The 72089-nt window shown below is 38.2% G+C and overlaps 3 protein-coding genes and 2 pseudogenes across 3 annotated transcripts; 3 read left to right on the top strand and 2 right to left on the bottom strand.

Moving 5' to 3' along the window:
• Window positions 1-22013: 22013 nt before the first annotated feature.
• On the top strand, window positions 22014-22958 carry LOC119536435 (olfactory receptor 51G2). The gene has a single exon (XM_037839217.1). It carries the CDS (start codon window positions 22014-22016, stop codon window positions 22956-22958), a length of 945 nt encoding a protein of 314 aa, XP_037695145.1.
• A 6635-nt stretch (window positions 22959-29593) lies between these two features.
• On the bottom strand, window positions 29594-30532 carry LOC119537817 (olfactory receptor 51A7-like). The gene is given in 1 exon segment (XM_037840398.1): window positions 29594-30532. A coding segment is annotated over 1 exon segment (939 nt).
• Window positions 30533-50490: 19958 nt separating this feature from the next.
• Window positions 50491-51431, top strand: LOC119538217 (annotated as a pseudogene).
• A 4339-nt stretch (window positions 51432-55770) lies between these two features.
• LOC119537159 (olfactory receptor 51T1-like) lies at window positions 55771-56757 on the bottom strand. Its single transcript, XM_037839730.1, has one exon. It carries the CDS (start codon window positions 56752-56754, stop codon window positions 55771-55773), a length of 984 nt encoding a protein of 327 aa, XP_037695658.1. The 5' UTR covers window positions 56755-56757.
• Window positions 56758-63090: 6333 nt separating this feature from the next.
• On the top strand, window positions 63091-63930 carry LOC119537158 (annotated as a pseudogene).
• The last annotated feature ends 8159 nt before the right edge of the window (window positions 63931-72089 follow it).

Here is a 72089-nt window from a genome sequence, read left to right as displayed (position 1 = left end):
TGGCATGATATATTTAAGATACTGAAAGAGAAAAACTGCCAACCAAGAATTCTATATCCAGCAAAACTTTCCTTCAAAAATGAGGGAGAGATTAAAACATTTTCAGACAAACAGACACTGAGAGAGTTTGTGAATAAGAGAACAGCACTACAAGAAATACTAAAGGGAGTGCTATAGGCTGATAGGAAAAGACAGGAGAGAGAGAGTTGGAGAAGAGTGCAGAAATGAAGATTATCAGGAAAGGTAAAAGGAGAGGAAAAAATAAGATATGACATACAAATTCCAAAAAACAAAATAGTAGTAGAAATTACTGCCCTTACAGTAATAACACTAAATGTAAATGGATTAAACTCCCCAATAAAAGACACAGACTGGCAGAATGGATTAAAAAACAGGACCCATCTATATGCTGTCTACAAGAAACTCACTTTAGACACAAGGAGAAAAATAGACTGAAAGTGAAAGGTTGGAAAAAGATATTTCATGCAAACAACAACCAGAAAAAAGCGGGAGTAGCTATATTAATATCAGACAAGTTAGACTTCAAAAGCAAAACAATTAAAAGAGACAAAGAAGGACACTATATATTAATAAAAGGGTCAATTCATCAAGAAAACATAACAATCATAAATATTTATGCACCAAACCAGAATGCCCCAAAATTCATGAGGCAAACACTGCGATCACTGAAAGAAGAAATAGATACCTCTACAATAATAGTTGGAGACTTCAATACACCACTCTCATCAATGGATAGAACATCTAGAAAGAGGATCTCTAAAGAAACAGAGATGTTGAATTCTATGATAAATGAACTAGACTTGACAGACATCTATAGAACACTACATCCAACAACAGCAGGATACACTTTTTTCTCAAGTGCTCATGGAACATTCTCTAGGATACACCACATGTTGGGTCACAAAGCCAGTCTCAACAAATTTAAAAATATTGATATTATACAAAACACTTTCTCAGACTACAACGGAATGAAGTTGGAAATAAATAAAAGGCAAAAGGTCATAAAATTCACAAACATATGGAGGCTAAACAACACCCTCTTAGAAAACCAGTGGGTAAAGGAAGAAATTACAAGAGAAATTAGTAAATACCTCGAGGTAAATGACAATGAAAACACAACTTATCAAAACTTATGGGATGCAGCAAAGGCGGTGCTGAGAGGGAAATTTATTGCCCTAGATGCATATATTAAAAGACAAGAGAGAGCAAAAATTGAAGACTTAACTGCTCACCTGGAGGAATTAGAGAAAGAACAGCAAACTAATGCCAAAGCAAGCAGAAGGGAAGAAATAACAAAGATTAGAGCAGAAATAAATGCAATTGAGAACAGGAAAACAACAGAGAGAATCAACAAAACCAGAAGTTGGTTCTTTGAGAAAATCAATAAAATCGATGGACCACTGGCTAGGCTAACAAAAAAAAAAGAGAGAGCAGATTCAAATAAACACAATCAGAGGTGGGAAAGGAAATATAACTACCGACCCTGCAGAAATTAAGGAGATAATCAGAAGATACTATGAGCAACTATATGCTAATAAACTAGACAACTTAGATGAAATGGACAACTTCCTAGAAAAGCATAAACAACCAACATTAACTCTAGAAGAAATAGATGACCTCAACAAACCAATCACAAGTAAAGAGATTGAGTCAGTCATCAAAAAGCTCCCAAAAAGGAAAAGCCCAGGACCAGATGGTTTCACATGTGAATTCTGCCAAGCATTCAAGAACGAATTAGTACCAATCCTGCTCAATCTCTTCAAAAAAATTGAAGAAGAGGGAAAGCTACCTAACTCTTTCTATGAAGCCAGCATCACCCTAATACCAAAACCAGACAAAGATACTACACAAAAAGAAAATTATAGACCAATTTCTTTAATGAATATAGACGCAAAAATCCTCAACAAAATACTCGCAAATCGAATCCAGCAGCACAGTAAAAGAATTATACACCACAACCAGGTGGGATTTATTCCAGGTATGCAAGGCTGGTTCAACACAAGAAAATCAATTAATGTAATACACCACATCAATAAATCAAAGCAGAAGAACCACACGATCGTCTCAATTGATGCAGAAAAGGCTTTTGACAAAATTCAACATCCTTTCCTGATGAAAACACTTCAAAGGATAGGAATAGAAGGGAACTTTTTCAATATGATAAAGGCAATATATGAAAAACCCACAGCTAACATCACACTCAATGGGGAGAGACTGAAAGCTTTTCCTCTAAGATCAGGAACAAGACAGGGATGCCCACTATCATCATTGCTATTCAACATTGTGCTGGAAGTTCTAGCTAGAGCAATTAGGCAAGAAAAAGAAATAAAAGGCATCCAAATTGGAGAGGAAGAAGTAAAACTTTCACTATTTGCAGATGACATGATTCTATATGTAGGAAATCCAGAAAAATCTACAGCAAAGCTACTACAACTAGTCAATGAATACAGCAAAGTAGCAGGCTACAAGATCAACACACAAAAATCTGTAGTGTTCCTATACACAAGTAATGTGCAAGAAGAGGAGAAAATCAAGAAATAAATCCCATTTAAAATAGCAACGAAAAGAATCAAGTATTTAGGAATAAACTTAACCAAGGACATAAAAGACCTTTACATAGAAAACTATAAGAAACTGCTAAAAGAAATTGAACAAGACCTGAAGAAATGGAAGAACATACCATGTTCATGGATTGGAAGACTAAATATAGTTAAGATGGCAATTTTACCTAAACTGATTTACAGATTCAATGCAATGCCAATTCAAATCACAACAACTTACTTTACAGAAATAGAAAAACCAATAACTAAATTTATTTGGAAGGGTAAGGTGCCTCGAATAGCCAAAAATATCTTGAGAAAGAGGAATGAAGTGGGAGGTCTCACACTACCTGACTTTGAAGCATATTACAAAGCTATAGTGCTCAAAACAGCATGGTACTGGCATAAGGACAGATATACTGATCAATGAATCGAATTGAATGTTCAGAAGTAGACTCTTGCATCTATAGACAACTGATCTTTGATAAGGCAGTGAAGTCGAAGCAACTAGGAAAGAGCAGCCTGTTCAATAAATGGTGTTTGGAGAACTGGATATCCATTTCCAAAAGAATGAAAGAGGATGTCCATCTCAAACCTTATACCAAAATTAATTCAAAGTGGATCAAAGACCTAAACATTAGCACCAAGACCATAAAACTCTTAGAAGAAAATGTAGTGCAATATCTTAAAGATCTTGTGATAGGAGGTGGTTTCTTAGACTTCACACCCAAGGTGCAAGCAACCAAAGAAGAAATAGACGAATGGGATCTCCTCAAAATTAAACACTTTTGTACATCAAAGGCCTTTGTCAGAAAAGTGAAAAGGCAACCTACACAATGGGAGATGATATTTGGAAACCACATATCAGATAAGGGTTTAATATCCCAAATATATAAAGGAATCCTGCATCTCAGTAACAGAAAGACAAACAATCCAATTTAAAAATGGGCGAAGGACATGAACAGACATTTTTCTGAAGAGGAAATACAAATGGCTCAAAAGCATATGAAAAAATGCTCAACTTCACTGGCTATTAAGGAAATGCAAATCTAAACCACAATGAGATATCATCTCACACCTACCAGAATGGCCATTATCCAAAAATCAGAAAATGACAAGTGCTGGAGAGGATGTGGAGAAAGAGGCACAGTTATTCATTGTTTGTGGGAATGTAGAATGGTGCAAGCACTCTGGAAGACAGTATGGAGGTTCCTCAGGAAGCTAAATATAGATTTGCCATATGACCCAGCTATTCCATTGCTAGGTATATACTCAGAGGAACTGAAACTTAAGACACAAACAGACATTTGTAAACCGATGTTTATTGCAGCATTATTCACAATTGCTGAGAGATGGAAACAGCCCAAATGTCTGTCAAAGGACGAGTGGATAAATTAACTGTGGTATATACACATGATGGAATATTATGCAGCTGTAATACAAGAACAAAGACATGGATCATGTAATAATGTGGATAAACCTTGATGACATTATGTTGAGTGAAGTTAGCCAGAAACAAAAGGACAGATTCTGTATGGTCTCACTAATATGAACAGACATTAATGAACAAACTTTGGGAGTTAAAAGCTGACAACACAGGTGACCAGGAGATAGAAAGAGGGCAGAGATCAGCCATTTGATGCTGAAGGACTACAGAATGTTTAGGATTGATTGCAGAGATCCAGAAATAGATAGCATAATACTGTGTGATGGTAGCACAGTATTGTAAGTACATTGAACAAAGATGTCTGTGAGTAAAGCTGAAAGAGATGGGATAGGAGAATGTATGACACCAGAGGTAAAGATAGATGATAAAGACTGGGACTGTATAACGTGGCAAAAACTGGAGTGGCCAATGACTGTTACTAAATATACAAATATAAAAATGTTTTTGCATGTGGGAAAGCAAATGAATGTCAACCATATAGAAATTTGAAAAGGGGATGGTATTCAGGAAAAAACATAATCAAAGCAAACTGGAGTCTCTGGTCAACAGTAACATTGTAATATACCTCCATTAAATGTAACAAAGGCAATATGCCAATGCTAAATGTATATGAGGGGGATATAGGGGAGAAATATGGGATTCTTGGTAGTGGTGTTATTTGCTTTCCTTACTAGTATATTGTATTGTATGACATGTTATTTTTCTTTTTATCATTTTTTTCTTATTGCTAAAAAAAAACAAAACAATTTTTCTTGTAGTAATCAATATGTTCAAGTGCTGCTTGTGGTGATAAATGTACACCTTTATGAGGATACCATGAACAACTGATTGTACACTGTGGATAAATGTATGGTATGTGAATATAACTCTATAAAATTGTAGAAAAAATATATATAGGAGTAAAAGTGTTGGAGAAAACATGGTGAGAGGGATGATGCCTCACCAATATGGACTAACTACAATGTGTAAACTCAGAATTGAATCTTAGAAGATAGCCTAACATGGACATAATAATTGTAATAGTCCCTAGATTGTAAGCTCTTACAGCAGTTAACTCTATCCCTGAATTGTAATGCCTATCTATAAACTTTGAGATGCTGATCCTCTAGCGTATAACCTGATTAGTCTCTGGAACAATGCATATCTCTGAGACACCTGAAACTCAGAGCTAGAGCTCAGCAGATATGAATGTCAGTATTAGTGCATACAGCCACTGTCAACAAAAAAAAAAAAAAAAAAAAAAAAAAAAGCTGAAAAAGAACCCAGACTTCAATTAGTGATATGAATGAAGCAGGTCTGTTTAAGACCAGGGCAAGCCAAGCCAAAGGGTAAAGGTTGAAACTGATTGTGTTTTAAAACTTCAACTTCCATGTGAGACCAAGGAAAGAGATATCTATTTCGTACAGGATCTAAATTTTCTAAACGGTACAACTCTACAGTCAATTTGTTCAAACACCACAATTGCATGGAACTTTGAATAGGAAGTGAGATACGGTAGGTTAGTATAGGCTGGAGTGAAATAGTGACACATCCCAGAGTAATTTGGGCAGATAATAAAAAATATATTTACAGCCTCCCCCTCCCCAGCCCCGAGGATCTGGGGGAATGTGCGGATGTGTTGGACATCCTCACCTGGACTGGTGTTGATGTTGTCACAAACTTTGGGACTGGCAGTTTCATGTGCTGAGCCCTCGATCATGGGACTTGCCCTTGTGAAGCTTGTTACTGCAAAGGAGAATCTAAATTTGCATGTAGTTGTGCCTTAGAGTCTCCTCCTGAGTACCTCTTTGTTGCTCAGATGTGGCCCTCTCTCTCTCTAACTGAGCCATCTCGATAGGTGAACTCGCTTCCCTCCCCCCTATGTAGGACCCAACTCCCAGGGTTGTAAATCTCCCTGGCAATGCAGAATATGACTCCCGGGGATGAATGTGGACCCAGCATCGTGGGACTGAGAGTATCTTCTTGACCAAAAGGGGGATGCAAAATGAGATGAAATAGTTTCAGTGGCTGAGAGATTTCAAATGGAGTCGAGAGGTCACTCTGGTGGACATTCTTATGCACTATATAGATAACACCTCTTAGGCTTTAATGTATTGGAATAGCTAGAAGTAAATACCTGAAACTACCAAACTCCAACCCAGCAGTCTGGACTCCTGAAGACAAATATATAATAATGTAGATTACAAGGGATGACAGTGTGATTGTGAAGACCTTGTGGATCACACCCCCTTTATCTAGTGTATGGATAAGTAGAAAAATGGGGATAAAAACTAAAGGACAAATGGGGTGGGATGTGGGTATGACTTGGGTGTTCTTTTTTCACTTTTATTTTTTATTCTTGTTCTGGTTCTTTCTGATGGAAGGAAAATGTTCAGAGATAGATTGTGGTGATGAACGCATAACTATGTTATCATACTGTGGACAGTGGATTGTATACCATGGATGATTGTACAGTGTGTCAATGTATTTCAATAAAACTGAATTTAATAAAAAAAAAAAAAGTAGAATATTGGGGACCTAGAGATAGACAGAAGCTAGTGAAGGAGGAATGATAACCTAATATGTACAGATATGATAATAAGGTGAACTTAATTTTATGGGAATGGTCAGGTGTGACTATGGTACGTTAATGGGATTATAAGTATCAGTGACACATCGAAGGTCAACATGTTTGTAAATGGTTGTTTAAAGGCAAATAACCCACAGAATAGCACCACAAACCTAAATAAGTGTTAGCATGGTATACTTATAAGGTATGACAGTGCTGTGGAGGGTTAACAAAAGAGTGGTATATGGAAAAACTACCCATTACATATTAATGACTATGTTTAATAGGAATATCTTACCAACTCTACACTAATACTAGGGATGAATGATTAGCAGCTGATAAGAACTCTGGGATGTGTTGTATTATGATAATTGTTTAAAATTGAGAGTGATGATGATTGTAAACTAAGTGAAGATAACGTAAGAAACTTTATCTTGGGATAGAATATATATTAAGTCAAGTTAGTTACCTGCTACATAATAAATCAAGCCCTTGCCTTGAGACTTGCTCTTGTGAAATTTAGGGTTGTAAATAGGAGGCTGAGCCCTCCTATAATTATGCTTTTAAGAGGCACCTCCAGGCAACCTGTTTGTTGCTCAGATGTGGCCTTTCTCTCTCTAAGCCCAACTTGGCAAATAGATTCATTAACCTTCCTGCCATGAGAGACCTGACTTCCAGGGGAATGACATGTGACACGATTCCTGATTCCCAGGATTCCCAGGAATGAGCCTGGCCCTGGCAGTGAGGGAGTGAAATGCCTACTTGACCAAAGGGGGGAAAAAAGAAAGGTAACAAGCTGAGGTCACAGTGGCTGAGAAACCCCAAATAGAGTCGAGAGGCTATGCTAGAGGTTTCTTTTATGCAAGCTCCAGCTAGACATCCCAATTGGCCACAGCAAGCCATGCTCTTACTAAAAGTAGTCCCAAATACCTAGGTCCCTACCTGATATTCTATAAAAGATGCACTCACTAAGTCTTATCTTTCAGAAACTTAATCCACCACAATGTTCCTATACCAGGCAAGTCCTAAAACCCAGAGGCAAAGCCCTCTTTAGGATCAACTATCAGATGCAGCCCTCTTCCCCATACTATCAATACCACCTTTTAATATGAACAAGTTAGGGCACTCACTGCCTAGACACCCCTGAAAATGGAGAAAGAAATTGAGAGGAAGGAGTAGCAACAAACAAGATAAGATTGAACAAATTTCTATGAGCACTAAAACTTTATATAATTTTATATATATATATATATATATATATATATATATATATATGATATGTGTGCGTGTGTTTATCTATCTATGTGTATATATATATATAATCTTTGGATGCTGGAGTGGTGGGATGGCTGGAAGGAGACTGACATGGTAGAACTGTAGCCTGGAGCATCCCTTGGGATTTGCTCTATAGCTGCTTGTTGAATTGTGCCTTGTGTCTTCACCTTTCTATATATACCTTGTATTGCATAATAAGGAAAGAACTGAAATTGTGGTACTGTAACTCATAACAGTTTTTGAAATTACCTATATGACTGCTTGTTGAGCTGTACATCAAGAGATGACACCTTTCTATATGTACGTTGTATTTTACAATAATGGAAATAGCTGAAGTTGTGGATCTGTGATGTGTGACATTCTTTGAGATTTGCTCTCTAACTACTTGTGAAATCGTACATTGAAAGTTATCACTGTTATGTATATATGTTAAAGTTCACAATTAATTAATGGAAAAAAAATCCAAAGGGATTTGCATAATGTAATTCTCCCACCCTTTTGGGTCTGAGGCACATAACACACTACCTGGAATCATACTGGGTGTATTATGTTCAATTTTGTTTGCTTGCTTTGTATTTATATGTATATCTCATCATCACTAGCCTCCATAAAATACTGACAATCAGCTACATCTAAAGCCTCCCGCAAAAAGTTGAAGATCTACTGTCTGTGTCAAAGAACATGTACATGAGTGGCTGCCACGACACAAGGCACATGAGTTTAGTGAGGAGCCCAGTCTCCAAATGCCAGTGATTGGAAGGGGACGTATGTTTGAAGGAATCAGATTGGAAAGAGGAAAAATGGCCATAGCTCAGTAAGAGGAGATGGAGTATTTTGGGGATGAGGTAATGTGGAAGGGAGATGAAGTAAGCAAAAGGCACAGAAGGCTTTCCCTCTCTAGAAGATTGTACGCACACTAGTTTTCCTAAAGTGAAATATTCTCTGGAGGAAAATGATAAAGCAGTTAGGCTTAAAAGGAAGATGGAAAAGAGGGAAAGACAAAGAGAAAGAGGGAAATGGGAAGGAAGAGAGTGACTACATGAGAGAAGACAAGGAAAGAGGGAGAAAAGGGACTGTTTTAGTTTCCTAGGCTGCTCAAAGCAAATTATCATGAAATGGTTTGGGCAAAACAATGAGAATTTATTTGCTTATGGTTAGAGTCCAGGAAAATGTCCAAATCGAGGCATCATCAAGGTAATGCTTCCCTCTGAAAGACCGACTACCAGCAATCTGAGTTCGGTTTTCTGTTTGTTTTACCTTCCCCACACCATATCCTGTTAATCCCTCATAGAGCCTAAACACTAACATGTACATAAAACAGTGTTTTCCTCCTGTGGATCAAACTCTGTGTCCTTTCTAAATCAAAGCTGTTGGAAGCCATTGAAATTTTAATCCAGTCTCTTTGTCTCTCTCTCATGCTTTCCATAATGTCTGGCTTCAAACTTATTTTCTACTAAAACATGTCTTGTCCCGGCCCGCGGGACGTTCAACGGAGGCTCCGAGTCCTGCGAGGGAGGAATGGTATGGGACAAGAGACACGAGGAATGACAGCAAGACAGGTTTCTGATCAAGCTGCAAAACATCATTGAAGAGGCAGAGCATATATACTCTAGGAGAAGGGGAAGTGGCTAGCAAGGGCTCGTGGCGGTCTAGGATTGGTGGCTGCTGTTGCTAGGGCGGATGGCAGATGTAGGGTTAGCATTTTTGGCGCGAACTAGCACTTTTGGCGCGAACTACTTCCGTAAAGAAGTCTGAGGGTAACTTAAGCTATTGTTGTATCAGCCCTGGCGGCCATGTTGCACATCTCCGGCATAGCTGAAGGTGGACTTCATGCATGCTACCTTAATCGCCCTCTACAATGTCTAATGCTAGCTCTCTCCTCGCAGTGCTTGACCTCAGAGGCAGCAAACAAATATTACTTGAGGGGGAAAAAATGTATCATTTCATTTTATATAAAATATTTTAGCTTTGAAATATTTGTTAAATGGGTGAATAAATAGATTGTGTATGTGTGGGTAAATAGGTAACTGTGTTTTGAATGAATCCAATGCTAAAAGATGAAGATGTAATTTTAATTATACGTAATAGAAAATTCTGTATGGCTGAGATAGGGCCCAGGAATCTAACTGCACTTTAATAAGCATCATAGGTGATTTTGAACCACTCTGTCTGGGGACCATTATTTGAGAAACACTGCTTCATAACATTCAATATGCTCTGTCAAGGATAATGGAAAGTTGCCCAAAAGGAACAGTGCCACATTTCAAAGGGATCAGTCAGATCAATGAATTTGAATAATGTCTTATGATTTGTTTGGGGGCTTTGGAGCACTCATCAATATTCATACCTATAGATTCCCAAAAGAATCCAAAAAGCCAGATACTAGTTAGCTAGATAATGAAAACACTCCATCAGTGTTCTCAGAAACTAAAAGTGGATGCTTATTTCTTCATATTCCTGTATTAACACATAAAAACTTCTTCTTGGGTTTAACCATCCTTTGCAGGGGTTCAAGTCTCCCAACAGGATAAAAAAATGCATTAGTTTCCCCAATTAGTTATTGAATGCCTAGGAAGAAAGGGAATCAGGGACAGAAAAAGGAGATGGAGTCCCTGAGTCTGGATAGCTGTCAGGAGTATATAGGGTTAAGTGGCACATCAAGAATATGGATGAACACTCTGACAGTGTTTGCAGGAGCTGGACTGGGCCCTTGATGGTGAGAGAAGCTTCCAATTAAAAGGTCTTTTTAGGTGTCACTTATGCTTATACACACCCAGTGTGCACACTGTCATATCCAACATGTATCAACGTACATAAATTGGTATGAAACAATACCAACCATACCACTATGCTTTCCTGTAGTGGGAAGGTTGTCCAAAAGTTTCACCACTTCCTTCAGCAGGACCTGTAAGTGCATCCCATTCAGGCATCTCACAAGATCATGTCCCTCCCCTCTTATCCCCCAGTCCCCAAGGTCTGAGGTTAATGAGGTCCAGAGAGTAAGCCCTGGGAGGGAACTAATTACAGATCCTTGAGAGGGTCTCAGTGGGGACCTCAGACAGTGGCATAAAAATCAAGAAGTTAAACATGCACCATCTGATCTCTCCACATCCCCCAAAGCTCCTCATTTCAGCCTTCCTTCTTCCCTGCTCTGATGCCCGGAGCTTCTGGACCAAGCCTTGGTATATGAGGGGCAGATGTTTGCTGCTGAGCTGGGAGCCAAGAAGAAGTCCCTGAAATCTCAGCCTGTGCTCTGGTGAGGGAAAGGGCAGAAGTGAATTTGAGACACAAGAAAGACCATCGAGGGTTTCTGCTACAGATGGTGCCAACTACAATCAGGTCTTGCAGACTTTATGGAACCCCAGGTCAGGTCTTAGCATTAGCCCAGGAAGCAGCCAACAGATTTTCATATCTGTTCACATTGGATTCCTGCCCAGAGAGTTGTCATCTATATGGTAATGATAGGAATATTGATGAGACTCATGGAGACAGGCAAGAGAGTTGAGCAAATTGAGGCTCAGGAACGAGATGGGCTCAATTACAATAGTTTCAGTACATAGCACTTAGTATTAAGCACAGGGTTAGCAAATCTGGAGTTACTTTCAAGAAACAAAGAGATGGAGGGGAACTCTCTGTGAGAAAATTGTGTCTGTGATCTAAAAAAAAACATTTCCCTGAGTGGACACCAGAGCATGAGTAATGTGATCCTAAGCAGTCATTGGATCTGCTGAAGTTCCTCCAGGAGGTGATCTCCAAGCAGAGAAACCAGGGACAGAAAGGCCTTTCTTTAAGTTCTACCCACCCCCCACTCCCACTCTACCCAGGACAGTTCTTTAGTTCTCACCAGGAACAATGAAATCCTCATCAAACCTGATCAGGAATACCCGGAGGATCTTTAAATGAGATTCCTCCCTAATGTCTCTCCTGCCTGCCAGCTGAAGGTCATCCTTCCCAACCTCACGTCTCTGAGCTTCAGTATTTGTTTTCCTTTTATTTCTTGGACTCCTCCTCCAACCTATCCTCATCTTTCTCTGCCTCCAATTCCATTTATCTCCAATCTCCATAAAATTGTGAAGCAAAAGATTCCAAAGGGAGTCTGTTTTGAGCTGAGAGCAACAAGAAAGTATAAACCAAAGACTTAGATGTTTCTCTCTTTCGTCATTTGACCCTCCACCCATTTCAGGATGTCTTACTTTAAGTAGCTGCTTAGATTTGTTGACCTAAACCTTTCTAAATTTCAGAAGGAGCTTTGAAGCTCCCGAGATCTAAGTTTGAATTATCAAAAGAAAACTGCACCACACAGTGTTAAACAGGCAAGGGAGTCTATTCAAGACTGCTATAGCAGGGGGTAGAGAATAGAATTCATCTCCCTTGAAACAAAGGGCAGCAAGCTTTTTTAGGGGCTGGGAGTGGGTTGGAGGAAAAGCACTGGAAGATGGTAGGGGGGTAAGTGTTTACTGAGATTGCAGGTAGGATGGTTTAGTTCTATGGAATTGGGTGATGTTGTCTTTAGGACCACTTTGGAATGTTTTCTTTTGTGGTAATTAGCCACCTGGCAGCTGTAAGGGCTGGTAGGAAGGACAAGAGAGATAAGGAACCTACCTATTTAAGGCCTCTCAGGAACCTGGGTAGCTGGGAGCTGAGCAAGAAGGGTTGAGGAGATTGGAGTGAGCTTGATATTTACAACAGTTAGAGTCAGAAACTGTTTTTTGAACTTTTTTATTTTCTTTTACTGCAGTCGGGGTTGTTTTTCTTTAGGGTCCCACAACTGCAGGAGTAGTTTCAGGATGGGGGAGGGAACAAGCAGGGGCCTGTGGGTAAAGACTGCCAGCTGGGTCAAGAGAAAGAAAAGCAGTTGAGAAAAGAGATAAAACAAGATGAGTTACTAAGGCTAAGAGATTTAAAATGGAGGGGGGAGGCCATTCAGAAAGTTACTCTTATCCATGTCTCCGCAAAATATCTCATATTAACAAGGTATGTAAAGGCAAAAGCAACAGTGTTTCAAATGACTTTTGTAATGTTCTTTTTCTTTAAAAACCCTTGCTTGGAAGCCCCAAGATGGGACACAGTTTGGGTTGCTACCTGAATCTGTGCTCACTGAATATCAACTCTAAGACCCCAAAGAAATGCTTTTGTTGCCTTGCAGCTCAGTCTGTAATTTCTTGGTCAACATTTCTGGTGTTCAGAAGTGGGATCCGAAGCGACTGCCGCCTCTGCTCTGGAGCTGCCACTGGATTCAAGCTCGGCGCCTGCTGGAGCCCCTTTTGCTCTGTTGTCTCCCTGACGGACCCGGGTTTCGGTTGGTGAGTCCTCTGGGCTCTGAACCTCCCTTCCTTTGGTTGAGGCTCTGGCCTCTCTTTGGGTGTCTTCTAGGTAAGGGTATTTTCAACTTTGTTCCTCTGGTTTTATTGTGAACTTTGTTCTTTTGGTTTGGACTGGTTGTAGCAGTCCTTTGGTTGCCCTTTTGGTTCACATGAATTTCTCCTGTTTGGTAAATACTCAAATGTTTGAAATCTCTTCTCTCTTCCTTTCTCTGATATTATATGGAGGGACACCTCCCTAATATTTTAATTAATCTTTGTCCTGACTGAGAGCAATCCCATTATCATTTGGTAGGCACGGATCAGGCATTTAAATACTATGAGTGCCCATCACCTTCCTTGAAACCTCAGCTTCCAAAGACTAAAAAGGACTCCTGTGTAAGGATAAGGTGGTCACGGATAGGAAAGATGGGCATTAGGCCACCTGCCGCCCTCAAGACAATTTCCATGCAACTAGGGACACCTGTTTGCAGGTCTGAGAACTAGGGCACAGGCTGTCTGCCAGTTGAAGAAGTAACCTGTGTAAGGCACGCTGTAAACATCTCATTAGCCCAACTCTAAGATAAACCCTGTCACGGTTTTAGGCTTTTAGATTGCTCTCAATCAGAAACAGTTTGAATTCTTAAAAAAAAAAATGAATAGCGCACCAACAAGCACTCAGCTGGTTTTATTTATGAGAATTATGGTCCTACATCATGTAAATTCTTATCTCACTGGACCTGGCATACTAAAGATAAATCAAGAATTGCAATAGATGCAATAGGGTTCTTTTAATATGCCCAAATTAGTGTATTTGTGTGTGCACAATTAGAGAATAGGGTCTATAAGAAAACAACCTACATGGGATACCTTTTTTTAACTGATACTTGGGAGCTTCCAAACATATAAGAAATTCAAAATTGCCTCTCTTCAAGAAACAAATACCAACTTAACAAAACAAAGACTTATCTAATCACATAAATAAACTTGAAAAACTGTCTAAAACCTGTTTTTGGAGGCTGCCTCAGCTCCTTCTCACCTCCCTGTCCTCCTCCTATTTATCCTAAGGGCCTTGCAGAGTTGCCTTTTTATAATAAGGGCCTGAAGCTCCTTCAGACCCACCCTCCTTAACCCCTTTGAAAATCAAACCTAAGAAAGTAGGCTCAGGGACTGCCTCTGTCTACTATACTCCTTGTACTAAAAGTGAACTAAGTGCCATAATCAAGGAAATTCCAAATCCTATTGAAAATTCCCCAAAAACAATGGAATGCATTCTTTAATTGATATACCAAATCAGCCAAAAGAGTATCTGATTCCAAAATTAGTTCTTCAAAGGATTCCCTACAGAGTGCTTAAGAAGAATAAAAATCTAGCCTTTGTAACCCTCTGACTGAAAAGCCTGGCCTGGAGCACACTGCCCGTCTTTATGCTTCTCCTAATCCTGCTGCTCCTGGGTATTTCTTCCTTTCATACTTTTCTAAGTGACACTAAAATTTGGCAAATACCCTATAAGACCAGACCTTCTGGGACTGACAGAGTGGCACCCTCTGTAACTTTTAGCCCCTGATCAAGAGGAGAACTCAGGGCTATTGTTAAGGGATTTCCAAATCCTAAAACAGATCAAAAGAAAAAAAAATTATGAAGAATTTACTTTACATGTAAAGTGGAGTTTACAATCCAAGATTGCCTGACATTTTTCAATTTGTGCATACTGCTTTAAATCCAGGTGAAACAAGAAATGTAAATAAATAAAGGCAAGTAGATGGGAAAAGCTGTAAAATTATGTAGGGGACCTACAAATATTGCAGGTAGGACTGCTCCCCCAAACTGCCAAACCGCTAAGGACTACTGATGTAAACCAAGTACAATTACACTAATATTCTCTCATCAATTGTAACAAATATACCACACTAATGCAAGGTGTTAAAAATAAAGGGAACCTATATTTTCTGCATAATCTTACTGTAAACCTACAAGTTCTATAATCAGAAAAATTACAAAGGTTTTATTAAATGTCATATCAAAGGTTTTTCCTCAAAAAAAAAAAAAAACTAATTGATCAGTAAAACGAACTTGTTGACTCAGAAGGACAAATCTGTCTAGGATTAGAGGAACTGAGTGTCTCAGACCTCAGAACTTTGGTGCCCATTCAGGTCTTTCCTCTTCTGCTAACGCATTTGAAGGGGCACCATCCTCACTATTTGTCAGTGTACTTAAGCCTAATCTTGGGGGGGGGGGGGTGTTGGTTATAAGGCAGAAACTTGATTAAAAAGCCACTCCTTTAGATAAAGTAATTGAATTAGCCAAAAATTAAAAAAAAACAAAACAAAACACTCCGGATCAGGTCAAAAATAAGAAAAGAAAAGAAAATCATAGCTTTACAATGATAGAATTTCCAAAAGGGTGGAAAAAAAATTTAAGAATATTCAGTTGCCACTTTTAATGACAGTTAATGCAAAAATAGTGGTACAAACAAGGAAAAAATTATAAAGAACAATAGCTCTGTATATTGCAAGCATTGAAAACAAGGTTCTCCATGTTTTTAAAGGAAAATAAAAAATGAGCACTGGGCACATAAAGGACCTAATTTAAAATGGTTTTCTCATGTGCTTTCTTAAAAAAAAAGTTTTAAACTAAAAATAGCTTGGATCTATAGTAACCATGATGGGAAAGTTTTAATTTTACAAGTTTATACATTCAAAAGTGTACACTTAAAAAAAATAATATTCAGACTCCACCAAAAAATGAGGTGCATTCTTCAACAGATATGATAATTTAAAAATAGCCTCTTTCCCAAAAATACATACCAGAAAAATCCTGATTTAAAAAAAAAATAACATGGGGCTGGGACAAAATATCAGCTCTTTTACTAAAAAAAAAAAAAAAAACAAAAAACTAGTGAGTTTATATCTCTGTTTTTTCTTTCTGTATTTCTAAATCTGCTTTTTTTCTGACTCATAGCTGAAAATTTTAAGGTGTAAATCCTCTATTAGTAGACTAATCTAATATTGTTAATTAAAGAAACACCATGTCTTCAGTTATCAATGTTAAGATTAAAAACAAAGGCATGCATTTTTGGCAATATTCTTCCTTAACATGTACAATTTTGCCAATCTAATAAGCTAGTATTATACCTACTAGGTATTTAAGTGAAAAAACAGTGTGTTTGTGTGCATGTGTGTGTGTATGTGTGTGTGTGTTTGTGTGTGTATGTTTGTGTTTGTCCAAACTGAGTTGTTATTCTGTCAAGTTTCATTTTCCTGGTAACTATGTCTTCAAAACGTCAGTTTGAAGATGTTAGGTTTTTCAATCAAGAAGAGAAGAGAAAAATACTTGATCAAAAGGAGTTTTATTGTCCAGCCATGTGCAGTTGGGCTGAAGCCTAGGATGGCGGCAGCCCTGAGCCAAGGACAGTAGAGCTTATAAAGGAAGGTTGGCGGGAAGTTCTTGTCCAGGGACAGGGAGGCTGTCAGGTCTGCATAGGCAGTTTCTCAGCAGCTACTTTGGGGAAAGGGGGTAGCTGGCAAGTTTCCATCAGCCAGTTTGAAAGCAGGGGCTTGGGAGTGGGAACATTTAAAATTTTAAAAGTTATCTCAAGCTTGCAGAATTCCTGAGGGGCAGTGGTGGTGGCTTATCTTTATCTCAAACTTGTAGAATTCCTAAGGGCAGGGGTGAGATGAGGGCTCAGGGCCTAAACCTAACAGAGGACAGTTTCCAGAATCATTTTGATAACTTACATATATAAGGTATACAGGAGTGCTTTTACTAAGGAAAGGGAAGGTAGCTTTGTCCCAAAGAAAATGATTGGGTATTATAGAATGAGATAGAGGAAATATAGGACAAAACCTGAATAGATATAAAAAGTTGTAAAAGTTTGTGGAAAAGGAATTTTATTTCTTATTGTTGAAGTTGGATAAGATTTAATGAAACTATAAAATTTTTAAAAGTCTTAGTATAAAATGGTATACTGATACAAAACTAAAATTTGGTTTTCTCTCTATCAAAATGACAAAGTTTTCTTGGATTACCAGTCTGCTCTTGATAAGAGGTTGTAAAGGTTTTTTTTCTCTGAATAATCTTTGTAAAAGGCAGAGTCTATGTTTTATCAAAATAACTTCTTGTTCTTTATGTTGACTTTATCATGTTCTTAATTATTTAAAACAAATAAGTATTCTCACTTTTAAGGAAAACAAATGTTTTTATACTATTATGTTATCTCTTATATTTACTTTTAAAATTTTTTATTATCACTTTATTTAAAGAAGAGAGCCAAGTATTGTTTCACACTGACCTGTGATCCTATTTAACCAAGTGTTAACCTCCTGATAATTTTTAGCATTTTGCCTTTTAAAATCAAATGCTAAATGATATCTTTTTTATTTTAAACTGTCTTTTGGATTTTCCAGAAGACCATTGTAAAATTATAAAGAATCTACTTTTTTACCTTATAAAGAGAGGGGCTAAAAATAGGTTTATTATATATTATAAATTGTAAATTAATAGGGATTTTCTGACCTTCCATTAGTTGAACTTATATAATCAAAATGTTATTAATATATATATTCCAAAAATTATACAAAGTTCCTAAAGATTTATCCATGTTCTCATTGTGCACAAGATATTCTAGTACTAATCTGACTCATCTTAAACAACAGTATAATATCAGGCATAATTTTAGTTATTCTTAAAAATATGTTACATTCTACAAAAACATACATTATGGTATAAGAAACTCTCATTAGATCTTCTACTTTTATAAAACAATAATGTTGACCATAGCCATTCTTGGTCTTTTAAGAATGTCTTTTATGATCCACAGACAATTTTTTATTTTATTCTAATGTTTTTCTGAAAACCCTTGCAATCTGCTACCAGCCAAAGTGCTTCATCTTCAACAAAAACATACTGTTCAGAGATCTCTGTTAGAAAGATGATGTGAGTTATTCTGAGGCACCAGCTTGTAATAACATTGCTTAAAGAACTTTAAAGCCATACTGTGGGACTAGCTCAAGATTTCCAAAAATCTAATGGGAACCTAATGGGTTCATGAAATTGCTAATGCAAGATTGAGTAGAATAAGCATTAATTACTTTGGACTGAATGAATTTACAAAAAAATGATTAATTTTGTTTAAAATATTGCTGATATTTTAATATTTTATTTATTTAGATACAAGGAATCCCTTGCCTTTCCCTTAAGTGATCTATAACTCATAAAACATGCATCTTTTTCTCCCTGTCCAATCACCTAGATTTCAAAAACTCTTTGTTTTGGTTTGCTAGGATGCTGAAAGCAGATACCATAAAATGGGATGGATTTAACAATAGGAATTTATTAGTTTACCATGTTGAGGCTGAGAAAGATGTCCAAATCAAGGCATCATCAATGCAATACTGTCTTCCTAGATTGGTCCTGGCAATCCTGAGTCCTGTGCCACATGGCCAGGTACATGGCGGTGTCTGCTGGTCTCTCCTTTCTCTTCCGGGGTTCATTGCTTCCAGCTTCTTGCTTCTGTGGTGTTCTCTCACTGCATTCATCCCGTTTATAAAGGACTCCAGTAAGAAGATTAAGACCCACCCTGGGCTGTGTCTGAACTGAAGTAGCCTAATGAAAAACCACTTACAATATGTTTACACTCACAGGAGTGGATTAGCTGTAAGAATATGATTTTCTGGGGTACATGCAGTTGCAAACCACCACTCTTACTAAATATGCTTCTTTTCACCAAAATATAATTATTTCCATAAGTTCAACAGGAAAGTCCTCCTTATTTTAACAGAACATAATTGGAGGTGCTGGTTGTGTAACTGGAGCTTTAACTGGAATATCATAATTGAAAATGATGCTGGCTGAATCTTAAATCTTCATATGACTACATTAGTAGCATATTTCAAACTTCGCTAATCTTTGTTTTCTTCTATAGTTATTACAGTGTCTCTTATTCATTACTACATCTCTAAAATAGCAGTTGCAGCTACCCCACTGAGCCATGCTAATGTGCCAGCCCCTTAGTCTTGAAGCTTGCACTTACAAAATTAACAATGAAGCTAAGCTTGACCATAATTAATGCCTAAGAGTGACCCCTTGAGAGCCTCCTTGTTGCTCAAATACAACCAGCTTCTAAGCCAAACTCTGCAAATAAACCTGTGACCTTCTCCCTGTGTGGGATGTGCAGGGATGACCTCCCAGGTGTGAAGGGATAAATACCAAATGTTGATCAGCAATGTTTTTGGAGAAAGATCTTGATCAAAAGGGGGAAATAAGAAAAGAGATAAAACAAAATGGAGTCAGAAGGCCATTCAGGAAATTACTCTTATTCACATCTCAGCCAGATATCACAAACTGCCGGTGTCTGCAAACCCAAAAGCACCGTGAATGAACTACAAGGTAAAGAATTCATCAAACTATGTAACTTGGAGGACATATGGAAAGCCCCAAATATCTACCAGGCATTATTCTTTACTAACAGCTCATGAAAACTTTTTATTTGAAAACCCTTGCTTGAAAGACCCAAGGTGGCAAACAGTTGGGTTTGCTACCTGAGTCTATGCTCCCCGAATTGTCATTCTAAGACCCCAAATAAATGCTTTCTTGCTTTGCAGCTCAGTCTGTAATTTCCTGGTGGACCCAGTCTCGGTCAATACTCCAGCTCTGCCACTGATTGTGTGAATTTAGGCACATTATCAAACTCTCTAACCCTCTGCTTCCTCATTGGCAAATTGAGGTAATAATACTAACTTTGTGAGGTTTTCTAAGGTTGAATTGCTATTACTTATGCAGTGTCCCTGCTACAGTGTCTGGCAAATTGTTGATATTCATCAGGTAATATATTTCTTTCTTCTTCCCAGTTCTTCTTCATTTTTATGTCAAAAACATTTTCTCCCCATGTCATCTGAGTCAGATTGTTAACCAATGTAGCTTGCCTATTGCCTCCTTTCCCTGCCCACAAGCTGCCATGTCCCTCCAGAATTCATGATTTTGAAGAACAGGGCAACCACTGACCATGGCTGCAGCGGAAGCTGAGGATCTCAGCGTAAGCTCCTCTCCGACCTTTGGTGGAGGCTGAGTCATGGACACTGGCTGTTAATAACACTTGTATTTGTAATGAGAGAGAAAAGATCTTTGTATGTGTTTATATGTATTGCCCAAGACTCATTTATTTATTTAACTAAAGAGTAATTATTGAGGACATGTTAAATTGCTGAGTGTGTGCTAGCTGCTGCTATTTGACAATGAATTATCATCTAATTGGAGGCTGTATAGAACTTGTTTAGAACTTGGACTTTAGAGAAATAATCTGATCTTAGTTCAAATTCCATTTGGGCTGTTTACTTTCTCTCTAATCTTTGAAAAGTCAGATAATCTCTCTAAGCTTCTGTTCCTTCATCTATAACATGGTATTACTAATAGTGCTTTATTCATAGGATTTTTTAAAGTAGATAAAATATATACCAATTTAGTACTAGCTAACTAGATAAAATTTAACTCTTATTCATGGGAGAAAAAAAAAAGAAACCCAACTTGCTGAGCACCTGCTGCTTACCAGTGTGTATTCTAGGTACTGCCTTTATAGTAGAAAGCAAAGCAGAGCCCTTTCCCTCTTTGAACTTATATTCTAGTGAGATTTTTACCTAGGATCAGGAAGATCCTGTTGTGGAAGTCAGGAGACCTAACTCAGCACATCACCTCTGCCCACTGGCTGTCTTCTCCTAAGCCTTTATTTCATCATCTGTAGAAGACTGGGGGCCCTAGCAACATCACAGCCCACTTTTCCTGTGGACTCGGCTTCTGGTTGGGGATGTGGCCATGACGAAGGAAAGTGCTTCTGCTTCCCTAATGCTCAGGTCCACACCAGTAGAATTTCTTTGACTTCTGGGGAATGCCAGTGACTGACTGCCTGAATGACAGAGGTCTGATTTCTTACTCTAGCCATCAGGAGTAGCTTCACACACAGCCATTCCCACACCCTCAGTTCTCTCTAGAATCCAGTGAGCCCAGCAGCTTTTATGGGCTATCTGTACCAGGCCAGCCTCCTAAGTCAGGGAGACCAAGGAGGAGGTAAGTGAAGTGTTGGTCTGTGTCAAAGGTTAGGGGTTGATATGTGGCCAGTGAGATTAAACAAAAAAAGAAAAGAAGAGTGAAGGAAGCAAGGGAAACAAAAGGAAAGGAAGACCGTATCTTAAAGAATGGGTGGAATATTGGTGAGAGTCCTGGCAGAAAGATCTGTTTACAAGAATGGGAAATCTTAAGTATGAAAACCAGGGATAGTGAAGGCTCTTCCACCTCTTAGCCTGAAGGGGCAAGGAATGAGAGCAGTTTCTTGAACCCAGGAAGACCTGTTGCTGCAGGAGAAAGGTCCCCAGCAAGAGCTGTGGCCTTCGGTTGCAGAACACAGCCACTGCCAACCCACAGCATCTCAGGCTGGGAACCTGAACTGGCTCTTCTCCCTCCCACACTACTATCTCTTATAGGTGCTCCCCACTGTCTGAGCTCAACAAAAAGCCAGAGGGCAAAGAAGCCTGGTTGATGCAGTCTCTCTTGCCACTCAGAGCAGAGTGAAAAGGGTAGAGAGCCAGGCAGAGAATAGACAAATCACCCTGCTTAACTCTTGGAAGTTACATAACCTTAACAAGTCACTTCACAATTCCTCATCTCAGTTTTCTTTTGGCAGTATAAGAGTATGAAAATTGACCCCTAAAAAATTGGTGACAGGAAGCCAGGGACCAGGGTGCAATAACCTCTGGAGAAGTTGCATACTTCTTGGTTGTCTTGATTCTTTTTTTTTCCCCCAGTTAATTTCTGCCCCGATACAAACAATAACATTTACTCTATCCTTTTTAGGATTCTGGAGGGAATCCAACTCCCTCTTCCTTCCCCACACAATGACACTGGAATCCCTGGGAAACAACAGCAGCAGCATTCCCTCTACCTTCCTGCTGAGTGGCATTCCGGGTCTGGAGCACATTCCCTTCTGGATCTCCATCCTACTGTGTGTCACGTACCTGGTTTCCATCCTGGGCAACTGCATGATTCTTTTCATCATTAAAACAGAGCCCTTGCTCCATGAGCCTATGTACCTCTTCCTCTGCATGCTGGCTCTGACTGACCTGGGTCTGTCCCTGTGCACCCTCCCTACGGTGCTGGCTATCTTTTGGGTTGGAGCACAAGAGATTCGACATGATGCCTGTTTTGCCCAGCTCTTTTTCATTCACTGCTTATCCTTCCTGGAGTCTTCTGTGCTACTGTCCATGGCCTTTGACCGCTTTGTGGCCATTTGCCGCCCCTTGCACTATGCTTCCATCCTAAGCAACACAGTCATTGGCAGGATTGGCCTGGCATCCTTGGGCCGCAGTGTAGCACTCATTTTCCCATTGCCTTTTATGCTCAAGAGATTCCCCTACTGTGGTTCCACTGTCCTCTCACATCCCTACTGTCTCCATCAAGAAGTGATGAAATTGGCCTGTGCTGACATCAAGGCCAACAATATCTATGGCATGTTTGTCATTGTTTCCACTGTGGGTATAGACTCTCTGCTCATCCTCTTCTCCTATGCCCTGATTCTGCACACTGTACTGTCCATCGCCTCCAGGTCTGAGAGATTCAAGGCTCTTAACACTTGTGTCTCCCACATCTGTGCTGTGCTTTTCTTCTACACTCCCATGATTGGCTTGTCCATCATCCACCGCTTTGGGAAGCAGGCACCCCATCTGGTCCAGGTGGTCATGGGCTTCGTGTATCTTCTCTTCCCTCCCCTGATGAACCCCATTGTCTACAGTGTGAAGACCAAGCAGATCCGAGATCGGGTGACCCGAGCCTTTTGTTACTAGCTGGGACTAGTCTTGGTGGCAGAATTTCCTTAAATGTGCCTCATTCCTCTCTTCTTTATAGTATCTAGCATGCATAAAATGGAGGAGAGTTTTATTTATTTACCCAGGAATAAACAAGATACAGTCACAGCTCTTACAAAACTCTCACCCTGGTGAGGAAAATATCACAATGTAATATGATGTGGCAGATTGTGTTTTCCAAAAATTACCACAGAACTATTTTGAATTTTACCTGCTCTTCTAGAATCTTGTCATTTCCCCACCCACAGATGGAGTCTATTTCTTCTCCCCTTATAAATGGACTTTTTAACTGCCTCAAAGTCATCATTGTAGAAGTAACTGTGAAATTTTAAGGCTAGGTCACATGGTTTTTTTAATTGTTCTATCTCATATTTAAAAATGTGCTATTTAAGTTAATATGCAATGGGTTTGTTTTATTTCAATTAATAAATAATGTTTTCCAGTTTCAATTTTTAATATCGCAAATATCAATAAATATAACCTGCAGAAATGAAATATCTTTGGGTTTTAAGAGTTTAAAGGGATCCTAATACCAAAATATTTGAGAACTGTTGTAACCGATGCTCCCTTTATTAAGATATAAAAGTAACAAGGTGAAAGAGAATAGTTCCCTCCTGTAACTTATAAATAAAAGTCATTTCTTGGTATTTTTTGGTTTTCTGAAAGGCGTAGATATTTCCCTAGAAATTCAAATGCATATCCTAGAATTATTATTAAGCACTAATTTCAGACACCAACGATAGCTACATACCTTATTTCATTGGTGTATCACTTTTCGTGACATATCTAATGTGTACTTCCCATGTGTCAGGTATTGTTCCATGTGCTGAGCAAGGTGGACTCTGTCCATTTTCTCTTATGTGAATGAATATTGTGGATTAGGTGGTGAGGGATTCTATGCAGAGGGGAAAGCAAATAGAGGGACCCTCAAACAGAGCTACTGGGCACCTCAATCCAGTAGAATTAAAATGGAATTCATTTTTCTCCCCCTAGTAATGGCACTATCATCCATCTAGTCATTAATCCTGACCTTGCCTTTTCCACTGCCTGCCAATAGTCAATCCATTAGGAACAGCTATTGCTTTTGTCAGTTAAATACATCTCAGATCTACCTCTTTATTACTCTACCTTGGTGCAAGCTACCATTGCATCACCTAGATTATTACTATAGCTCTATATTTTACCTGTTGTTCTCTTACTCTTCCTTTTCTTACTTGTAAAATTCAAATCTACGTCATTCTGTTTGTAACATCAATATTTTTCCATTAGTGTTAGGAAAAAAATGCTATTTTGTAGAGCCTGTAGGTTTTGGCCTTTATTTATTTCTCCAGATACACCTTACATTATACTTCCCTCCCTAATTGCTTCAATGAACAAATGGATGGAAGGATGGATATTATGATATAAAGTATTTATAGAATTGAGCTAAGACCCAAGTACTAGTAGGAAGAATGAGTGGCAGGAGACTAGAGTGTGAATTAAGCAAAAATCTGACTGATGAGGTGTGTAGGTCAAGCCAAAGTACAGGACGTGTACCTTTAGTATAATGGGAAGCCAATGAAGTGGTTACCCAGGGGAGTAACATTATCACATTTGCATATTTATATGTTCTGTCTGGCTGTGACATAGGGAATGGATTAGGGAAGATTTGATAAAGGAAGAACAAGTAGGAAGATTTTATAACAGTTCAGAGATGTAGCCATGAACTAGTACCACAGTAGAATCAAGGAGAGAAGTGAATAGAATTATAAAATATTTAGAAGGAATAATTTTCAGGATTGGATATTTATTGTATGTGTGGACTGAACAGCAGGGATGAAGGAATGATGATTCCTTGGTTTCTATTTTGAACAACTAATTTCTTGAGACTGCTAATTGCTGAGATAAGGAATACTTTATGAGGAACAGGCTTAAAGGGAGGAATTAATTGTGTTTTGGAGATAGTACATTCTAGATACGTGGATAATATCCCAATGGAAAGAATGAGCCAGTTAAGAATGCAGTCTCTGAAATAGGAACAACCTCAGTTGAATCCAGGTTATACCACTTACTAGCTGTGTGTCCCAGGAAAGTTTATTTACCTTTGCAATCTCCTTCTTCCTTAGCTGTCAAACATAGATAAATAAAACTTACTACTGGGTTACTTTAAGGAATAAATGAGATAATGCTTATAAAGCATTTAGCATACTAAATGATACTTAAAAAGTGAGGAGTGACTGTGAGATATTATTACAATTTTTATTAAAATGTGGAGTCAAGTAGGCAAGGAGGCAGGTAGATATGTTGGTCTAATGTGTAGAGAAGAGGTCTGGGATGTAGGAATAAATTAATGACTTGGGAACCTGTATCGAACTTACAGTAAGGCAAGTCTACTCACTTTACCTCTCCCCAGAAATGCTAAGCTGGAGTCAGAAACCCAAATCCATGCAGAGGCTGCACAAGATGGTAAATGAGTGAAGGAAAACTTGTGCAAGACTGATAACAAGTTGGGAGGGATGATGGTATGTGGAAAGCTCTAACTTGAGAGGCATGGCTATTCAGTTCTAGAATGCTAGGCTAATATTACAAAATGTGTTAATGTTTAAAGAGAAAATAAATTTCCAAAATATTATGTGAAATCTCATGATTTTTTAAATGTTGAGAACTAGTTGAAATTTTTTTGAACAATCCACATTTATATGGATCAACAAAACATGGTCCAGGAAGACTTGTCAGTATGTTTTTCTGATCTATCCAGTATCACCTCCAAAGACTAATTTTCTCTCTTTATTTCATTTCCTTTTGTTTGTTTGTTTGATTCTTTCTTTATCTCCTGGCACAATGTAGTGCAGGGCTTTACAACAAAAGCAGTAGCCCCAGATAACTTCAGTCCAGTTTTCACACAATCACCTATAATTTTTGCAATTACTTAGTTTCAATGAACTGAAAATTTGCAACTAGAGTAACATCTACTTCAGATAATTATATAAAGATTAGATGAGATATACTGCACTTAATATATTTGATAAAGAATGTTGCAAATAATACGTCTTCAAAGAAGTGCAGACAGTATGGATAGATGACCTCCTCTCCCCAGAGCACAAAGTTAATCCATTCAAGATTTTAATTCTTCCAACCAGTATGACCACTGGATTAGAGACTGCAATCCCAATACCTCCTCTGTATCATTAAAAATGGTTTTATTCTCCAGCTCCCATACCCAGGGCCAACCCCATGAGGCCTAGGGAAGTAGTTCAGGTTTGGAAATTTCTCTGAACCAGAAAAAGTTATTTTTCTCCCTTCTTCTAACTGTTCCCTTTGATTTCCATCTTAGAATTTTCTTTGGTTTCTAATATTATCCATTTTAGTGGGTTGTCATAAGAGTCAAAACAGATAAACATATGGACATTTTGTAATCTCCTTTTTTAACTATTTCAGATATATTAGTTGTGTGTCCTTGGGGAAGTCACTGCATTTTTCTGGGCTCTGTTTCCTTTATCTGCCAAATCATGGCTTATCATCAGTTACTATGGCTCCTTCATGCTTGTAAGAATATTTTGTCCTTTGGTTATTATCTGTGTATTCTGTGCTGGGTTTTCATGCCTACAGTAAAAGGAGTCCAGTTGTCTCTAGACCCTTGACCTGAGATGAGGCAAAGAAAGATGCAGCAACCAGTACATAAATATTCTTCATGGACTTGGTTTTCTACCCCAAGGATAGTAGGAGATACACGGTTTATTAAGAGAATGGATAAAATGACCTGTTTTGCTTTTACTAATACCTTCCTAATAGGTTAGTAGGGTTGCAAGATGGAGAAAAGACTGGAGGGTAAGATTGAAGCAGGGGGCAAAATAAAGAGGACATAAGAAAAGTACAATGTGAAAGGACAGAGATTTGGATAAGGATTATAGGAGAGACGGAGAGACTAGGAAAACTCTGATAGATGGTTGGGAAATCCATTTCTCTAGGACTATGTGTCAGATTAGACATGGAAAGTTAAATGAGATAGTGCACTCTGGTGCAAGAATAGATTTTAGTGGGGAGATGCAATAGGGGAGGTAAGTGCTCTGACCTTTACAAAGCAGACAGCAGAGCTCTGGCAGACACCAGTGTCTTTGTTTTAGGCTTGGTTGTAGCAGTAGGAAATGAGCTACCTGAGGGATGATGTGTTCTGGTGATTTTCGGCCACTCATGAATTCACCAACTGACCAACAAATCTTTATTAAGTCCTTCTTTGTCCAAGTATGTGCAGTTGGAAGATAAAACTACATAAGATACATAGGCATCCCTTTCAGAGTTTATAATTCAGCAAAGGCAAACAACCTATAAAACACTGAAAGCTAATAATTGTAGATTATGTTGTAGAAGTCAGTACATAGTGAAAGGAATCACAACGGAGATATAAGTCTGTTATATCTGAGGCAGGAGGCTGTCAGCAAAGCATCAATAGAGGAAATATATTTAAGCTGGTTGCTGTTAGAAAGCTAATTGAGGAAATGCATTTATTTGTGTTATACAGAATAATACTCCCTGAATATGTCCTCTTCTTCATTCCTGGAACTTGTTAACAAGTTACCTTACATAGCCGAAGGGTTTTTGCAGATGTGATTAAGGTTAAGGAACTTGAGATGGGGAGATTTTCACAGATTAACCAGGTGGACAACTTTTTAAATTCTGTAGGAACACAATTTTTAAAAACTTTAGACACCTAGAGCCCAGATCTTGGTTTCTAATACCATTCTCCAATAAAAGGAACCAGGACTCCATGAAGAAATGGTTGATTCTAGTATTGGGGTAAGAAATGCAAAAAATGTGACTGGAGCCTTTTTTCAGTACCAGAAAGTAATGAAGAGCTAAAAACAAAATGAAACAAAACAACAACACCCAAATGATGAGGTTATGTCAAAGACAGAAGGTAACTGAAAGAGCTCCCAGTAGTCAAAGCTGGAACAATTTGAGCAACAAAATTAGGTAGTATTGGGTTTTAACCCCAAAGTATAAAATAAATATTCATGAGCCCATACTTATATAAATAAATGAATAAATTTAAAAATGGGGGAGAAGAGAGAAATTTCCCATACAGAATTCCAAAGAATTTATATAGAAGTGGACCATACCTCCCAACTCCTTAAGTGTGGGACTTAGTGACTTCTTACCAAAGGGTACTATATGGAAGTGGGGGGATGAGAGTAATTTTACAGCAGAGAAACCTGACAAACAGAAATTCAGCCAGGTAGTTGAGGTCAACATCAACAGAGATAAGTCATGTTGATAGTATGCACTGTAGGTGTGGTATGATGATGGCAATTTACCTCTTACGATCTTCACCCTCAAAACCTATAACCTCAGTCTAATAACGAGAAAGACATTAGAAATATCCCAATATATGGATATTCTGCAAAATACCTGACTCAGAACTGTAGAGATCATAAAAAACATGGAATGTCTGAGTAACTGTCATAGTCAGGAGGCTAAGGAGATATGATGAGTAGTGTAATGTGAGGGGCTGGTTAGGACCCTGGAACAGAAAAAGGACATTAGGTAAAGCCTAAGGATATCTGAACAATGTATGGACTTTAGTTAATAACAATGTATCAATATTGGTTTGTTAATTGTGATACATGTATCATATCAATGTAAGATATCAATAGGAGAAATTGAATGTGAGGTATATGGGAACTTGATATTTACAAATTTTATGAAACTCTAAATCTGTTCTAAAAATAAAATGTATTTTAAAAAAAATTAGAGGACCCAAAAGAATTTTTTAAAGCATCGAGAATTTACTAAACAAATGGTAGAAGTATAGGTAGTTTAAAATTATTTTTTAGAAACTTCGCAGAATTTATAAATTTCCTAGAAGTTACATGATTTTCTTGTAGCATCAACCAAAAAAAAACCTAAATGCTTTTGATCTTTCTATCCCTGTCCCTTGACAGAGTCATCACCTCACACCAGTTTTATTTGAAGAATATCCCCCTGATTTCACTTTTTTCATCACTCTCAAATTCAATCCCTCTTGTTCATGATGACAGACATATTGTTCTCAAAATTACATTCATGATGTCAGGTTGCTTGTTGTACAGACTATATTGACTCCCAGTACCTCCTGAATTCAGGCTGTTTTAGGATTTTCTATTTATTCCAAATGGTGATCCAATCATACTATCCAAAATTATGACTCAATATGTGCAAAATCACCCTCTCTATTCTAGCTGTGCTAATCTTCAGTTGCTGCTCTGTACTCAATATGCTCTTGGCTCACCCTCTCCACTAATTGTGCTTTTCTTAATAGTACAGTGATTGTACCTTGTATATTTTCATAAATTCTAATTGAATAATAATCTCAATCTGTTCAAATGCTAACCTTTCTTTAATAGCTGACTCAAACCCAAATGCTCCATTATATATTGTTTTGTTTTAACTCTACTTAAAATGTTAATTAAACCTCTAGGAATCATATCACTTTATTTCTTCATTCTCCTTTGATATTATTCGTCTAACTTTATTATGAATTCTGGGTTACATTTTCACAATCTGCCATCACTCCTCCATTATGTAGTGACCACCATGGCATTATAGGTGACCAGTAAGTACTTATGCATTGATAATTCAACACCTCAATATTCAACTTCTTATCTCCCACATACTTGAAGCCACTTCACTAAGATTTTCTCCCAGATCTGTCTGGTCTTTACAGAATACACGATGGGGTTCATCAGTGGTGGCACCAACAAGAACATATCTGCAATAAGGAGCAAAACAAGGGGGTTTTTGTGCTTGGCAAAACGGTGCATGGCAGCCAGGGTGATGATGGGTACATAGAAGATGAGCACAGCACAGATGTGGGAAACACAGGTGTTGAGAGCCTTGAGCCCCTCTGCCAGGGATGCAATGCTAAGTACCACCCTTTAGATTAAGATATATGACAGAACAATCAATGCCAAGTCCAGCATGGTACAGAGAGCAACAAAAAAGCCATAGATGACATTAATCTTGTTGTCAGAGCAGGCCAGCTTCATGGTATCCTGATGAAGACAGTATGAGTGAGAAAGGAGATTCTTCTGACAATATTTTAATCTCCTTAGAATGAAGGGGAACGGGAGCACTAGGAGAATGCTCCTGATGGTCAAAATCAGTCCCATTTTAAGAACCCTGCGGCTGGTGAGAATAGAACTATATCTCAGGGGATTGTGAATGGCAAGAAAGCGATCCAAAGACATAATTAGAAGCACTGAGGATTCCATGACAGTGAATCCATGGATGAAGAATTCTTGAGCAAAGCAGGTATTGGGTGAAATTCCCATGGCATTGAACACAAAGATCTTCAGCATCGTAGGAAGGGAGGAGAGAGAGAGGCCCAGGTCGGAGACAGCCAACATTGCAAGGAAATAATACATGGGCTCATGGAGTGAGGGCTCTGTCTTTATGAGAAAGAGAATGGTGCAGTTGCCCATGATGGCAAGCAGGTACATGAGGCAGATGGGGATGGAGATCCAGATGTGGGCATGTTCCAGGCCAGGGATCCCAATCAGAAGAAAAAGCTGGACCTCACAGTTATTGAAAACAGACATGATGAGTGTGAATATGAACTCTTTAGTCATATAAACAACCTGAAATCACATGAATTAAAAGCACTTAGACTTTTGTATAAAATCCAGTGTTATGGGGATAAGGAGGTATTTTATATACAATTCTGGTAAGTCTATTTGGCATAATATCCATTGAAGGCAATTCTCAGTTTACCAAAAGTCCTTAAATATGTTGTTATACTCCACAATAGGCATTTCACTTCTAAAAATTTATTGTAAGGTAGTGGTTTCCCAACCTTTTTAGCCCAATATGTAAAACAAATCAAAGCAGAGCTGCTTTGATAGAATCTGCTATGGGACACCCAGAATATTTCCCACTTGTCTTTTTCCAGACAATATCCAGCAACCCCCATATTGGTTCCACAAGTCCTCTGGACTTTACAGAAGACAAATTAAAAATAACATTCTAAGAAAATAATCAGAGGTAACTAAAAATAACTACATTTTAGAAAACAATAAATGCTAGATACTAAATGAATACAACTAATTTGACCCTTAAACTTATGTGGTAGTTACCTATTATACACATTTTATACCTAAGTAAATACATGAATTACATCAAGAATGCATGAAGATGAATACAAAGATTTGAGTTCAAACCTATTCGTCACATGTTTGTTTATCTTTGTTAGCTATTGAAGCTATCTGAACTTCAGGTTTCAGATCTGTAAAGTGAATGCAATCTTAGTAGAGTTTTGATATTTACAGTTATTTATGAAATGCAAAATACAAACTTAGGCTTATGAAATCAACAAGTATTTGTAAATATTAGTATTCATGACAGGCTGGTTTCCAATGAAACATGGGGGGAGAACCAGAAGAGTGGATATACTGTTGGGAGAACACTTATTATCTCCACATACATAATCCTGCAGAAATAATAATAGCTTCTAACTTAAGCACTTCCAAGCCATGCTTTAGGTGATCATTTCAAAGAAATTCTGAAGGTGTGCAGATTTATGTGGTGTTCATTGTATCTCCATTCAGATAACCAAATTCTTCTAAGAAATTCTAAAAAAAAATAATAATCCAAATTTCCCTTTGTAATTTAAAAATTGAAACTCCACCTAAAATAATCTAACCTCTGATCTTATTTCTTGGGTCTCTTAGAAAATTACAAATGAGGTTTTCAAAAGTAAAACATACACTATTATAACTTATTCCCAAATTTATGGGCTTCAGTATATCCCAATGCTAGATACTTGTTATAACTACTAGAGGAACAAAAACACCTAACATAACCATCATGAAGCCTACATTTAGTAAGTGTGCTGAATAAATGCATAAATAATGAAAATATTGTACTGAATAATTTTATTTGCAAATAATGGCAAAGATTGGAAAAAAGAGCCAATGGAAGGCTGAAGCTCAATGGGCATAACCTCAATCTAGAATTATTTATACTTCAAATTACAAGAGAAAAAAGATAAGCAGTCTTCAATGAAAAATATGTGGTATACTAGGAATTAATTGGGCTCCTCTTAAATAGAGCTTGACTGAATTAATAGGGTATTTTGAGATTCTTTTGAGGATATCTAGGACAAACATAATAAATGACATGCAAACCTAGACCAATTTATTTGACTTCTTCTGGGTCCTAAATACCTAGCTGTGTTATGTCAGCTAAATGGAGCCACATCCACTAGACTGGAAGCTCCTCAACATTAGGCCATATCTTATTCAACTCCCACGTGACTCTGAGCCTAGTGCCAAGTTTAGGGAAGACTGTTTTGGAAATGGTGGTAGGTTTTTCAAATGTCATGAAAATCATCCTGTGTGTAATCTGTCAAACTGTGCCTACTTATCAAATTCAATTTTGAGTCCTCCTACCCAGGAGTGGTAGCAAAAGATTTCCAACAGCACTTATATCTTACTCCCTTTCTTGTACTCTTTTTCTGAGGTATATTGACTTAGGTTTTTCAGGTGATGCCTCTATTGTGCATCTTTTATTATGACAGTTTCTACACTGTTTTATGATTTAATGTTTTCTTGTATTCATATCCAACCCAACACACCACCATTACCATATACCCAGACACCCCTGACAAATACTGACAGTACTGGCAGGGATAGATGGGCTTTTATTTTTCTTTATATCCTTGTCAGCTGCATAGTGGCTGAGACATAGGGCTCTTAGCAAATTGCAAATATTGAATAAAATGGGAGAAATATAAAATATGTAAAATCATCTCTTAGCATTTCCCACCTTCTTCATAATCAGCAACAAAGGGATATTGATGCCCAGTCCATGCACTCAGATTTTCAAAGGTAACCTCATTCTTTAACAGAATACATAGTTCAACATGGAGTCTGAACTTCAGGAGCCATATCTTAACAGTATTATCAGTTTGGAAGTATTCACGCTACAGTTCATAGCTGAACTCAAGGGAGTAGACAAAATTACCCAGAAAAGTGCAAAATGCAACATTTAAGCCTCAGAGAGAACTATGAGCAGAAGAAAGGTTGTTGAAGAAAATTTCACGAAGGAATGTCCTGACAGCTAGGAGAAAAACTAGGAGATTGGGATATAGGGAATGTCAAGAGAGCAGAATGCTTTAGGAAGAGTAGTGCTCAGATAAAATGTGCCCAGATCTCTTAGAATTCCCATTTTATAAGGTAAGAAATCTGTCTTCAAGGTTGGTGCACAAAAGCTTAGGCCTCCAACAAGCTTCATTAATTGGGCTGGAAACAACCTTGGATTGAATGTTTTGTTTGAGAGTTATTTGGCCAGGGCCTTTTGAAAAGTAGTATCCCAATGAAGTACTAGATATTTATGTAATGAATGAGCTTTTTTTTTATTGTTATTGTTAACAGTAATACTCTTTCAAAAATTTCTAAATACTTTGTAACTGCATGACATAACCTAGTGATAAAAGCAGTTATTAAAAGTCTACTTTTTCCACAAAAAAAGAGAAAACTTAGGCCTCCAAACTTATGTTTTCTTTTCTGTCAAATGTTATAAACAACAGTACTTACCTGAAAGAATTATTTTAAAAGCCTTGATATAGAGCCCCTAATACAATGAAGGTAGTCAGTAAATTCTAGCTACTAATAATTACTTCAACAGAATTTCCCCATCTGTTCCATCCACACGTCAAATCCTGGACTGGCCAAAGAGGATCTTTTTCTTTTTATTAAATTGACAATAAAACTTAATTTTATTTACATTATTAGGTAAACAAGACCCTACCAATATCAGAGGTTTAAAAGTCCCACCTACCCACCCTCGTACACACAAGTGCTTGCACACGGACACATACACAAGCTATTTCTTCTCTTCCGTATAGTCCTTTCTTAAGGTATAAGTAGTTTAACAAAGTCCTGGTTTTAGGGTTCTAAAGGGGTTTTTAGCTTCTTAGAGTTACCAAAACCTAGATACTCACTGTGTTCCTGAGAGATAAGGATACGAATTTAGTGTTTCATGGAAAAGGTACTGCTCTCCACTTTCACCTGGGTTTTATCTCGATTTTCCTACTTCTGTTTTCCTCAGAGGTATAGACCCTTGGGAGCATTAGAAAATAAAGCTCCTCTCTTGGGTCTCTGTAAATTTATACAAGCTGGGGCAAGGACATTAATTCTTTGGTAGCCAGAAACCCCGTAAGAAGCTAGAGACAAATTGTGAGGTGACACAATTGGACAACTCTTTAAATTATAGGTAAGAGAAATCACACTATTTCTAACTAACCTCATAGTGATAAAAATATTAACAATGAGATGTTAACCAAAACATAAAGTGATCTCACCCAAAGTATTTTTAATTTATTTGTCCTGTCTCATATCTTGGCTTAAGGAAATAGATTCCTCAGGTCAGTAACTAGCCTTTCATAAGGTGAACATTTACATAACCATTTCTGTAAGTGGGATAAACTGTGAGTGCTTGCTACATAAAGATCCCTGGCATAACATTAGAATTAGGCACTGGACCCGAGCAAGGATCTCAGTAATTCAATTTCCTAAGAAGCATCCAGATGACACTGAAGCTTGCTAGCACAAGAGGAGGGCAAATCCAGGAAGGAACAAGTAAGGAGGGATGTGGGATATATCCCGGTTGATAGAAGAAGCTCAATTTGTGACATTCCTGAATATTGAGTGTTAAATGAGAGACAATTTTTAATCAAAAACTTTAGTTCCAATTCTGTCTAGGCCATATCATTTTACTTTTCTGAACCTCAGTTAAATGATTCACAAAATGGAAGTACTTAAGGATCTAATATTTATCACAGCACTTGACAGTATAAAATGGTTTACCAGTTATCCCATTTACTCCTGTTATCCATTTTGGGGAAATGGTATTAGATGATCATTTATATAGGCAAGCCCTGCCATGCTGTTAAATTTCCAACCAATTATACCCAAATTATATGCCACACATATCATAAAATGCATTTGTATATTTAGTAGAAGCTATTTGGGGGCTATCTTTTGTGTTTCATTCATTTTTTCTAATTTTTATACTGGCACCATACTTGTTTAATTCTTTAAGTAAAAAGTAGTCACTAAAGGCTATAAAAAGATATAACCAGGTACAACTACAAGATAAACATTTCTGTGAGTTAGAGATCAAACAGAAATTCAAAATAATGAGCAGGGTAAGTCTGCACATTTCTGGGTACCTGTCTGGAAGAAAATAAACTCTTGTGGGATAAATGAGATTAAACATTCTCCTTGTGAGATGGAGGGGCCCTAACCAAACTGATTTTTTTAAATGTTATTGGACCATTCTAGACGAAGCTATTGTTGCCTATCTGTTCTGGTTTGTTAATCCTGCCAGAATGCAAAACACCAGAAATGGATTGGCTTTTATAAAAGAGGGTTTATTTGGTTACACAGTTACAGCCTTAAGGCCATAAAGTGTCCAACAACAGAATGCCTTCACTGAAGGATGACCAATGGCATCCAGAAAACCTCTGTTAGCTGGGAAGACACGTGGCTGGTATCTGCTCCAGAGTTCTGGTTTCAAAATGGCTTCCTCCCAGGACGGTCCTCCCTAGGCTTCAGTGCCTCAAAAATGTCACTTTTAGTTGCTCTTGGGGTGTTTGTCCTCACTTAGCTTCTCTGGAGCAAAAGTCTGTTTTCAAAGGCTGTTTCCAAAATGTCTCTGTAAGCTGCAGCTCTTCTCTCAGCTCCTGTGCATTCTTCAGAGTGTCCCTCATGGCTGTAGCAAGCTCGCTCCTTCTGTCTGAGTTTATATCATGCTCTAGTAAACTAATCAAGGCCCATGCTGAATGGGTGGGGCCATGTCTCCATTGAAATTATCTAATCAGAGTTATCACCTATAGTTGGGTGGGTCACAACTCCATGGAAACACTCAATGGATTCCAATGTAGTCAACACTAAAAGTCTGCCCCCACAAGATTGCATCAATGAATACAGCTTTTCTGGGGGCATAATACATTCAAACTGGCACATCATCCTAGCTCCTAGGATTTATAATTTTATTACAAGGCAGCCTAACTTCCAGCTGCCAATATCTACATCTCTTTACATGAGGACTTTTATAGATGGGCTCTGTCTATTCACACAGTATTCCAGAAGTGGTGGAGAATCAGTGACTAATAGGAGTAGGAACATAAATGTCCCAGTCCCCTTATCCCTCAGGAGAGTTAACTTGGATGCATATGTTCTAAACTGATTCCCCAAAAGGATTAAGCCTCAGTTACCCTCAATGGTAACTTGCTTGATAACATAGCATTTATTGTTGCCTTCCCATCCCTAAATAATGATCCTACTTCTGTAGTGATGTTTCTTGGGATGATCTCCCAAATAATGATTTGCTCTCAAGTTCTATCCTTGGGCTCTTATTTCAGGGGAGCCTAAATTAAGACATGCAATCATATGCTGTCAGTTTGTAAAAAGACTCTGAAAACAAATTATCTACATTTTCTACAGAAGCCAGAAGCTACAGACTTTAGCTGAAAAGATTCTTGTCTTTCTTTTGAGAAAAACCACAAGATTCTTATTGTATGTGGTTAATCAATAAATATCAGATAAACAACAAGTTGTAACTCTGAACTAAAATTATAAAACCTAATTCTGTATTAATGTTCCAGAAAGCTGGTTTGGGAAGATATAAACAGTAATAATTTTATGAAATCAATGAGGAAAACTAGTCTTGAATATGGTCCTTAACTTAAGGGAAATATCTATAAGAAAAAAATAAGCAGTTTTTAAATATCAGAATATAATTTGATGCAAAGGAAAGCAGAAAAGGAAGGGGGGAAAGAAAATAAAAGTGTAATAAGTAAGAGATATGAAATAAAATGTCAGAAAGAATTCTGAATAAAGGAACCATTACAATAAATTTAAAAGGTTTAAACTCCTCAATTTAAAGAAAAAGAGGTAGATACTGGATAAATAAAGGAATATCTAAAAAATATGTTGTTTGCTAAAGACACACTAAAAATCAAAAGTACATGGAAAGAATATAATCAAAAGGAAGAAAAGTGGTATATGAGATAAATATGAAATAAAACAATGCTTGCATAGTCATCTTAATTTGAAAGGAAATATAACCCAAGACATAAACTATGTGACAAAGGATAAGTAGAAAAGACTTAATGTTATATGCACTTAAAAGTACAGATTCAAAATAACTATATGATTAAATTTAGATCTACCATCATAGACAGCAAATATACTTCTAGTTATTTACTCAAAAGAAGTGAAAACATATGTGCATACAATACTTTATACATGACCATTCATAGTAAAATTTTTAATAGCCCAAAACTGAAACAACCCAAAGGCCATTAACAGGTGAATAAAAAAATGTGATATGTTCATATAATGAATTCGGTTTTATAGAAGAATGAATTACTGATACATATAGCATTGTGGATGAATTTTATATCCTGATGCTGAGTGAAAGAAATTGTTCTATTTTGCTAATGCTGCCAGAATGCAAAATACCAGAGATGGATTGGCTTTTATAAAAGGGGGTATATTTGGTTACACAGTTACAGTCTTAAGGCCATAAAGTATCCAAGGTAACACATCAGCAATCAGGTACCTTCACTTTAGGATGGACAATGGTGTCTGAAAAACCTCTGTTAGCTAGGAAGTCATGTGACTGGCATCTGACCCAAAGTTCTGGTTTCAGAATGGCTTTCTCCCAGGATGTTCCTCTCTAGGCTGCAGTTCCTTGAAAATGTCATTCTTAGTTGCTCTTGGGGTGTTTGTCCTCCCTTAGCTTCTCTGGAGCAAGAGTCTGCTTTCAACGCCTGTCTCCAAAATATCTCTATAAGCTTCAGCTCCTCTCTCAGCTTCCATGCATTCTTCAAAGTGTCCCTCTTGGCTGTAGCAAGCTAGCTCCTTCTGTCTGAGCTTCTATAGTGCTCTAATAACCTAATCAAGGCCTATGCTGAATGGGCAGGGCCATGCCTCCAGGGCAACTAGCCAATCAGAATCATCACCCACAGTTGGGTGGGTCACATCTCCATGGAAACATTCAAAAGAATTACAATCTAATCAACACTAATGCATCTGCCCACAGAAGATTGCATCAAAGAAAATGGCATTTTTGAGGGACATAATACATCCAAACTAGCACATTCCACCTCCTGGACCCCAAAATGACATGCTCTTTCCATATACAATATACATTCATCTGATCACAATATCACAGAAACTTAAATGCTTTCAGTAACAATAGGTAAGTACAAGATCCCATCAGAATCAATTACAGATGTGGTCTGTACAAAACCAAAATTCCCATCTGACTGTGGACTTGTAAAACTTAGAACAAGTTCTGTGCTTCCAATATACAAAGGAAGGACATTCATAGGATAAACATTGCCATTGCCATAAGGAGAAACTGAAAGGAAAACAGGGTTTAAGGGACCAAAAGAATTCCTAAAACCCGCAAGGCAAACTCCATTAGACTTCAAAGTCTGAAAGTCATTTACAGAACAATGTTGCATCCTTGGGGCTTGAGAGAGTGGGAGTCTAACCCTTCCTAAGGGCCTTTGTGGCAGCTCTTTCTTCTCCAAACACTGGGGTGAGTGCTCCAATATATTCACACATTGGGGATGCCACCTTCTTGGCCCCAACCTCCTCAAACATTGGGGCAGCACCTGGATTCTCTTCCATCTCCAGGGCACATGCTCAACTCCTTTAGAACAGTGGGGTGGTGGCCAGGCTCTCCCCAGTCCCTTGGGAATGTGCTCCACCCTCATTGAGGTCTGAGGTGGCAACACCTTTCTTGAACATCGAGGTGGAAGGCCAATCCTCTACCTCTGGGGCAAACTCACGCTTTCCATGAGTGTGGGCCACTCCGCTCTCCCACCCTGAGACCTCTTGACTCCATGGCTCTGTCTTTGAAGAAATTTTTCCTTCAATTTGTTCCTTGTCTTTCTCCTCCAGTCTCAACTGGCAGTGGCTCTGTCTGTAAAGAACTTGCAAAAATTCTGTTGGCTTCACATGAAGCACACAGGGTTCAAAGCCATCAGACAATAGGACTTTCCACAAATCCTTCTGCTTAATTCCTTCTCCATTCTTGGCTTGTACTGAAATGGTGGCTGGGTTCCATTTTTGGTTACATCCTCACATTGGGCTATAGCTTCTGGGGTTTCACCCCCTAGAAGCCCAGAGGTTTTCAGGCCATCAGTTTCTGGGTTCTTTGAAACAAAGTGTTCATTAACTCTGTCCTCTCATATTTTACTGTTAGCTGCAAGTAAAAGCCAGGCTACATCTTCTATATTTTGCTTGGCGATCTCATCAGCTAAATATTCCAGGTCATCGCTTTCAAATTCTGCCTTCCATTCAATACCAAGACTCAATTTTGCCACATTCTCTGCCACTTTAAAACAAGGATCTCCTTCCTTCCAGTTTGCAAAAACACATTCATCATTTCTGCTCAAGGCCTCATCAGAAGTATCTTTACAGTCCATATTTCCACAGTCTCTTCAAAGCAGTTTAGGCCTTTTCTATCAAGCTCCTCACAATTCTTCCAGAATCTTCCCCGTATCCATTTAAAAAGCCATTCCAACAGGTTTGGTATTTGCAAACTCAGCAGCACCCCACTTCTGGTAACAAAATCTGTTTTAGTTTGCTAATGTTGCTGGAATGCAAAACACCATAGATGGATTGGCTTTTATAAATGGGGGTTTATTTGGTTATACAGTTGCAGTCTTAAGGCCATAAAGTGTCCAAGGTAACACATCAGTAATTGGGTATCTTCACTGGAGGATGGCCAATGGTGTCTGGAAAATCTCTGTTAGCTGGAAAGGCCTGTGGCTGGTATCTGATCCAAAGTTCTGGTTTCAAAATGGCTTTCTCCCAGGACATTCCACTCTAGGCTGCAGATCATTCAAAATGTCATTCTTAGTTGCTCTTGGGGTGTTTGTCCTCTCCTAGCTTCTCTGGAGCAAGAGTCTGCTTTCAATGGCCAACTCCAAAATATCTCTGTAAGTTTCAGCTCCTCTCTCAGCTTCCATGCATTCTTCAAAGTGTCCTTCTTGGCTGTAGCAACCTTGCTCCTACTGTCTGAGCTTGTATAGTGCTCTAGTAAACTAATCAAGGCCTATGCTGAATGGGCAGGGACATGCCTCCAGGGAAGCTATCCAATCAGAGTCATCACCCACAGTTGATTTCCTTCTATTCCTTGTGTTCAAAGTGTTTTTATCAGGAAGCAGTGTTGGATTTTTCAAGTGTTTTATGCATCAGTTGAGATGATCATGTTTGTTTGTTTTTTCCTTGATTTTATTCATGTGGTATATTACATTAATTGATTTTTTTAGTGTTGAACCATATTTGCATACCAGGAATAAATCATGGTGTATATACTTTAAAAATGCTGTCAGATTTGGTTTTATCTTTTTTGCTGAGGACTTTTGCATCTTTATTCATAAGAGATATTGGTGTGTAGTTTTCTTTCCTTGTTTCTTAATCTGGCTTTGGTATGAGGGTGATGTTGGCCTCATAAAAGGGAATAGGGAATGTTCCCTCCTTTTCAGTTTTTTTTGGAGGAGTTGGAGCAGAATTGGTGTTAATTCTTTTTGGAATATTTGGTAAAATTTCCCTGTGCAACCATCTAATCCTGGGATTTTCCTTGTTGGGATGTTTTTTGATTACTGATTCAATCTCTTTTTCAGGTATTGGTTTGTTGAGATCTTTTTTCTCTTAAGTCAGTGTAGATAGTTTATATGTTTCTAGGAATTTGTCTTTTTCACCTAGGTTATCTATTTTTTGGCATACAGTTGTTCATAGTATCCTCTTATAGTCCTTTTAATTTCCATAGTGTCAGTAGTAATGGCCCCCTTTTCATTTCTAATTTTGAGTTCCCCCCCTTTTCAGTATAACTAAAGGTTTGCCAAATTTATTGATCTCTTCAAACAACAAACTTTTGGTTTTGTTGATTCTATTTTTTTATTCTCTAATTCATTTATCTCAGCTCTAATCTTTATATCCTTCCTTATGCTTGATTTGAGCTTTGTGTGCTCTTCCTTTGCTGTTTGTTCCAGTTTTGAGATTAGGTCTTTGGTTTGAAATCTTCTTTTTTCAATGTAAGCATTTACATTGAGGCTTTTCTGTTATGTGTATATATATTGAGAATTGTGACTTGTTGACACCTTTATCAGTTTATAGTAACCATATTTGACCCTCATGACAGTTTTAGAATAAAAGTCTATTATATCTGATAATAGTGCAGCCACCCCAGCTCTCTTTTGCCTGGTATATATATTTTCCATCCTTTTGCTTTCAATCTACTTGTGTCTTTGAATTTAAGATGAATTATGTGTAACCAGAATATATTTGGGTCATGCTTGTTTAACCGTTCTGCCAATCTCTGCCTTTTGACTGGAGAATTTAATCCATTTAAATTTAAAGTTACTACTGATATTGCAGAACTTTCTTCCACCATTTTGCAATTTAGTCTTTGTAAATCATGTACCTTTTTTGTCCATTAATTCCTCCATTACCTACTTTATATTTATTTGAATAGATGGGGAGGAATGTATATCATTCAGAGTTCCTGACTTTGATATAGATGCAGCAATGTATTAAAACTTTAGTTTTTTTGTCTCTTCTTTGTAGAGGGTGTGTGTATCTTCTCTATGTGAATTAAGATGCCAAAGGATATGTTTGAGGTGTTGATAAATATAGCAATATTAATTCTGTCTCTCTTCCTTTAATAATAGAATTCATGGTTTTTGGCTTCTAATGAGTGTATTGAGGGACATACTTATTTTCTGTAGAGCAATCAAAGAGAACTGGGTGTAAGGATGCTATAATAAACTGAAACCCTGAGAGGAATAAGCCCTTCATCTTTGAACTGAAAGGTATAGCAGCAAAGCCCAAGCAGGATAAATACAAATAATAACCTACTTCAGCGCATCATAGTCCAATTCTGAAAACCAAAATAAAGGGAGAAATATTAGAAACAGACAGAAAAGAAAAAAATGTGCATATAAAAGAACAATGATAAGAATAACAGATAACTCTCACAATCAGAAAAATGGAAGACTGAAGACAATGAAATTACAGTTTGAAAGTGCTGAAAGAAAAATCTTTCAAACTGGAATTCAATATATGTCAAATTTATCTTTTAAAAAAAGGCAAAATATATACTTTTATAGGTGAAAAATATCTGATAGCATTCACAGCTAGCAGAACTATACTACAACAAATGCAAAAAATGTTTATCAGACTGAAGTAAAATAATACAAGGTAGAAATTCAGAGGATCAGGAAGAAATGAATAGCAAAAGGGTAAATATGTGAGTAAATATAAAATTTTTTCTTCTTGTCTTAATTTCTGGAAAACAATTTGCTGTTGAAAGTAAAATAATTACAATGTATTGTGAGGTTTATAATATAATTAAAAATATTGACAATTTTATATAGGACAAAAATGAGTTAAATGGAAATATACTGTTAAATTACATGTGGAATATTACATAGGCATTGTTATAAAATTAATTCATAGTAGACTGCAATAAATTTAGGATGCATATCATGATTCAAAGAGAAACCTGCTAAAAATACAATAAATATGCATAGCTTTAAAAATCTAGTTGAGACAAATAGAATAATGAAATCTATTTGATTTAAAGTCAGGAAAACTATAACAAAGAACAGAAAAAGATAGGACCAAGAAAATCAAATAGAACAATGGTAGAATTAGAACTAAGCATGTCAGTAATTCCATTATATATAAATGATCTAGAAACTCCAATTACAAAGCATCAATATCACACTGAATAAAAATACGCTGATTATAAAAAATTCACTTGAGATATAAATACAGATAGATCAAGAGTAAAAGAATGGAAAAATATGTATCATGCATAACATGAATGTCACTGTGGCTGTATTATTCTCAGAGCACAAGGACAGTAAGGCAGGAAGTATCACCAGGTGTTTTAGTTTCCTGTGCTGCTCAAGCTAGTACTATGCAATGGGTCTGCTTCAAACAATGGGAATTTATTAGCTCATGGTTTTGAGGAAAAAAGGAAGTCCAAGTCAAGGCATCATCAAAGTGATGCTTTCTTCCCCAAGACTGGATTCTTGGGCTGGCTTCTGGTGACCCTTGGTTTTTGGCTCCTCCGCCTCATGGCAATGCATATGTCAGCCTCTCCTGGCCTCTCTCTTCTCTTCTGCATTCCATTGTTGTTCATCATCTGCTTCCTGTGACTTTCACTCTCTGTCTGAATCTCATTCTGCTTATCAAGTGTTTCAGTAATAGGATTAAGACCCATTCTCATTGGTTGAGATACACCTTAACTGAAGTAACCTCATTTAAAGGTCTTTTTCAATTGTTTCACACCCCAGGATTGGATTAGGTTTAAGAACATGTTTTGATGGGGTACATGCAGCTCCAAACCACCACAGCAGGGAAAGAAGATATTTTTTGGTGATAAAACGGTAAATTCCTCAAGAAATTGTAGCAATCCTAAATGTGTATGCATGCAAAGGAAACTTTGAAATACTTGAAGAAAAAATTAACATCTAAAAATAAAAAGAAAAATCGACAGTCAGAATGGAGATGTTAGCACTACTTTGGCTGATGGTTACTTGAAAGCATACTGTATAGGTAAAAATCTATTGCACTGTATATTATTTCTTGGTATCTTCAACTGCTTTCCTTAATCTTTGGGGGTAAGGTTTCCTTGAGATATTCAAGTCTCCAAAAATTTTGGTCCATCCCATTCTGTCTCTGTCATGGACTTTTGGGGATCAATGATTTGAGATTATGATCATGAACTAGGCCTTCTTCTGGGAATTTCTAGGAAATTTCTCAGAGAAATCATTTGTTTACAGAAGAGGATTTGGTGTCCCATGAGATCAAATTTTAGAAGCCAGAAGCTTGGGGAGTCTGTGGCCTGGCCTACGGTTAAAACTCTGAGTCAGCAGACTTGAGGCAGTGAGGCTGGGAAGCCTCCACCCTAAACTGATTTCTGTTTACCTAGATAGTTAAATGGTGAGTGCAACAGAGCCCCAACATAATTCTGTCTTGTAATATGGATTTTCTACTGAGCTGTGTCTGAAACACACATGCTCCAAGAACTGGGGCTCAGAGAGGGCTGGTAATAAAGGTGACAGCAGTGGAATCTCCAGGATTTCAATTTTAGAGAGGCTTAGGGGTAGAGAACATGGTTGCAGGAGGAAATGGAGGGGTTTCTCTTGGCACTATCTTGGCATAGCAAGCAGATAGTTTTACTTATGTTGGAGAATTAAATGAACTTTAAGAAGGTGCTAAATCCTCCATTAGCCATCCCTTAACACTGGTACTGTTTACCTGAGGGATTATATAGGGAGATGTAAGCAATAAGAACCAGCTCAAGGTAGAGCAAAAGGCACCATCAGACCAGAATCAGTGGAGAGTGAGCTCATCAATAGGTATATAGTCTAACCAGGGTCTGGGTCTGGAGGTTATTCCCTGAAATTGTGGCAGTCACACCTATATTACCATTTGCATCAGCAATCTCCAAATCTGTGGTCCTATGCTGGGAGGTTTGGCCGTTTATTTGAAATTCACTAACCTATGGTTCATCTCAGAAAACATCCAGTTAGTCACGCAGTTAGATAAATTGCTAGCCTGGAGTAAGAACTCTATGTGGGGTTTGGCCTGGGAAATAGGACAAATAGTCTGATGGAAAGATAAAGATCATCTGCCTAAGCCAGGAACAGAGACACAGACAGCCCGTGTCCAGAAGTCATTCTGTGGATAACAGGATCTTATCCATAGACTAGAATTGAAGGGGTAGGGTAGGGGAACTGCTTTAGTCTTGGAAGAAAGGTCAGATGAGTAGACTTGTCTCAAGCTATTGGAAGGAATTATTTGGCCTTCCTTGGATGTGTATATTACTTTCTTATACCACTCATTTTCTTATATATCCACATTAGAATGCAACTACCTTGCTATTTATATTCAATTATTTAAATATAATAATTATCAAGAAAGGAAGCAATGATACAGCTGTAGAAGCTTAGAATCAGAAGTCATTGATCGTGTGAGGTAGGGGCAAGATGGCAGCATAGAGAGGAGTGGAAGCTAAGTAGTCCCCTGGAACAACTACAAAAAACCAGAAACAACTAGTAAATAATCCGGAATAACTGCGGGGGGACAAACGAGACCATCCATTCATCATACACCAACCTGAATTGGGAGGAATGCCCGAGAACACAGCATAAAATCTATAAGTAAAACCTGTGGAACCAGGTCGGGAGACCCCCTCCCCCATAGCCCGAGCTGCGGAGCCACGTGGTGCCAGAGAGAAGCTCTCTCCCAGCAAGCGAATATAGCTCAGCTGAGTTCCAACTGGGGTTTTAAGTAGCGACTGTGAACTGCTCAGTACAGGTATGCAGCCCCAAAAAACAGACAGAGGCTTTGGGCGATGACTGACCTGGGAGAGCCAGAGGGTCGCCTTGGACTGGGTCTGAAGGGGACTATCTGTTTCTTTTTTGGCTCAGTGGAGAAAGCCCCAGTTGTATTCAGTTTCCAGGGCTGTGACCCGGGGAAGGGCGGAGACAGCACAAGCAGAGAGCAAGACCATTGAAATGCTAATGACCTCCACCTGAGGGGTCTGTCTTCTCTAGAGGGAAAGGGGTGGAGCCCTTTCCATTCAGAACCAGACCCCAGAACCTGGGGGAACATGGCCATACCTCCTCACACCAGTCAAGAATTATAGGCTAACAGGCGTCACCTGCTGGGCAGAAAAGCACAGTGACCTGAGGCATCAAAGGGTGGAGCAATTTTCTAAGACACACCCACAGGGAAACCAGTTACTGAATATTTCTTCCCTCTGGGACCTGAGCCTGTTCTGGTCTGGGAAAACCTGATTTGGATAACCAAGGAAACCATGCCTAGACAACAGAAAATTACAACCTACACTAAGAAAAACAAAGTTATGGCCCAGTCAAAGGAACAAACGTACACTTCAACTGAGATACAGGAATTTAAACAACTTATGCTAAATCAATTCAAAAAGTTTAGAGAAGATATTGCAAAAGAGATAGAGGCTGTAAAGGAAGCACTGGGCATGTATACGGCAGAAATCAAAAGTTCAAAAAAACAACTAGTAGAATCTATGGAAATGAAAGGCACAACACAAGAGATGAAAGACACAATGGAAACATACAACAGCAGATCTCAAGAGGCAGAAGAAAACACTCAGGAACTGGAGAACAAAACAACTGAAAGCCTACATGCAAAGGAGCAGATGGAGAAAAGAATGAAAAAATATGAGCAACATCTCTGGGAACTCAAGGATGAAACAAAGCACTATAATGTATGTATCATTGGTGTCCCAGAAGGAGAAGAGAAGAGAAAGGGGGAAGAAGCAATAATAGAGGAAATAATTAATGAAAATTTCCCATCTCTTATGAAAGACATAAAATTACAGATCCAAGAAGCGCAGCATACTCCAAACAGAAGAGATATGAATGGGCCGACGCCAAGACACTTAATAATCAGATTATCAAATGTCAAAGACAAAGAGAGAATCCTGAAAGCAGCAAGAGAAAAGCAATCCATTACATACAAAGGAAGCTTAATAAGACTATGTGCGGATCTCTCAGCAGAAACCATGGAGGCAAGAAGGAAGTGGTGTGATATATTTAAGATACTGAAAGAGAAAAACCACCAACCAAGAATCCTGTATCCAGCAAAGCTGTCCTTCAAATATGAGGGAGAGCTCAAAATATTTTCCGACAAACAGACAATGAGAGACTTTGTGAACAAGACACCTGCCCTACAGGAAATACTAAAGGGAGCACTACAGGGTGATAGAAGACAGGAGTGTGTGGTTTGGAACACAATTTTGGGAGATGGTAGCACAACAATGTAAGTACGCTGAACAAAGGTAACTATGAATATGGTTGAGAGAGGAAGATGGGGAGCATGTGAGACACCACAAGAAAGGGGGAAAGATACCGACTGGGACTGTGTAACTTGGTGAAATCTAGAGTATTCAACAATTGTGATAAAATGTACAAATATGTTCTTTTACGAGGGAGAACAAGCAAATGTCAACTTTGCAAGGTATTAAAAATGGGGAGGCATTGGGGGAGGGATGCAATCAGCATAAACTAGAGACTGTAACTAATAGAATCATTGTATTATGCTTCCTTTAATGTAACAAAGGTGATATACCAAGGTGAATGCAGATAAGAGGGGGGATAGGGGAGGCATGTTAGACACTTGACATTGGTGGTATTGTCTGATTCTTTATTCAACTTTGATTTAAGGTTATTTTTCCTTTTGCTGCTTCCTAGCTGTTATTTTTTTTTTCCTCTTTCTTTTCCTTCTCTGCCTTCTTTGACTCTCCCTGCTGCCTTGTGGAAGAAATGTAGATGCTCTTATATAGATAGTGGTGAAGGTGCTGAACACATAAATGTATGACCATGCAGAAAACCATCGATTATTTACTTGGGATGGAATGTATGGTGAGTGAACAAAACCATATTAAAAAAAATGGGTTGATGACAAAACCTCGAGGGCAATATACTGAGTGAAATAAGCCAGACACATTAGGACAATTATTGCAGGGTCTCACTGATAGGAACTAATTACAATATGTAAACTCATAGACATGAAATATAAGGTACCAAGATATAGGACGAGGCTTAAAAATGGGGAGTGGTTGCTTAGTATGAGCAGAATGTTCAATTAGGTTGAACTTAAATGTTTGGAAATGAACAGGGGTGTTGGTAGTAAGATGTGAGAATAACTAACAGCGCCAAATGGTGTGTGAATGAGGTGGAAAGGGGAAGCTCAGAGTCATATATGTCACCAGAAGGAAAGTTGGAGGTCAAAAGATGGAAATGTATAAAACTGAATCCTATGGTGGGCAATGTCCATGATCAACTGTATAAATACAAGAAACCACTTCATGAACCAGAACAAATGTATGACAATATAATTAGAAGTTAATAATAGAGGGGCATATAGGGAAGAACTATACACCTATTACAAACTATATACTACAGTTAGTAGTATTTCAACATTTTTTCATAAACAGTAACAAACATACTATATCAATACTAGGAGTCAACAATTGAGGGGGGTTGGTTAGGGATAGGGGAGGATTCGAGTTTCCTTTTCTTTTATTCTTTTTTCATCTTTCACTTTATTTCTTGTCTGGAGTAATGAAAAGTTTCTAAAAATTGAAGAAAAATTAAGTGTGATGGATGCACAGCTGTATGAGGGTACCCAGGGGCAAGTGATTGTACACTTTGGATCTTTGGATAATTGTATGGTATCTGAACAATCTCAATAAAAATGAAAAAAAAATTAAAAAAAAAAGTCATTGATCCATATCTCATGTCTGCTCATAAAAATATATTTTTTTTTGAGAAATTAAAGTGCACTTCATATGGTGGTACTGTGAACAATTGACTGTACACTTTGTATGACTGCACGGTATGTGAATATATCTCAATAAAATTGAATTATTAAAAAAATAATGTGCCTCAGTTGCTGAATTTGTAAATTAGGAATAACAGTAACATCTGGGGCTTCAGGGAAAATTGTTATTAATGACTTTGTCAACAGTGTATAAAATGGAGTTGAGAAAAAGGCCCAGGAAAGCAGAAAGAAAGAGACAAGAACCAGTCAGCACTTTGATCCCCCCCAAAGCCAGGATATTGGGGGGGGGGGGGGATAAAATGCTATGTGAGTGAAAGGAATTATTCATAATTGATTGAAATAGATATTAATTAAATGTAAATAACTAATAAACATATTCACATTGAAATGGAACAGAACTGCAGAGTACTAGGTTTATGCCATAGTTTTTTGATATCAATACGAATGCAAATGCTAACTTCACTATGCTCCTTTGTTTAGAGGCTAATTAGGAAGAGCAAATCAAAGCAAAAACATTATATTTCTTAATCCTCAAATCAGAGAACATCCTCTCATAGAATTTATGAATAATACCTGCTCTGAAAGAGCAAGAAATCATATGACCACTGAGGATCTGGGTTACAGTTATATGCAAGTCATAGTAATGGTACATGACTCTGCTTAGAATGTTCAGAAGGAAAGTCTTCAAGGAGCAACTGGATCGTGACTTCATCTAATGAGACTTGCCAAAGGGCTAATATCACTGTCTGAAAGAACTTCTGCTTATTTTCAACCTGCGATTTAGAAAGGTAAGAGAGTGGCTAATAGCCAGACTATGATATAACCACTGCTTTATCCGTTCGTTCAGGAATGCAGTCAGGCCTCCTAGAGGTGAATTTGTTCTTAGTAACTCATTTGTGTCCATTCTGGAAGATGAACTAGTTGAAAGATCTTTCACTCCTTATTCTTAAAAGTCAAGTCCTCTTACAAAGCCTTACCTTCTCAATGAAACCCTCACTTTCTCTAAGCCAAAGAGGAGTGATTCATATACTTTATACACCTTGGAGCTTCTTTGTCCTTGGTAAACTTAATTCCATAGAGGAAGAGAAGACTCTGAAAGGTACTTGGTTAATGAATTGCTGGGGGTGGGGGGCAAAGGAGGGGTATGACACTCTATGGCTTTAGAACATCTATATATCTTATGATGCCAGAAAAAAGTGGATTCAGGCAATATCCACCCCTCTACATACCCAACATGGTATGTTTCAACCTTTCCATGTACCATGGCTGGTATCTAATCTAGTTGACCGAGCCACTTAATATCTATGGGGGTTTGTGGTAGTCAGGGGTGAAAGTCCAAGAGTCCTTTTGCTCCTGTTCCCCCCTGCTGAAAGATAGGGAGCACTGCTGGGTTTTGATCATGTTTGAGGACATTGTATCTATTCCTAAACAAGATGGAATTTTCAGTTACCATAAGAGAAGGTTAAACATCAAGCACACATGGTCTATTTTCTATCTTTTCTCTGGACTGTTTTCTCTGGAGAAACTTGTAGGTAAAATCAGCTTTAGAAGCTCAAAGCCTGGCCTGAAAATATTTCAAGCAAATGACTCTAGGGCCTGGAGGAACCATTGGTTATCTACTATTGGTACAATCTACTTCTTGGAACTTCCTCTTTTGTTGTTAGCTTTGTTTTTGTTTTGTTCTGTTTTAATTTTAGGCTACAGTCTATCTCTGGACTAGGCAAAATGGGTTACTGTATAAATGGGTCTAGCCTGACTGTATAAAATTTTTCACATTATTGGGGATAGGAAGGGGAAAAGTCTGACAGTAAAAGGGGATTTTACTTGCAATTTACTGTTCTTTATGTGGGTATTTTTTTCTAAGAATTGTATTGAGAGTTATGGCTGATCAAAGATGGTATCTATATTCCTAGTCCCCCTTGTTGTTAATAATATCTTACTCTATTATAAATAGTCTGTTTAAGAGAAATATCTATTTCTTTTATTCCTTGATGTGGGAAACCTTTAAAACTTACAATTTCTTTGTATATGCCTCAGACAAAAGTGATGGAAGGAGGGAAATGAACAAAACCAGATCTATGTTGGAAGTGTCATTTCAGATCTGGGAATAGATAATTTCCAGCTGATGCACCATGCACACTCTGAATTCTTCTGAAATTGAGATCACTACCTTCTTCCTGATTGGAATCCCAGGGCTGGAGCATGTCCATGCCTGGATCTACGTCCCTATCTGCCTCATGTACCTGATGGCCATCCTGGGCAATTGCACCATCCTCTCCGTGATCAGAACAGAACACTCGCTCCATGCACCAATGTACTATTTCCTTTCCATGTTGTCTACATCTGACCTGGGCCTTTCCCTCTCCTCCCTCCCTACTACACTAAGGATTTTCATGTTCAATGCCACAGGAATTTCTCCAAATGCCTGCTTTATTCAAGTATTCTTCATTCATGGATTCACAGATATGGAATTGTCAGTTCTCCTGGTTATGTCCTTCGGCTGCTTTTTGGCCATACACAACCCTCTGATATGTAGCTCGATCCTCACCAGTGCCAGAGTTACCAAAATGGGGGTGGTGTTTCTCATTAAAAGCATCCTCTTAGTGCTCCCATTTCCTTTCACTCTCAAAAGATTGACATATTGTAGGAAAAGCCTACTTTCTCATTCCTTTTGTCTTCATCAGGATGTCGTGAAACTGTCCTGCTCTGACAGCACAGTGAAATTTTTCTATGGTTTCTTTATTACTCTCCGTATGATGTCAGAACGTGTGTTCATTGCCATGTCCTATGTGTTAATCCTGAAGACTGCTGGGAATAGGTTCCCATAAGGAGCGGCTCAAGGCCCTCAACACCTGTGTCTCCCACATCTGTGCTGTGCTCATCTTCTATGTGCCCATTATTGCCTTGGCTTCCATGCACCGCTTTGGCAAGCACAAGTCACTCATGGCCATGATCCTCATTGCTGATACGTTCTTCCTTAGCACCACCTCTGATGAACTCCATTGTATACTGTGTGAAGACACGGCAAATTCGTGAAAAGCTTCTGGGAAAATTGGGTCTAAAAGAAAAATAAGGAAAAAGTGGAGCAAATCAGCTGGACACGGTAATAATTTTTCCAAGCCAAGTGTTATGGATGACTCATTATTATCTTTTTTAACCATCCTTATAATCAGTACAACATGGGTTGTGCACTAAATGTCTCTGAAGTCTCTAAATTAGGACTGACATGGGCACTGACAGATATGTGTGGAATGGTTATGCAACATGTTAAAATAATGAATTAACACACATATATGGAATTTTAGTTACACTGTTTGCAGCACAAGGGTAAGTACTTAGAGAAGTAGAGAGTATATTCCCATGCGTCCAATGGATATCAAAGAATCTGGAAGTTCAAGTTTGCTACCTTAATCCAGTTGCTGGTCATCTTCCAGTTCTCTTCCAGACACTGTTTGTTTGTTGAGGCATCTTCTGTCAATTTTGTGGGAATACTTGTCCTGTTTATATGAAACAAGTCTATTGTCAAGTATCCTTTGTTTAACCATTTTTTCCCATTATATTTAGAAATAAATATTGTCATAAATTTCTATCCTCCTTCATTTCTCTAAAAATTAAATTGCGACAACCAGTGGTTGTCTCTTTAACCTTAGAGCTTTATAGTCTCACAGCATGATAAAAAAAAAACAAACAAAAACCTCTCCTAACATTAAGACAGACCAGTTTTCGTATCTACATTACTTCTGTGTTCCGAGAAGTCACAGATAATAAAAGAAGAAAAGGAGAATGGTTCTGCTATCAGTAAGAAGTAGTGAAGATAGTCATACAGTAATTTTCAAAGCACGTATTCTCTATTAGCTGCTCTAAAATATGTGCTAAAATAATGGCTCTATTGCTAATTTAGGCACTTGGTATTTTGAACTATGGCATATACAATTACAACAAACAAATCAGAAACAGTTGAAAATGAGCAGAAAATGTGGCCATGTAGTATGCAACATAAAATCATGATCATAAGAGAAAACTTAATGCCTAATTGAAATCAAAAACAATTCATATTTATGTCTAAAAAGCAATTTTGAAGAAGGTATTCTGTGAATATTCATATAAAACTAAATATTCTTATAGATTTTACATTTCCAGGAGAGTTTAGTTGGTTTTTATTGTTCAATAGCTGCCCTGATTAGAGGTTCAAGACCCAAACAGGGAAGAGAACAGCCTTGCTTGTCCCCTTCCAGGTGATATTGCTCAGTTCTTTCTTTGTGGCCTGAAACATTTCTCCTATTTTGTTTTCAACTTTAGTTCATATGTCTGCATTTCATTTTATATTTGGTTCTTCAAAAGAATAGCATAAATCAAATTTATTGCCAAGTAAATAAATAATTAAATTCACTGGGTGAAATATAGTAAATTTAAGTACACATGTAAGACTGCACACATAAAATGATGGCAGTTTGTTTATTTTGGGAAAGAAGGAAAGGAACGCTTCCTAGAGGAAGTGAAACCTAATAAAAATATTATGATTTGATAGAGCATCAAATAAAGAAAAAGCACATACATTTGCATATACCCTATTATCTTAGTTTATAAATGTATGTGTATGCATATATGTTGGCTTATTAAAAAAGACTAACTCATTGATCATATCAATCTCAGTAGTATTGTGAATGATTTTATCTTTAATATTTTTGTTTCTCATTCATCCACATATTTTAGGCTCAGACACACAGCATTTATAATCAGAAAAGAACTCCAAATATGTTAAATACATTATTTAACAGCAAAACATAAATTCACATCCCATTAACAGTTGCTTTAGGCATGAAGAACATTAGTGAATATGCTTCTGATGTTAAATAAAAAGATTGCATTTTGAGACACATATGAAAAGTAGATTTGGTGTAGTAAAATATTAAAATTCATATGACAGTCTGCATCAGGTATGAACAATCATAAAACTGGGAGAATTATTTCCAAACTTATTCATCTAAAACCCTTGGGTTTCAGCATTTTTCAGATTTAAAGACACCGTACAACCTCTGAAGCGTTACTGGGTATTTGAGAACAGCAATATTTCTGCGGTGAAATGTGTGAATGTGCCCTCTATGTGGAATAAATGAGGACCATAAATATCATCACATGTTGTTCAGGTTAGGTTTTACTGCTGATAAATTTTGATACAAACTTATGAAAACTTTTAAAAACTCTTGCTTTTCCAGATTTTTAAAATTTCTGATTGTGGAACTACAAGGGAAAACTTTTAGGAAGGTCTTCAAAAGGGGGAACGATGTCTGTCAAAGCTGAAGAGGGAGAGTAGAGTGATGTCTGGAGTGTTTGCTCTGCCACAGGTTGATTCCAGGGCCAAAATCTGTTTCCGTGGGACACTCTCTAAGGACAGTGAGCTCTTCTTCATGGGCTACAGTACCTCATCTCTACTGGCTTCTTCAGCTGCTGTACAAGCCCTCTTCACTCTCCAGGCACTGCCAACTCTGGGCTTAAGAACATGAAAAGTGAAAAATGAAGTTTGGTATTTATATCCCTCCCCGAAATCCTCAGATAGTACCACGTAACCTCACCTGTTCCTTCTAACATGCCTAGCTCTGTGGCAATGTTCTCATCCCATCCTCATTCTTTGAATTCATTTTTCTCAACTCACAATGTTTCTTACTAATGATCTTTAAGATCTTTTGTTTTACTCTGGGCTTACTAACAGGTCATCTGTCTAAGGATAAGTCTTTTGCCCTCAATCCTTGTTCTGGAACCACATGTCTAGAAACCAGATGTACCTTAAGACTCCTCCATTTTTGCATAATGTTTGTATCTTATCTTTGTTGAAAGGGATTGGTCCAATGGGACATTTATTTGTCAGCAATATGAGAATGGAAAATTGAAATATTGCACACTGAATAGTGTTATAAGGAATGCAAAGACTTCTCATAAAGTGCACAGGGCCAAGAGTAGTTCTCACCGGAATGCTATGCTTAGAACCTGAAAAACTGAATTTACCTCCAATTGCACTACTTGCTAGATGGTCAAGCATTGTTTTTTCACCATTAAAACACTGGCTTCTGCCACATACACATTTGTGTGGTGTTTAACACCAGAGAGATAACTAAAGCCTCTGAAAATGCTATATAAAAGAGAAATCAGACAAATAATTTTAATTATGTCTAATATGTAAATATTGTTGGTAACAACTAGTGGTTTTAAAGCTAATTAGAATCAGATTTAGCAGCACTTGAGCTGAACAATGAATCTTTATATGAACCAAAGGGAGTTAAGGCAAATGTACCAGAGGTTAGGACTCCTATTCTCTGTCTGCCAAGAAGTTGGGAGTGGATATAGGAGGAGGAGACAGGTAGATTATAATGTCTGCTTGGTCTACTGTGTTCAGACATGGAGTTTCCCGGATGTGATTAAAGTTTCATAACTGTGCATGGAAAAAAATGTCCAACACTATTATTAATAACTGTCTATAGAAAAAATTCTGTCCAACACTATTATTAATCCTGTACCTGAGGTTCCTTCTTTGCATACCAAGTATTGTTAATAAGTATCATCCAAACACTTCCTATCAAAAATATCCAAGTCACTGTGCAATTTTACAGTGACAAGTACACTAGAAGGTAGAGTCAGCTCTTAGCTAAATTTGACATTAACAATCCAAGTATCAAGGACAAGTAGGAAAAGTGTGCAGTCCTAAGGCAAAGTAGGTATGAAGAGTGACTATGGGGTCAGAATTCGAGCTATGGTAGAATATATAGGCAATGGGGAAATGAACAAATGTCAATCTGTAATTTTTAGATATCAGACTCACTGGAGATACAAACAATTAGAACAGCAAAAGCTTCACTTTTGCTAAAGAGGAAGGGGATGCATCACTTGTGAAATAGAGCTCTCTGGAGGTGACTGTAGGGACTGAAACCTGTGTGCAAGATTTTCCTAGAGTTTCAAATGACAAATTTATCTGTGTATTTGTGAACATATGCAACTTTTCCTTTTACCAAGAAGAGGTAAAATCTTCATTGCTCTCTGGGAAATTTGGCTCCAGAAAAACAATGTTTTCGTTAAGCTGAATTCAGAAACAAAATTTTTGTCATTTATTTGTGGGATATCTGAGAATCTTCATTCTCAAAAAGAAAATTAAATTGTCCAACTGGAATAAAGTGATCTTACTGTGCTTTTAATTTGCACAGGTGTCCATGTGATTATTATAAGTACTGTTTGAAGGACAGATACACAATAAATTTGGTTTTGGGTTGTACTATTTTTAAAATATCTTTGAGAAACCCAAGGAATTTCTTTTCTTCCTCTTCTAATTCATTTGGAATTGCCACAATAGTAGTCAAAATGCCTGCCCCACATCCCTTTGCTACTTAAACATAATCATGTAATGACAATACCTTCCTCCCACTTCAAACCCATCTTCCTCTAAGACCCCTCACATTGGGGCCTTGTGGATGCTTGGATTGGAACAGCTGAAGCATAGCCTGGCGGATTGTCTTGGTCTTCAAGCTATAAATAATAGGGTTTAGTACAGGTGGTAAGAGCAGATAAACATTGGCCAAAATGCTACAGACAACACTTGGGGTTGAGTTGAAGAGACGGTGTGCCAAAGACAGGCTGATCATTGGCACGTAGAAAGTGGTGACAGCACAGATGTGACAGGCACAAGTACTGAGGGCTTTCTGTTGCTTCTTGGGGGCCAGGATGCTCAGGACAGTATGGAGAATCAGGACATAGGAGGAAATGATGAACAATAAGTCAGTGCCAGTCAAGTAGAGCTGAATAAACATGCCCCAAAAACTGGTGACCCAGGGGTTCGAATATGTGTGTTTGATCATATCTGGGTGGTAGCAAAATGGGTGGGAGAGCTCTTGGCCTCCTTGGAAAGACAAGCTTTTCAAGGCAGGACCCAAGGGAAACATGAAAATTAACAGCCGTATACAGATGATTAGTCCAATCATCACAATCATCATGTCCGTGAGGACAGTGGCATACTTCAGTGGGTTACAGATGGCCATGAAGCGGTCAAAGGCCATAGCTACCAGCACTGAGGACTCCAGGAGGGAGAAAGCATGTATAAAGAACATCTGAATGATGCAAGCTTTAAAGCTGATCTCCCGGGCATGAAACCAGAGGACCCCAAGCACTGTGGGGAGAGTTGTGAAGGTCAGACATAGATCAGCGGCTGAAAGCATGGAGAGGAAATAATACATGGGCTTGTGGAGGCTCCGCTCTGAGGCAATGACAAACAGGATCATGCTGTTTCCCAAGAGGGCAATGGTATAGAGACAGCAGACAGGAATGGAGATCCAGGCATGAGCAAGTTCCAGCCCAGGGAATGCAGTCAGGAGGAAGATTGAGGGAGAGGATGTAGTGTTATTGAAAGCTGACATGGTCAGTCGAGGATGCACCCTGGAAAGAGAGGCAATAATGATATTTTCTTATTAGGATATTGATCCTTTTTTCAAGTGCTAACCCTTTTGTGAATCCTTCCCAAATTATACAACTGTCTCTGTATTCAAGTCCCCAATAAAAATGTTGTTTCTATCTATTCTCTCAATTCTACAGTGTCCTGCTAGAGCCTAGCCCCATTTTCCTGCTTCTACCCTTTCCAGATTGTAACCATCAATCTCCCCAGACTCATCCCCCAATTCAGTGACAGACTAAACCTGACTAGAGGTAGGCAGTGCTCATAGCCTTATTTCATGCACATTGACACCTACCAATAAAACACCAACAACCTGAATACAGCCTAATGCATCTTTATATTAGGTCTCCAAGTTACATAAATTGGTCCAGAAATAATGGAAAAGCACATAGGATTCCCTGGGCACCTGCAATGGTATACCCCTTGAGGTCTTTGGTGGAAGCTGGGCTGGGATATTATAGCCACAGCTATTCGTGTCCCTGAATCATGGAACACCCTTTCCACATAGACTCTTTTATTAGAAGCCTCCTTTTGGTAACTGGGTTTCTTTTTTCTAGTTCTAATAATACACTCTGTTCCCCACTCCACATGTTTATGGACTTGGATTCAAGTCCCCTTGTGTTCTATTTATGTTTCCCTGTCAAGTTCTCCAGGTCTGCTTGGCCCTGTCCTTTCCAACTTACATGTTGCGGTACTTGTTTCTGTGCCTTCCCTAAGATACCCACTATGTGATCTTAAATCCACTCATTGTGACCAGACAACTCTATTGAATCCTGTCAAGAATTCCAAACATTGTTGAGGAATACATGATTTCAGGCCTGATCTAGGTATTGAAGATAAGTTTAGACAAGGCACACTATGATATCAGCTTCTATCTCAGTTCTGATATTTTGTCAAAGTAATGATGAAATTTAACGAGCCACCTTGGAGACCATGCCTTGCTAAACTGGCTGCACTATGACTAGGCCATGACCCCTTGTGCCCACTTTATGTTTTGGGAGGATCCAGGACCAAACTCTGCATTCCTTCTTCCTGGTTTTCCTTCTTTGCTATGAGTAAACCAGGTGTGTCAATATACAGAATTATCCTAATTACATTCTCTCTTTTATGTCCATGTTTGAAAGGGCTTTAGATCACTTTCAGATATGCTGACCTGTGCACGGGATATACTCAGCAACCCGTGATGAATGACTTTGGAGGAAGCATGAATGGGGTAGAAGTAGAGACTAATTACAAAGAAGGAGTCAGTACAGGAACAGGCAGACTGAGGTAATACCATATATTATAGTCTCAAGTAGTTCACTGAGTGAGAAAGCCCATAGTTTGGCAACTGCAAAGAAAACAGAACCAGCATCATTAGGGAAGCATGAGCTAGGATCTGTAACTTAAGATGAACATTGCAATTCTGTTCAGGATTTCTTCACTGACTGTTGGTATCATCATTGTAGATCTTTAAATTTTTTTCTTAGGCCCAGCAGTCATCACCAAAGAGCTAACAAGGAGTGGTACACTACTCCAGTTGTCTCTGTGGACCTGGTGTCTTGATCATTCAGTAATCTGGATTCCCTGGACTGGTGACAGAGTAGATATAAGAGATTGGCCAGTACCAGAGCCTAACAATATCTAGATAAAAAGAAATATGGGGCATCATGAATTATTTTCTCCCCCTCCTCTGATCTACTGAAAAGAGTGGTAGAAATAATCATTTGTTACCTCAATGGAAAAAAAAACACACACACACATTGATTTTTCTGCTATAATCTTTTGAATGATCATATTACCTATGGCTAGGATTTGGATGGGAAAGAAAACAATCGGGAAATTTGGTGTGGGATTAGACATGAATTACAAACATGCTGAAAAAAGTCAACATTCAGTCTCTGAGTGACAATTTTATACCAGTTACTGTGCTGACGGACAGGGAGACACATATGAATGAAGAACAGTTTCTGCCTTCAGAACTCTTACAACTTAGTGCAATTGAATGAATTGAGAAGCCAAGACAAAATATTAATGAAGGGCTATTTCTACATGTGGAGATAAGGAAAAGCAAATTCCTAGATAGGAAAACAGAAAGCTGTGGAGATTTCTGCTTCTTCTTTTTCTCAGCCTGACAAACACAGGTATTAAGAATGAATTTCCTTTCGTATAACTTAATCCCTCTGCAATGGAAAATTACTCAATTTCCTCTAAAAGTTCTTTATATATGCTTAATAGCACTTGCATAATATTGTGACTGCTTGATCATATTTCTTTCTCCCATTAGAATACTTGCTGTCTAGGAACAAAAAATGTATGTTTTTCATTTTGGTATTTTCTCCAGAGAAAACTATAGGGATTTGTATATGATGAAGACTCTGTTTAATTAACTTTAGATATATTGGTGGATGGATAAATAAGTGATGGATGAAGAATGGATGATATGAGCAAGGAAGTTTTGAGAGAAGGATGAGCCAGAGGGAAATTATTTCCTTAGACTCTAGGGTACATGAATTGAATGTTATTCTTGTCATTGATTGGGTGAAAAATGAGGGTAGGTTAAAGGAAAAAGAAGAGAAATAATATTCTTATTATTTTCCTAGCCTCTTTATATATAAGTTTACATAATCCTAGAAAAAATAAATGAGGTGGAATTTCTCCTGTTTTAAAGAAAGGAAATGGACCCAGTGAGGTTAAATAGCATATCCAATGTACAATAATGAGATAACATTCAATATTCAAAACTGGATTTCTAACTCTGAAGTCCATTATTTTGCATTAACCTGCATGATCACAGCAGCCAGATTTATGAGACAAGCTGCAATGTGTGATTTTCATATTTTCAAATACATTACTTGCTTATGTTTTATCATATTTCATATATCATTGTGAGTCAGAAGAGTAGAGATGAGAAATAAGTAAAAGAGAACTGGGTCTTCATGGCTCATTTAAAGAAGAATGTAAGAGGAGTCAATGTGTATTTAAAACATATGCATGAATGTTCACATGTGTTTGTGTTGTGTGTGTCCCTTTTTGCTGGTGTAGGTAGAGGGAAGTTTTAAGGTGGAAGAGTAATTAGAGATACAAGGCCCATGAAGTAGATTCCATTTGTCTTCGTTAGTTGGACTGTATCTCATAAAGGACAAGAAGATGACGCTGGGTGGGGTGGGAGAGTAACGAGAGGAGTAGGGGCTTATTTTGCAATTGGAGAACTTGTTTCCTAGGAACTTGTGATACAGAGTGGAGATATATAGACAGAACTAGAAGAGGGCTTTCTCTCTGGATCCAGTGAGTACATACCTTGGAACCAGCAATGGGATGAAGTTCAGTGCCTCACTTATTCAAAGTTTCCTCTGCACTGCCCATTAACCAGAGGACTAGGCTAGTGCTTTCTGTCTTCAGGCATAGGTACCATCTGACTCACCAGGCAGAGGGTCAAGTCTGTGCATTCATATGCAGAAGGCTAGATGAAATGACTTGGATGAGAAGCACCCAACTCAACCCCTTAGTGATCCAAAGATTAACACTCCTAATTTCTGGCATCAGTAACGGTAAATAAACCCATCCTCTCCATTTACCATTGCCTACCTCCTACTCATTTATCAACACCGAAATCTACTCTCTCCATAATCTAGATCTTGCCCTGACAGCTCCAGACTGTGTTAGGTGGAAACTTCCCCTCTGCTTCTAAATCTCTGCCCAGTTTATTGCTTATACGTTTCATCTCACCCTTAATAATAAAGCATAGCTGATGTTGGCAGTTTATATATGCAAATGGCATCATCCTTTCAGGCCTAGAGTGTGAGTTCCTTGAGAATGTAGGCATTCTTTTTTATTTTCCCTTGATGCTAGATACTAATGCAGGATCTGAAATAGAAAACTTTAATTAATATTGATTGCTGAACAATCTGAGTCCTATCCCTTTTATTTTTCTCCTTCCTTTCCCCCCTATCCTCTGTTTCCCTATGTCAATTCCCTCCAGGATCCTCTCCATTATTTTATCATTCCATCTACATCACATGTAGATGCCATCAATTCATGGCTCCTTTTTCCCTTAATTTCATCACCTACTGTTTCTCCCTCTAATTCCTCCCCCTTTGGCCTCTCCCATTTATGCCCTCTCCTTACCTGCTCACATAGATAGGAAACACCACCAACTTCTCTTCTTCCCCTTCACAAAGCAGGGACTGAACCAGCTCCCAAGGGTGTGGACTTTATAGTCAGCCTGGCAGAGTCACCAGGCAACAGGGAGCTTTCTTGATTAGTGAGTGTACTGGTTTGGGGCAAGAGTGATGAGGCCCATATGGATATATTCTTTATAGCAGCTGAGATACATTTCCCAGACACAGCTTCATACTGTGCTCCCAGTCCCAAGCAAACCACATCCATCAGGAACTGTGAGCAGAGTACTAGCCCCGGAGGCTGACAGTAATTGCTGTAAACAAAAGCTGCCTGCCTGGGTCAGATAACTGCAACCATTCCTCTTCACCCTGCTGTAGGCTATATATTCTCAGAGCTGGATTTGGAGGTGAGTCATTCTTTTGTTCTCAGTTCCAATGTGTACTCTTCCTAACTGGTCTCATCATACCCCTGGCCATTCCCATGTTTTCCCTCTTACACATGAACCCTTCCTAAAAAGACTTCCCATTAATTTCTGCATTCCACTCACCCTTCAAAATATAATTAAGCTATTATTTTATGAACACCTAATATATGCCAAAAATTATATTATACCTGTGCCAGTTTGAAACTGTTATGGACCCCAGATGAGCCACTATCTTTTAACCCACTTTTTGTTGGGTGGAACCTTTTGATTATTTCCATGTTTCCATGGAGATGTGACTCACCCAACTGTGAGTGAGACATTGATTAAATTATTTCCATGGAGATGTGACCCCACCCACTTTGGGTGGGTCTTAATTAAATCACTGTAGTCCTTTAAGAGAGCTCAGGAAACAAGGAGCTCAGAGAAACTGAGAGACACATTTTGGAGAGAAGTGAAGATATGTAATCCAGAGTTTGCCCCTGGGAGAATCTAAGAGTCAATGCAGACCCAGACATTTGGAGACATTGGGAGATGCAGACAGAAGGGCATTTGGACATGCTAAGCTAAGAGACTGAAGCCCAGAGTTTGCCTCAGAGAAGATAAGGGAGAATCCCCAGATGCTTAGAGAGAAACACCCTGGGAGAACAAGCAAGGATGCACAGGGGCTCAGAGAGAGAAGCTAAGAGAGACAGAAGCCTGGAGACATTTTGGAGAAAGTGATTTTGGAACCAGAACCCAGGAGCAAAGGACCAGCAGACACCAGCAACACTTGCTTTCCCAGCTGAAAAGACGTGTTCTGATGCCATCGGCCTTTCTTCAGCGAAAGTATCCTCTTTTTGATGCCTTAGTTTGGACATGAAGGCCTATGAACTGTAAATTTGTGACCTAATAAATCTCCTTCATAAAAGCTAATCCATTTCTGGTATTTTGCATAATGGCAGCTTTGGCAAAGCAGAACAATAGCTTTTAAATGCATTGTCGTATTTATTCATCATCAAGCCTATGGGTTATGCATTATTCTTCATTATTTCACAGGTTAGGAAATAGAATATGAGAGAAGTTTTGACTAACTTTACCCATCTAAAAGTTGAAAGTACCGAGCTAGTATTCAAACCTATATCTATCTTATTCCAGTGTTCCTGATCTCAACCATTATGTTATACTGCTTTCTATAATCAACTGTTTCCACTCATAGCATGAGGAAATCTGGTTGTAATATAAGGCCCTTGTGATGGTTAATTTCATGTGTCAACTTGGCTAGGTTCTGGTGTCCAGTTGTTCAGTCAAGCAAGCACTGTCCTAATTATTACTGTGAGGGTATTTCATAGATGGAGTTTCACCTGTGGTCAGATTACACCTACTGCTGATTGCAGCTGCAATCAATGAAGTAGACTGCCCTTGGCAATGAGGGGAGTCTCCTCAACCAATGAGTTGGAGGTCTTAAAGCCAGAACTGGGGATTTCAGAAGTCAGAAAGAAGAACCCTTACCTCTACTTCAGCCATCCAGTTTTCCTGGGGAATTTATTTCAATTTCATCAGAGTTGCCAAATTGTGGCCTGCTCTATGGAATTTATACTTGCCAATCCCTGCAGCCACATGAGCCAATTTCTATAATATAAAGAAGCAGAACTGACAAGACTAATGCAGTCCTCAATCTAACCATCCTAGAGCTAGCTTGGTTCCCAGCTGCATGCCCACATTTTGATTTTGACCAGGATCCAACTCTCTCTGGCAGGGAGTAAATTAAGAACCCTTACGGGGCTGCTTTCCCAGCGGATGGCGTTCACGCACGGGACCATGTGGCCATGCTGACCTACCTGAAAGAGCATTCCCGTTCGCCCAACTTGGTCCCCAGCAGCGCCCTGTGGAGAGCGATGGAGATAGCTCACTCAGCACTCATGGTGGGCCCTGAAGGACTGCTACCTCAAGCACCTCCGGGGCCAGGAGCAAATGTACCTTTTGGGGAGCGTCCCAGTGAGCCCCTCCTCTCAGAAGCTTAAGCGGTGCGCAGCAAGATTCAGAGGCTCCCGAAAGTTGGGAACCACAGAATAAGAGAACTCCACACTTTCCTGACAAGGAATCTGAAAGAAAAGAGATCCAGGAGAATGAAGAAGCAGTCAAAAAGATACTTACAGAAGCTAGTCGGGAGTTTGAAGAGTTGACAATGGATAAGAGCCCTGATTTTGAAATACATATGGCAGTGTGTGATGATGATCCACCCACACCTGAGGAGGACTCAGAAACACAGCCTGAAGAAGAAGAAGAAAAAGCTTTTCCACCAGAGGTGGAAACTGCCTTTAAAATGATCGGCAGTTAATGGAAAAGTTTAACTTGAATCTCTCAACAGTTCCACAGGCTCTCCTGAAAAATAGTGGTGAGTTGAAAGCTACTTCCTCCTTTTTAGCATCCTGTCAGAGGCTGATGGGTAGATACCCCATTTGGCTCTAACAAGATGGCTTAGATTTGCAGAAAGATGATGAGCATTCCCAAGATGCATGGGTCAAAAAATTTGGTGCCCAGAAGGTAGCTCGGAGGATTGAATTCAGAAAGAATTGGCAAGACAATGAGAAAAGAAAAAAAAGTATGGCAAATGAAGCAGAAAAAAGAGATTTGTGACTTTTGAACTTTAGGGAGTTCTTACATTGCAACTGACACCTGTCTTTTGACCCATGTTGCCATTGCTCTGTGAGTCATAGATTTTATAGACAAGCAGAGTTGTGTATGAGGATAAAAATAAAAGAAATTGGATATATTTAAAGCTATCCCTGGCAAATGTCAGTAAGTTTATGAAAGGAAAATTTATACCAGAGAGAGATTGGTCTACTTAGTACACAATTCCTTTGCTGGAATGGAAATCCTGCTGTATTGGTGACAGAAACTAGTGACAGAGTCAAAAGAGGGAAATTTGGAGGAATAGGCCTTTTCCGGCAGCATGAATCAAAATCTCCTATCCCTTGGCAGAAGCTCCACTAGATTGTGCTAGATTCCAAATCAAGAATCCAGAAATACAGGAAGATTTATTTACAGGGCATTGAATTTGGGTAAGTCCAGACTCTTGCATCTCGTAGCATATTTCCCACCGAGCTCTGATTTCTAGATTGCTTTGAAAATCACACAATCCCTTTTCTAAGGTAACATTTGGAAACCCTGTTCTTTGGCTGTTCTTTTCTCCAAGCCCTTGTCAGTCAAATGCCTAGCATATGTTTCTTTACCTAACACCTAATTTTGTATAGAACCCACATAAAGTCCTAGAGAGTCTCAAGAACAGTCTTATTCTGTTAATAATAATGTTTTTTTTATTTACTGAGGATGGTTTTATGCTAAGAACTGTGTTAAAGATTTTTAAATTAGTGGATTGTTTTCATTTGTCCTGTTGCTTTCATTATTTAAAATAAAACAATTTTGTATTTGAGTCTTAAAAAAAGAACAGCAGACTGGCAGGATCAATTCTTAGAACTCTGGAAAACAAAACTTTATAGCAACCAAGTGAACACTGAATCAAGGAAAAGTCAACTTAAAACTGTAGGAAAGGGAGGATTGTGGTAAGATGGCAGAGTAGGAAGCTCCAGGAATCAGTGCCTCCACCAAAACAACTATTGAACTTGTAGAAACTGTCTGAATCATCTATCGTGGAACTCCAGAGTCTAGTGGAATACTATACAGCATCCAAAAAAGAACTAGAGGAAGAGGCTGTTAAGCTGCAGCAAAAGCAGCAGAAGAATCTTAAAGAGAGTACCCTTCCTCAAAACTATGGACAGTAGTTAAAGGGCTGTCGTAACTGGGTGAATGCCAAATCGAGAAAACACTGCTTCAAAAGTCATAGGAGAAGCTCCTGATGCCATTACCCATCCCAGGTGCAGTGTGGATCTGGCCTATGCGCCTATTGTGAGACCGTGGTCCTGTTCCCTAACTCATTCTATGAGGCCATATACAAAATAATGAAGGTGGACTCCTATCCCACACCATATACAATAATCATCTCAAAATGGATCAAAGATCCAAATATAACTACAAGAACTATAAAATTCATAGAAGAAAACAAAGGGAAGCATCTTCTGGACCTTGTGTTAGGCAATAGTTTCTTAGACTTTATACCCAAAGCACAATACAAAGGAGGAAGAGGATGAGGAGGAGAAGAAATAGATAAATGGGACCTCATCAAAATTCAAAGAATTTTTTCTTAAAAGACAACTGAGAGGAAATATTTGGAAATTACATTCCAATAGGGTTTAATATCCAGAATATATAAAGAACTACAACAACCCAATTTAAAAATGGGCAAAAGGCTTGAATGGACACTTCTCCAAAGAAGATATACAAATGCCTAAAAACCACATGAAAAGATGCTCAACATTATTAGCCATTAGGGAAAGGCAAAACTATAATGAGATACCATAAGGCTATTAAAAAACAGAAAATTACAAGTGTCAGAGAAGATGTGGAGAAATAGGAACACTTGTTCATTGTTGGTAGGATTGTAAAATGGTATAGCTTTCATTGTAGACAGTTTGGTGGTTCCAAAGTAAGTTAAGTATAGAATTACTATAAGACCCAGCTGTTCCACTTCTAGGTATATGCTCGGAAGAATTGAAAGCAGGGACTTGAACAGATATTTGCACACTGACGTTCATAGCAGCATTATTCACAATTGCCAAAAGAGGTAAGCAATCTAAGTGTCTGTCAACAGACGAATGGATAAACAAAATGTGGTATATACATATAATATTTAACCATAAAAACAAATGAAGTTCTGATATTGTGACAACATGGATGAAACTTGAAGACATCATGTTGTGTGAAATAAGCCAGAAACAGAAAGACAAATATTGTATGATCTCATTGATGTGAACTAATTAGAATAAGCAAATTTATGGATTCAGATACTAGAATGTTGGTTTCTAGGGGTCAGTGTAGGTATAAGAAACGGGAAATTAATGCTTAAACTCTACAGAATTTCTGTTTGTGGCGATGGAAAAGTTTTGGTAATGGGTGGATGGTAGCACAATATTGTGAATATAATTAATGGAACTGAATTATATATCTGATATGCTTAAAAGGGGGAATTTTAGGTTGTGTATGTTAGTTGAATAAAGTTTTTTTTTTAAAAAAATAGGACTGCAAAAATAAATCCTAATGTAAACCATGGACTATAGTTAATAATACAATTGTAATAATATTCTTTCATAAATTATAATGAATTTACCAAATTTATGCAAGGTTTTAATAATAGGGAGGTTATATGGGAATTCTGTATTTTCTGCATGATTTTTCTGTAAACCTACAACTTCTCTAATTTAAAAAATCCTAATGCCCAGGCCACTCTCCAGACCAGTTAAATCTGTATCTGTATTTCTGTGGGAGTTTTTTTATATAATTCCCCATGTGATGCCAACATTCCCCCAAAGTACTGTGTGCTAGTGGAAAGACCAATAGTCTGAGAATAAAATTAACAACTTAAAAAAATAACTGCTAGGTAAGCCTCTTGGTGCTTTCTTGGTGCCCTTCCCTCACCCATTCCCAGGTTCAGTGTAGCCAAAGCTCACACTTCCAGTGCAGGTACCTGGTCAAGAAAGAACACAGTCCACCTTATTCATGGATTGGTGTATATGTATGTTTCTTCCACCCTGTCTGGTAGCAGCCTCAAGGACTGTTTCATGATATTCATCTCTGTATTGCCTTTCCCAGAACTTACTCTGAATGGCGAAACAGCAGGTATGTCCACTAAAACACTGTAAGAGAGCAATCAAATGGCAGCCAACTGAGCACGAGACTCCCTATAGATCCAAAGACATAAAAAGGTTGAAAGTAAGAGAATGGGAAAACTAGTCCATGCAAATAGCAAACAAAAGAAAGATGGGGTGGCTATACTAATGTCAAACAAAATACACTTTAGGTCAAAAACTGTTGCAGGAGACAAAGGACATTATATATTGATAAAAGAGTCTATCCATTCAGAAGATCTAAAAATTATAAATGTATATGCACCTAACAACAGAGCCCCAAAATACATGAAAAATATTGACAGAATTGAAAGGAAAAATAGACAGTTCTACAATAATTGGAGGCTTCAATATTACCACTTCTAATAATGGATAGAACATCTAGGCAGAAAACCAATAAGGAAACAGAGGACTTGAACAATACTATATATAGAACACTTCATCCAACAACAGAATACACATTCTGCTCAAGTGCATATGAATCACTCTCCAGGACAGACCATATGTTAGGTCAAAAAACAAGCATCAATAAATTTTTAAAGATTGAAATCAAACAAAGCATCCTCTCCAACATAATGGAATGAAGCTAGAAATCAATAACAGAAGGAAAACTGGAAAACTCTCAAATAGGTAGAAACTAAAGCACATACTCCTAAATGATGGGTGGGTGAAAGAAGGAATCATGAGGGAAATTAGAAAGTTCTTAGAGATTAATGAAAATGAAAATGCAACATACCCTGATGGGTACAGAGTGGCAGATCTTATGTTATCACAATAAAATGTTGAAATACTATAGAAGTTTTAGAAAAAAAAAAAAAAAAAAGAACCCTTACGATATTCCCTTGCTTTTTTTTTTCTCCCCTTAATTCAGTTTTACTGAGATATATTCACATACCATATGTTCTAGTTTGCTAATGCTGCCAGAATGCAAAACACCAGAAATGTATTGGCTTTTATAAAGGGGGTTTATTTGGTTACACAGTTACAATCGTAAGGCCATAAAGTGTCCAAGGTAACACAGCAGCAATTGGGTACCTTCACTGGAGGATGGCCAATGGTGTCTGGAAAACCTCTGTTAGCTGGGAAGGCACGTGCCTGGTGTCTGCTCCAAAGTACAGTTTCAAAATGACTTTTTCCCAGGATGTCCCTCCCTAGGCTGCAGTTCCTCAAAAATGTCACTCTTAATTGCACTTGAGGTATTTGTCCTTTCTTAGCTTCTCTGGAGCAAGAGTCTGCTTCCAATGGCCGTCTTCAAAATGTCTCTCATCTGCAGCTCCTGTGCTTTCTTCAAAGAGTCCCTCTTGGCTGTAGCAAGCTGGCTCCCTCTGTCTAATCTTATGTAGTGTGCCAGTAATTTAATTCAGACCCACCCAATGGGCGGGCCAACACCTCCATGGAAATTATCCAATCGGAGTCATCACCCACTATCAAGATCTAGGTTCATCTCTGGTGTAGTACCCAGGGAGTCTTGATCTTGATGCCATCTATAAAGTCAGCCTTGCAGGAAGCAGAGCAGGATGGATGAGAATAGGAATTGGATGACTGTTTTACATTACTCAATTGTCTTCTTTCTTTGCTTTCTTTAGTTTGATACAAAATTGAGTTCCAATTTAATAAATTATAACTTTTCTATGTTTCTGAAGAGTTTCAACATTTTAATATGCAGGAACTTCACTTTGACATACTGTGGGTTAAAATCTCAACATTCATCCATTGCTTTTTCTTATTTCTCCAGCATTTCCAAAGCTACTTTTGATACTGTCTACCCAAATATGTGCTCTGGATATAACATCAAAGAAAGCCAACAGTAGAGAGGAAAAATACATTGAGAAAGTACTCAATTCAAGCAGTGTATTATTTGGTGGTAGAAAATTAACTGCAGACATTATGTGTTTTAACCTAAGTTAAAATTAACTTAAGTTTTGAATTATGATTAGAATGTAGATTTAAAAAAGAGAGAGAGAGAGAAAGGAATGTGGAGTTTTAGACTGGGGAAGTAGCATGTTCCAACTTGAAGTTAACTTGGTGCATATAAGGAAATGGGCCTATTTGGAAATCCAGAAGTAGATAAGCAAGCATTTTACTTCAAGATGGAGAAAACTTAAGTTGGTTAATTTCTTGTGTCAAGTTGGCTAGGTTACAGTGTCCAGTTATATGGTCAAGCAAGAACTAGCCTGATGGTTACTTTGAGGGTATTTCATAGATGGGTTTGCATCTATTGTCAGTTGATTGCATCTGTGCCAGTTTGATGTATTATGTCCCCCCAAAAGCCATTATCTTTGATGCAATCTTGTGTGGGCAGACATATTATTGTTGATTAGATTTTGGAATCCTTTGGGTTTTTTCATGGAGAAGTGATTCAGTCAACTGTGGACAAGACTACTGGTTGGATAATTTCCATGGAGGTGTTGCCCCACCCATTCAGGGTGTGTCTGAATTAAATTACTGGAGCACTCTATAAGCTCAGACAGAAGGAGCAAGCTTGCTACAGCCAAGAGGGACAATTTGAAGAATGCACATGAGTTGAGAGAGGAGCTGCAGATGAGAGACAGTTTGAAGATGGCCATTGAAAGCAGACTGTTGCTCCGGAGAAGCTAAGTGAGGACAAATACCCCAAGTGCAACTAAGAGTGACATTTTTGAGGAACTGCAGCCTAAAGAGGAATGTCCTGGGAGAAAACCATTTTGAAGCCAGAACTTTGGAGCAGATGCCAGCCACATGCCTTCCCAGCTAACAGAGGTTTTCCAGACATCATTGGCCATCCTCCAGTGAAGGTATCTGATTGCTGATGTGTTACCTTGGACACTTTATGGCCTTAAGACTTTAACTGCGTAACCAAATCAACCCCCTTTTATAAAAGCCAATCCATTTCTGGTATTTTGCATTCTGGCAGCATTAGCAAACTAGAAGAGCATCTAAGGCTGATTCCATCTACAATCAACAAAGGACACTGCCTTCAGCAAGGAAGGAGGTCTCCTCATCCAATCAGTAGATCTTAAAGCCAGAAATGAGGATGTCAGAAGTTAGAAAGAAGAATTCCTGCCCTACTTCAGCCAGTCAGCTTCTCCTGGGGAATTAAACTTCACCCTGATTGGTGTGTCCCTATGGAATGCAGACTTGTCACTCCCCGTGGTCATGAGAAGCAATTCCTATAACATATCTCTTAATATATACATCCTGTTGATTCTGTTTCTCTGGATAATATTGACTAATACAGATCTCAACTATTTTTTGCATAAATTGTTCTGATTACAGTACTATTTATCAGACTATTAATTTACTAAATTTATCTGGAGTCCATTCTGTATACTAAGCTAAGCACTTACCTATTTCTTCAAATTAATTATATTTAATAACATGTACCTGTAATATCCTGAACATTTTTATAGATACCACAATACAACACAAGTTAAATAAAATTATATAAGCTTTTGCTTTCACCATATAAAAGCCCCAAATATGTAAAAGAACATCTTTTATTTACCATCTGTTGCTTGGTTCCAGCTAGAAGGTCTCACTCAGATATCTGAGGTCTTTTCTTCAATAGGTTCTTTGTAATGCTGCAAAACTTTGAGCAACTCAAAGTAAAAGTTCCTCAACATTAAACTTAACATGTTCTATCTTCTTGAAGTACCAAAAGCTAAAATATTTGTAGAATTACCAGAGCAAAAGTCTCCCACAAGTAAAATTCAGGAAATACAACCACATTAGTAAACCAAATCTAGAAATCAATCCCTTTACATAATAATATTGTGCAATCAAAAGATGTTCTTTAAGCAACTATGCAAATATGGTGATTTTAATTCACCTAGGAAAAGAGAAAGAAAACAGAAAAAGCAAAAGGAGAAAAGTGTGTGTTTACATATTCTCCATGTCTATATCCAGGTAGGACGTATGGGTTTAAAACTCAGGAGGATATTTTCTCCATGAAGAATAAAACTGTGACATGATATTTCTTACATTATTCCACAGTTTCTTCCAAAATACTCATCCGCCTTGCACCTGTGGGTATCCTTCCAACTCAGGCTGACAATCTAAACAAGAAGTAAAATTCTAGTCCTATGCTTTCAACTATAAAACATACATTATTTAAAAATATTTCCCTATTCTGCCATCTCACATATTATACATTAAGCTCTTTGAGTGCAGGGAAAAATGTTTTATAGACCTTTTAATTCCTATTGTTTCCCAAAGGGCCAAACATAAAGCAGACACTCCAATCAGTGATGTGTTGGTAAACAGAATCCCTCTCACTTTTTTTTTTCAACAAAAGTCCCTATTTATAGTATATGCCAAATCCACACATTGTAAATATTCCCACAGTGGCAGATTTCAAGCTACCCACGAGACATCACTGAACGAGGAGTTGTCAGAAGTGCACACAATGTGCTCTTGCAGGCTGCTGTGAACTGGCTTCATCACACTACTACCCCCAGTTTTTGTGGGGCCAATGAAACATCCCTGGTATCATCTATCACTACTTTTCCAGAAGCAATGACACTGGTATTATTCCCTTTAGGTTTCCATCTCCATTTGCCTCTGAAATTTCTCTACCATTTTATGCAACTGAGTTTTTGAGCTTCTGTCTGCCTCTTAAATAAATATAGTTACCACTGAGTTGTTCCTTTTTTTCAGGGACCAAACTACTTGGTCTAGCCTTGAATAATTTTTGTGGGCTGAGGATCCTGGGTTCTTTACCTTGATTCTTTGGGTGGTTAAGGGAGCCATGGATGTCCTTCTTAGCATCTGTGAAACCTCTAAAGTTATGGAAAATATTGTGAGTGTGTTTATCTGTGGTTTTTCTGAAATGAGGGTTCATGGATTTCATGAGATTCCAAAGAGATGATTGTGCAGGAAGATGTTAAGAACCTTTGCCCTAATCTACCTTGCACTGTACTTCATTATGATTTCCAGTTCTCTGAAGTGCCCATTTCCTATGATGGATCAGCAGATGTCTCTAATCCCTGAAGTTCTGGACTGTTCAGCCCTGGATGTTGACCTATAGCTTACATGCTACGGCTTATCTATTTCCACCTTTTGTACCACTTATTATCC

Source organism: Choloepus didactylus, chromosome 6 (genome assembly GCF_015220235.1).
Source record: "Choloepus didactylus isolate mChoDid1 chromosome 6, mChoDid1.pri, whole genome shotgun sequence".
NCBI lineage: Eukaryota > Metazoa > Chordata > Mammalia > Pilosa > Megalonychidae > Choloepus > Choloepus didactylus.
The sequence above is the reverse complement of the archived record's forward strand: the minus strand, read 5'-3'. Positions and strand labels throughout refer to the sequence as shown.

Bases quoted from the DNA above. Each gene is read 5' to 3' on its own strand.
- LOC119537159 (XM_037839730.1), bottom strand. From the start codon at position 56,754: ATGTCAGCTTTCAATAACACTACATCCTCTCCCTCAATCTTCCTCCTG.
- LOC119536435 (XM_037839217.1), top strand. From the start codon at position 22,014: ATGACACTGGAATCCCTGGGAAACAACAGCAGCAGCATTCCCTCTACC.